General features: G+C 54.6%; 1 protein-coding gene across 2 annotated transcripts; it reads right to left on the bottom strand.

Moving 5' to 3' along the window:
• Window positions 1-20,095: 20,095 nt before the first annotated feature.
• MID2 (midline 2) lies at window positions 20,096-65,674 on the bottom strand (the record flags this gene model as incomplete). 2 transcript variants are annotated; one of them, XM_080624737.1, is made up of 9 exons in its annotated part: window positions 20,096-20,498; window positions 21,628-21,835; window positions 24,135-24,296; window positions 26,461-26,604; window positions 27,197-27,324; window positions 27,742-27,890; window positions 30,583-30,690; window positions 34,467-34,562; window positions 65,009-65,674. In XM_080624737.1, 9 exons carry the CDS (start codon window positions 65,672-65,674, stop codon window positions 20,096-20,098), a joined length of 2,064 nt encoding a protein of 687 aa, XP_080480863.1. The 2 variants fall into 2 exon arrangements, with proteins under 2 accessions (XP_080480863.1, XP_080480864.1); XM_080624738.1 differs by having other exon boundaries at window positions 65,123-65,674.
• Window positions 65,675-70,946: the final 5,272 nt, after the last annotated feature.

Raw genomic sequence — 70,946 nt, 5'->3', positions numbered from 1 at the left:
GCATCCTCAATGTGCAGGTAATGATGCACTGCAGAGCTGTGCAGGGCTGGAGGCTGGAGCAGTGAAGCCAGCATTGAATGCAGGAGGAGAGACGTAACTGAGGAGATCTTGCTGAGATTTACTGTTTGTCCATGAGACGCGGGATCATAAACTCTTCAGCTGGGAGGAGAGGCAGGAGAGTAAGAAACCCCTGGCAATGGTACTTAAAGGAGCATCCGAGGCAAAGCAGCGCTGGAGCCTGAAACATCAGGAATTCCAGTCCTGCCGCAAGGAGCGGAGCTTCCCTCCGGCTGCCTGGCACAGGTGAAGTTAAGCTGATGGAGCCTTGTCCAGCAGTGGAGAGGTGAAGCTGCAGCAGCACAAGCACCTCCCTGGCAGTCCCATAGATGAGCCAGCACCTCTGGGCTGGATCTGGTGTTGGGGTCCCTTTGTGTCGTCTTCTAGAAGAGTTCCTGCTCTGAGGAGCTGCCTGAAGGCCCTGCTGCTGGGTGTGCAGCTCTGGTCCTTTGGGGGCCCTTTGGAAGGAGAGAACCAGTCCCTCAGAGCCTGCCCTCCCCAGCGTGTTGCCACAGGCACGAGTTTCCTGGGAGCACCCATGCAGAAAGTGCAAAGGCATTGGGAGCCCCATGAAAGAGTTTGTGCTCCAGGGGCAAGGTGCGTGCTGCCAGAGCACATGGGGCGTGGGCAGTGAGGTGGGCAGCATGGGGGGGTCCCTGGGTGCATCTGGGGTGGTTTTAAGGGTCCTGCTGTGTTTTCAGGCTGGGTTTGCTGCAGAACTGCTACCTGGGTCTAAAGCTTGTTTCTGCTTGGAAAAAGCGGTACATGGGGCTCATGGAGGCTGGAGCAGGGAAGGAAGGAAGGAAGAATGCAGAGTGTGTCAGAGAGATGGGTCAGTCTCCTGTGGGACGATTTCCATGGTGAATGAATATCCTTGTGCTTGGGTTGCCCCATTGTTCCTTTCCTGAGGCTGTATGGGCAGTGAGCAAGGTTCAAGGCTGCTGTAAAGACAGGAGAGCATGGGAGGAGTGAGCTGCTACTTGGCCCCCTTCCAGTCCTGGTGCAGCAAGTGCCTCGTAGGGATGAGGAGCAGAGCCCAAGAAAACTATTCCCATAGAAAGGCCTTCCTGGCTTTATTTTTCCCTGCTGGGAGAGCAGGAGCTGCCTCCAGCCTGTCTCAGCACCATCACCTCCCATCGAGGGGATTGTGCTGGCTGGGGACCCACAGCCAGGGATTGCTGCTCTCTGCCGTGGGGCTGAGTGGGCTGGAAAGCAAAGGGCAGGTTTTCACGGGAAGGGTAAAGTCTCTGGGAACTCTTTATGGAGCAATAAAAGGACCAGACTCGCTTTTCATGGTGCGCATGAGCACTGACAATGCTGAAAGGGGAAAGCGCAGCTCAAATGGCCCAGAAGAGCTGGTGGGGCTCTGCTGTCTCACAGCTGGTCTGCAGCAGGGGATGGGGCAGCTTAATGGCCTTATCCTGTGCCCTGGCATAAGAGCCCCCTCTGTGGGATATGGATCTGCCCCATCTGTCACCTCAGATCAACCCACTGGCATTCCTCTACCCACCTCCTCACCATAGCTGCAGCCCCGGGGCAGGAGAGAGAGGCTGGAGTCAACAGTGCTCATAAATGAGATCCTGTCTGGGAAAAGGCATGGTGCTTAAGGAGGTTTTGTTTCTTTCCATCACTACAAATTGCATGGTAACCAGAAAGAGAAAGAAATGCCAGGAGAAAGGCTCGTGGGAGGAAAATGGATTTGGAAATCACGTATCTCGGTGTCAGAGGGAAATTGTTTCAGAGAGAAAATCACTGCAAAATACTGCACGGATGGGACTTTACCAGTCAGCCAGAAAATGAGGCTAAAGAGAGGCTGGGCTGGCTGCAGCTGTGACTGCCTGGGACTGGGATCTCATAAGGGCAGGAATTGCTGGAGCAGGGCCTGTCGGAGGCTGGGTCTCACTTGTAGGGTGGCATGTGAGCCTCTAGGTGCCCTCTCGGGCCATGGGGATGAGTCTCTTCTCACTTTACTTGGCCTGATCAGCTTGTGTAGTCCATCCATCCATCTGTCCTGGCTTGTGCTGACATGAGCTGGATGGGAAGAGCCCATAACTCCCTGTCCTAGAAAATGCATCTGGCCCAGACAGGCTCTGGCTGCTCAAGAAGCTGGAAAACCACCAGGGAGGAAGCATGTCCAGGGGAGATGTTGGCATGGATGGAGAGAGCTGGGAACACCGTGGATGGGGAAGCTTCCAACCACCAAAGCACAGCAGAGAACAGCTTGGACAAGGGAGGGGGGGCAAAGCCTGGGCTATTATAGACAATGCATCTCCCAGTTCCCTGGGTTGGGTGTTTGCAGTGGGTGACTCTGGATTTGGCCTTGCTCAGGGTGATGCTGATTTTCTTTACTTTTCAGACTTTTATTTCTGTTCTTTTCCATCTCTTGCCTCAAAGTGGCATTGACATTGAAATGAGCAGTACTTCTTGACAGCTCCTGACTCTTATTGTTGTTGGCTTTGCTATTGTCTGTATCTGCATGGCAACGGGTATGATTTCCCTTGCATTTCATTGCAGGTGATAGTGCAACTCAACATTTATCCCCTATCTTCTTTCTAAGTGATCCCAACGGAGAGCTGGCACCCAGTGTTTTCCTGAAATAAGGTGGCCTCTAGGGGCCTACTGCCTTTATTTCAGGATGCTGGATTGTCTAAGTCTTGCCCCATGATGTGGTTTTGGTGTCAAGTGGATGTGGTTTGAGGGATCTAACAAATGCTGCTGAACAGCATTTTGTAGTCTCTTCAGTTTTTATCAGGCACACAAGGCAAATAGAATCTACCAGGGGTACTGCAGTTAGCAGATGACACCTTCCCGAGTGCCAGTTCCAGGCCAGTTACATGGCAGTTTCCACTGCTGTCTTACCCGTTTATCTCTGGATGAACACAAGCATCTCTAAGGAGAGTAGCCACAGCAACAAGCTTCAGAGCAAGTGCTAAGGGATGAGGAGTGACAAGCCCTGAGATGCTGTTTATGGGGCAGGAGGGCTGGGGATGAAACAGTGTTGGAGAGAGCAGGGCTGGGGATGAAGCAGTGTTGGAGACAGCAGGGCTGGCCAGCTATAAGGCAATGAGCATTTTGTTCGCCTTGTGTCAGAGAATGTAAAGTCCTCATCTGTCTCTGCCATGCGATGCGTGGATTCGCAGGCTCTTCGGACATTTCCCATCCGTCTCCCCTCTTTTGGGAACAGTCAGTCCTTTCAGGCCCTCTGCATGGCACAATGTTTCTGGACATTCATCTTCATTGTTTTCTTGCTCAGAGGCACTTTTCACCCCGAGATGTCCCCTCTGGGTACCGGCCACACACTGAATTTCCCAAGCCCGTTTCCTTGACTGGAGCTTGCTTCCTTGAGGAAAGTTTTCCTATGAGGAAAGCTGTGAACCACCACAGGAAGGCTCTCGCCTCCTTGTATCCTCTCAGCTTCTACCTGCAGGGCTCTGTGGTATTTATATCAGAGAGTTTTTAGGCACTTCACACCCTCAGTATCGCGGCAGATGCTGTTCCATTATTATCCCATTACTTCCAATAATGGGTCAGCAATGGAGCCACTACTCACCACAGCTGCCACCTTACTGCCAGACTGGTCCCTTCGACTGAGCTCCTGTCTCCTCCTTGACATATTCCTGCAGTGCTCCTCAGGGATGTGAGACTGGGTGATGCTGGAACAGGTGCAGGTTTGAAGAGCCGCTCTTTAAGGAGGGAAAGGTCTCCTCTTCCTGGACAAAATAAGGATGCATGAGGGATCTTAACACCAGTCAGCCAGCTTTGGCTGATCTAAATGCAGCTGTGGGGGTGCTGCCTCTTTTTAGGTAGCCTTGGGGCACCACTGCCTCCCCCTCAATGTGTCCCTTCTGCTCCATCCCTGTCCCAGAGCTCCCAGGTGGGATCCAGCAGAGAAACTGAGCTCAAAGCTGATGTGCCCAGGTCCAGGCACACTGACCAGAGTCAAACCTCAGCTCTGGGAGACTGTTCCAGACCAGATCTCATTGTGTGGGGAGCCTGCCTGGAGGTGCTGCTCAGGTCTGCAAGCCCATGCCTATGCCTGTGCTGTGGCTGTGCCGGGGCCTCCGTAAGCCTGGGAATATAGGAAAGAAAACTGCTCTTAAACACAAACCCTTGCCATGAGAGATGAAAACATGGCCTGAACATTCCCGGAACCTGCCTGGCTTAAAGAGGGAACCTGCAGCTATGGCTCGTGCAGAAAGAATGTCTCCAAATTGCATCTGGGCAACTGCAGTACTTCCTGATCTGCACTTGTTTGGTTTGAATACGCTGCCCCAGTGCAGTGTCATTGGAAGCGGCCAGAGAGGTTCAATCCATACAAGCCCTGCTTGCCAGTGCAGTGGGATCACCGGCAGCAGCTCCCTCATTCCCTTTGCATGTGTTGTTTTATTCATTGTGTTTATGGGGAGCTCATGAGCTCATGGCAGAGGGGATGGCTCCTTGTGCCGCATGTTCGCACACAGTGCAGACACAGGAGCAAACAAACCCGCTTTGTTACCCCTCCTTTGATAAGGATGAAATAAATACCCGTGTAGTAGTCTCCTGTCACAGTCGGTGCTGGCTGAGCGGAGGCTGCAGCCGGGCTGGGTGCACGGGCTGGGCTGCATGCATTGCTGTGTTGCTGTTGCAGGAGGCGCTGGTCTCAGGAGGAGCTTTTCAGCAAGTCCAGCAGGGACTGAACAGGATTCAGGGCGCTGCAGGAGGACCCCAAACGGATCTGTCCAAGGCTTCATCAGTGATCTGCCAGCCAGTGCAGAGTCTCTAAGGCAAGCAGCCGACACTGCTCATCTCACTCCTGTGTGAAGAGCTCAGGATGGGCTCACGGGGACAGTTTGGGTGCCCTGTAATCTGCTTTATATTATATAGTATATATTATAGACCCATTGCCCAGTCAGGGCTCGCTGGGAACCTGAGCAGGCTTTGGAGCCACCCATAGGGATTCAGGCTGTGGTGCTGTACAGCACAACATGAAGCAGAGGGTCTGTAAGTCTGGGGCTGAAAAGGCAATTCCTGTCTCTCTCCAAAGGGATTAAATTAGGACAATGACAGGCCAGGGGCGTCAGAGCCATGGATGTGATGTGCTGAAGTCTGCAGGTTGATTGACTGGGAGGTTTGGGAGTGGGAAGGCCGCAGGAGAGGACAGGAGATGACACCCCCTCAGCCCCCCCCCCCCAAGGCCTGTGTTAAGCTTTCTCTATTTAAAATCACAAGTGCCTGATGTTGCATGTGCAGCTCCAGTGACTCCTCCAGCCAGGAAGCTGCTGAGTGGATAAATGGTTGGAAATGGCTGGTACGGAAACTGGCTCTCGGTGTTTGCAGGAGAAGGAGTTCCAATGGCTTTTCATTTGAAAAGGTGCTGGGAAATGACTTGAAAGATCAACTGAAGCTGAAGCAGAATTGTTTGAAGTTCTCTAAGTTAAGTGTGTATATAGAGACATGCACATATAGGGAGTGGAGAAAAGGGAGAGAGGATTCTGATTTGAGTTCTTCTTTCTTTGGCATCAATTTTCAGCTGCTTTTGCAATAAGGAGTTTATTTTTTCACTGTGTTAAGATGTTTCTGGGGTCAGGATTCAGCTTCCTGCACTGAGAAACAGCCCTGAGAGTGGGGAAAGACACTGGCACAAAGCTGGCAATGATGGGAAGTCCCTGTGATGGCATTTATGTATCAAGGAAGGAAAGGAAAATCTCTGTGCAACACAAGCGTGTCCCAGGCAGAGGGTCACACACCCGGGGTGTGAGCACGTGGCTTGTGTGCAATTGCCACCGGCAGGGAGGTGTCTTGCAGCACAGGGCTGAGGAATCTTCGCTATGATGTTACTTCCTTCCCGGCTAATTCCTCGAGCCATTAATCTCAGCACAGATGATGACTTCCATCGTCACCTGATGTGACCTCTGGTGAGAGGCAGCTGATAAATCATCCATGGGCAGGCTGTGGATTAGTGATGTTGCTATTTACTGAACAGCCCCCCTTCTCAGGACTGGGCTGGGGTTCTTGTGCTGCTCCCTGCGAGAATTCACTGGGCCCAAGCTCACTCCTGGCACTAGGGCAGGGAATGAATGGCTTGTGTCTGCTTAAAGCACGGTGAGGCGCTGGCACAGGGTGCCCAGAGAAGCTGTGGCTGCCCCATCCCTGGCAGCGTTCAAGGCCAGGTTGGACACAGGGGCTTGGAGCAAGCTGCTCTAGTGGAAGGGGTCCCTGCCCGTGGCAGGGGTTGGGACTGGGTGAGCTTTACGGGTCCTTCCAGCCCAAACCAGGCTGGGATTCTCCTTAAGAAGCCAGCGTGGCAGGCTTTTAAAAACCTTGTGCTGGGTTTTTACATGGGGAAGGAGATAGTAATGTAACATATGGCGCTTCCCTGTCTGCCTCCACTTGCACAGTCCTGCTCTATATTACCACCCTCATGCTGACCTGTGTTAAACAGCCCCAGTCCCCCTCATCCTCAGTGGGACAAGGACCAAGGCAGCACTCGTCCTCCTTCCCCCTGCAATGGGGATAGAATCATAGAATAGTTAGGGTTGGAAAGGACCTTAAGATCATCCAGTTCCAACCCCCCTGCCATGGGCAGGGACACCTCACACTAAACCATGGCACCCAAGGCTCTGTCCAACCTGGCCTTGAACACTGCCAGGGATGGAGCATTCACAACCTCCCTGGGCAACCCATTCCAGTGCCTCACCACCCTCTCAGTAAAGAATTTCTTCCTTATATCCGATCTAAACTTCCCCTGTTTCAGTTTGAACCTGTTACCCCTTGTCCTGTCACTACAGTCTAATGAAGAGTTCCTCCTCAGCATCCTTATAGCCCCCCTTCAGACACTGGAAGCTGCTCTGAGGTCTCCACGCAGCCTTCTCTTCTCCAGGCTGAACAGCCCCAACTTTCTCAGCCTATCTTCATACGGGAGATGCTCCAGTTTCCTAATCATCCTCGTGGCCTCCTCTGGACTTGTTCCAACAGTTCCATGTTCTTTTTATGTTGAGGACACCAGATGATGGCCCATTGCATATTCTAGATGCCTCATCCCCTTTCAGCACTCATTTCCTTGCACAGGAGCACTCCTTCTCTCACCCAGCTGCATTCCAACCACGCTGCTTCTGCTCCAGCATGTTCAGCTCAAGGTCTTTTCTCCAGTGGCCTTGGTTTTACCTGTTCAGAATGGTTCTAATGAGCTTCTGCTGCTGGCACAGGAGGTACAAGGGGTGGTGCACAGCAGAGCCATCGTGGGTATGAATCTTAATGGCAACCTGCAGACTGCAGCTGGGTGTGAGGAAGGAGGAGGGGATGGTGTTCCAGAGCACACCCTCCCTCTTACACTCCCATTAGCGCTATGCACGCTGAAGATTAAAAAGAGACCCATCTAATTAAAGCCACCATCACTTTGGATCTCCTGAACTGTGGCTGATTAATAATGTACGACACTGGGGCAACAGGAGCTGTAACTCAGGCAGGAGGTGGCTCACTGTGTGCCACGCCACGGCTGCTGGCAGCACGGGGCTCTGAATCATGTCTGCTTCGGTTCGTCTCCAATAGACTGGAAAGGCCTAATTCCCTGAGCTCAATAAATGATGTAGCTGTCTTAAACATGGCAAGTAATTCGTTGCCTCCTGTGTAACTAGTGCATCAAAGATCTTCATTCAAAGCCCTTTATGGGGGAATGACTCTCTCATGTGTTGGGGGTGATTATGGAGTCTCTCATGTCTGAATTACTGGGTAAAACCCAGCCGTGCTCAAGCTTGGCCATTAATTAGAGGAAATAAGTGACGCTTCGTGTCTCCTCAGTCGCTCTAATGTGAGCTGAAGCAGCTGCTTTGGTTTGGTTGCTAGTGGGCAGAGGCTCATGGCACGTCGCTGCAATCGGGTCCAGCCCTGGAGCAGGACCAGAGGCTCCATGGCTGCTCTGTCCATCCCTCTCTGTGATGAGCTCAGCTCCAAGCCTCGGCGCACGCCTCGCAGGGTGGTGCTGTCAGATGAGGAAAGCTGGGGTTTGCCTGGTGTGAACAAGCCTTGGGGCCAAGCAGGGGTGGGCTGGGGATGATGCCTCACCTCTGCCAGCCCCAGAGTCAGGCCAAAGAGCCCCTTGTGCCTGTGATGACCTGGGAAACCTGGTTAATGCAGCACTGGTGTGCAGGGCTCTGTCCTGCCTTCACGAGCACCCAGAGGAGGTGATTGCTTTCCGAGTCAGGTCTAGGCTCTCATCACGCTCTCTACAGAGTCTTACATAGTCTGCTGCTAATCCCTGTGTCCCTGAAAGCCACCTGGATGCTGATACAGCACCTTGCTGCTGCTGCTGGAGAGTGAAAATGTCCCACTCCCCATGAGGATTTATCTGCTACGGAACCAGGCTGAGAGAGCTGGGCTGGTTCACCCTGGAGAAGAGAAGGCTCCTTAAGGGAGACCTTAGAGCAGCTCCGGTGCCTAAAGGGGCTACAGGAAACCTGGAGAGGGGCTTTGGGCCTGTAGGGACAGGCCAAGGGGAATGGCTTGAACCTGCCAGAGGGGAGACTGAGATGAGCTCTTAGGCAGAAGCTGTTCCCTGTGAGGGTGCTGAGGCGCTGGCCCAGGGTGCCCAGAGAAGCTGTGGCTGCCCCATCCCTGGCAGTGTTCAAGGCCAGGTTGGACACAGGGGCTTGGAGCAAGCTGCTCCAGTGGAAGGGGTCCCTGCCCATGGCAGGGGGTTGGGACTGGATGAGATTTAAGGTCCCTTCAACGCAAACCAGTCTGTGGGTCTGTGATTTCCACACTTTCCTACTGGTGCCTGGAGAGACATGGGATGAATGCTGCTTCCCACAACGTGCACAGCAAACGAGGCCGAGTGCAGCTCCTTCTTTAAGGAAGATAGATACTCCAGCTGCAGGCTAACAGCTCTTGGCTTAGTGATACCCAGATACCAAGTATTATAAATAACAGGAGATTTGCCACACTCTGTTACTGCTCCAGACTCCCCTGATGTGTTTGTTAATGTCTGCAAATGAGCTGTACTTGAGTGTTTAGCAACAGCGAGCTGCAAATGTCACCAACAGAGAAATCTAAATCTTTAACTGATTTTAAAAGCCTCTAAAACTGCAGTGCTCCTGCTCACACACAATCCAGAGGAGCATAAATAACACACAACACTCTTGTAGGCTTCACCTTTTGCTCGATGACAGAGGCCTGTGTGGCTTAGCACAGAACCAGCCAGGGGAAGGGATGTTTGAAGAGGGATCCAGTGGGGAGATCCAAGCTGGGGGATGGAGAGGGACTGGAGCATCCCTGGCTACGTGTCCTCCATAGGTGACCGTAGGCAGCCCCTCACTGTCAGCCTGGATGCGGTGGCTAAAGTTATCGCTGTGCTGAGCCAGAGCCTGGTGCAGCCCCCGTGGAGCAGCAGCAGAGCCAGGGTAGGAGCGACAGCTCCTCACCCATCACCCTGCAGTGATGATGGCTGAGGCCGAGTGGAGGCTGGAGCTGATGAATGAGCAGCAGGAACCAACGTGCTTTGGTGTCTAAGGAGTCTGGAAACACTGAGGCTGTTTCATTGAAGGTGACTGTACAAAGCCCAGAATTAATTCTTATTAAATATCCTCAGTGACATTTTCTTAAGTGGAAATTAAACAGGGATTAAGGTGAAGCCTTCCAAGACTCTCCCTATTGTGCCCAGGAATATTTTAAGGCCCCAGTTCATGTTAAATTTGAAGAAATGAGTTGATCTGGATGCATTCTTATGTTTTCCCCTCTCTGTGTCTTGCTGCTTTGGCAAGTGGAGGGAGCTGGAAGCACTGGGATGATCTTAAACTGTGCCTCCTCCAAGTCCTGAAATGGGAGGGAAGCAGAAACACTCTGGAAGAAAACCCCAGGTAAACAGGAAAGGCCATTTTCCCTGCCCAGGGTTCTCGCCCCTGCTCCCTGCCCACGCTTGGGATCCCAGCAAGCAGCATCCAGCACTGACCCAGCACTGGTGGAGATGGAGCTGTTAGACCCCTCACACCAAGGCACAGAGGCATTCATGGAGAAAAACAGACACAGCAGGAAAACTGGAACCAACACCGTCATCATACCTGACCACCTCCCATGTCAGAGTGTCAGCAGTGTCTGAGGCTCAGAGATTCATCTGACCCATTGTTCCCCTTGGAGACAGGTTGGTTTGAGGCTGCAAAGCTGCGCTCACCCCACACCAACCATGCAGCACTATAGGAAAGGAGCCTGGCAGGGCCTCCTGAGGCCTTCATCCTTCTCCCAGTGGATCTGGGTGAGCCCTGGGCACGGTCTGTCAACACGCTGAGGAGGAATTAGGAGGGAGCTCACTTGCTGTCCCCATAACAAAGAGTGTAACCTGCTAGAAGATGAGAATGTGGCTGGAAATAAGAGGTTAGTTCTTGCCCATTAAGGCGGGAGAGCTCCTGTGGGAGTGATGGGGGCAGAAACCTGCATCTCTTGTGACGATGCTTAAGTTTCTGAAGGGTTGTTCGACAGAGCCCGGAGCTGGGAGGAAAAGATTCCCATCACCACCAGTTCCTTTCTGTCTCAGATCCAGGCTTGTCCCTCTCCTGAGCCCCTGCACTGGTCAATCACTTACCTATCCTCTCCTGCAGCTCCCTGCTGAGGGTGCCACGCGCTCGGTGAGCAGCCGCGGGTCGCTCATCACACTGGCAATTAGGAAGGTAATTAGAGTACTTGCTAATGGTTTCCATGCTGATAAAACATTCCAGAGCGGTGGCCTCGCTCCCTGGCAGCTGCCAGACAATCTGTCACCAGCCCTGGTGATTCAATTGCACATTCCTTCACTGCCTTCGCTCCCCCGGGGCCGTGCGGGGCTGGGCAGCTGCTGGGCTCGGGGGCTGTGCCCCTGTCGTCAGGAACACTTGGCAGAAAGCCTCCCATCCCATTAACCAGCCCCAAATGGTGCCAGCGCTGCCTCTCCAGCGCAGGGATGTGATAAAGCAGCATCCCAGGCTTGCCCTGTCCCCAGCCCCTTCCCATACCTCCCTTCTTGGATCTTTGTGGTGGTGAACCGGATGCGAGGGGGCTGTGAGGAGCAATGCTGGGGCTTGGCTGTGGCGTGGGGCTGCAGCCTGGCTGCGATGAGCAGAGCTCACTGGGGCTGTAAAACAGAGCAGAGCCTGCAGAGGAGCCGGCTTGCAGGGACAGGCTTTCCTCTGGGGGTCTGCTGCTGCTGCCAGGGCTGCTGTGTTTCAGCGCGGGTCCGGAGGGGCTCCGGCTCCACCGAGGAGCAGGATGAAGGTACAAGGTTGCTATGGCTGTCTTGGAGGACGCTGCTTGTGTTTGCACAGACGTCTTGTGCTGCCGAGCTGAAATAACACTGTAATTTTGCCATCAACAGTGCTCCTCTGTTCTCAAGGTGCTGTGTAAATGTTAAGTGTGTTTAATTCATTATCAGGCACAGTAGGATTAAGAAGCCCACTTTATAAATGAAGATGCTACTCGAGAGAAGTCATTCACATCAAGGTCACATCCTGAGCCAGCTGGGAGCAGAACAGGGGGCTTTGAATGACAAGGGCAGTTTGAGTCTGGAAAAACACATGATGGAGGGGGACCAGGGCCAGGCTGGACGGGGCTGTAACAACCTGCTCAAGTGGAAGGTGTCCCTGTCCATGGCAGGGGGTTCGAGCTGGATGGTATTTAAGGTCACTTCCAACCCAAACTGGTCTGGGAGTTCATGATTCTGTGAAAGTCAAAGCTCTGGCAAATGACAGCCGTGTCCATGGTATGTGAACCCAAGTGTCATCTGAAACATGGAACTGGCCAAAAGCTGAGATGCTGCCACATAACTGCTAGTCAGCACAGCACCTGAACTCACTGCTCTGACAGGCCTGCAGGAGCTCTGCAGGTAACTCTATCACCCGGCTCAGAGCTCGCAGCTGATATAAAACGTGTCTGTGCTCGTACTGACCTGAGCTGCGCAGGGCAGGGCTGGGTGAGCGATGCTCTGTGCTGCTGGACCCACCATCCCAGGGCTTTATCCCTTCTGATTACTGACAGCTCAGTTCTGGGCTTGTAGTTGCAGGTGATCAGTGAAGCATTGTCATTGCAAAGGTATCCCGCCGGATGATGCTGCAACCTGCACCAGAGCACCCAGGGCAGTGGCAGGGGCTGTGCCGCCTGGATCCCAGCTCAGCACTGCTGCATCCTACTGATTACAGGCAGTGAGGTGCTGCCGAGCGAGTGTAGTGAGGCCACTGCAAAGAGAACCCTGGCAATGCAAATCATCTGCTGGTCTTTGTGGATCAAAAAGAGCCAAATCCAGACGAGGAGCAGCAGGAAAGCAGGGACCACGAGTAGAGCAGGCGCTTGGCTCAGCGTGATTGAGGAACCAGGGAAGGATGGATTTATGGGTCACATTGCTAAGAAGTCAGGCAGAAGACCATGGCCAGGGAGGGAGGGATTGATGTGCTCAGGAGCTGTGCCTTGTGGGCGGCACAGAGCCCCCACTTGGGGTGCACGCAGGAGCACATAGGGAAGCTGGCACCCTTATGCTCTCCCTGTGAGCTGGGCACTGCCGTCCCTGGAGCTTGGGCAGGGCCAGGGTTCCTGGCTGTGCTGTGTGCCTCTTGGGGAGCTTGGTACCCAGGGCTCATTCCCATCCTGGGGATTTCTGTGCTGTTCTGGCTCCGTGCTCACTTCACAAGCCTCCCTGTATCCCGCTGCTGACCCAGTTCTTGCTCGTTGCCATGGAGAACTGGACTCATTTCCATTTAACAGCCTTTATGCTTCTCCTGCTTTGACCAAGGACCCGCTCCGGAGCAGGGAGGATGCTGCGAGAGCCCTGACGTGGCATTTCCAGGAGAGGGGCCAGGGCTTTGCAGGTCCCTCTGAATGGCTGGATCTGCACTGGTGTCTGCTTGCCCTTTGGGCTGGTGCTTCTGGCTGATCCTTAATATCCTGTTTGTGCTCCAGCAAATGATAAACATCCAGCAGCTCCGTCCATTGAATCAGGTGGTGATGCTCCTGGGCTGTGGTGTCCCTGGCAGCAGCTGGGTCCTGCAGCACTGTCTGCACAGTGGTAGTAACCTCTGTACACCTCCACCTCCACATACCCTCTAAAACCCAGGTGAAGGCTCTCTGCTCTTCCTGCAGGTACTGTCCATCACCAGACCAAGAGCAACACCTTAAGTGATGATTTGCCGTGTTGATGATCAGGAACAGTCAATTCCAGGGGCTGACACTGCAGGTGAGTGTTTAAAGTCTCAATCAGAGTTCCATTAAGGAAGACTGATGTGGGGCCAGCTCAGATCACGTAGCACAGACAACTCTAAACCCCCTGCCCCAAGCAGACCCAGGGTTGTCATGTTCTGTCCTGTCCCTTTATTAAACTGCTGAGGGGGTTTTTCTGCCTGGTCTGAATCCACCATTTAAAGGGATTTGCACCCATGGATGGAGGAGCTGCAGCTCCACACACCAAGCCAGGATTGCCACATCCCACTGCCAGCCATTGCTGTTGGTAGCAGGAAGAGATGAGGCAGCTTCTTGATGTCACTTGGTGTCTAAAAATAGCAGTTTGTCCTCTTTGCTTTGCAGCCTCCCAGGAAGGGCTGAAGCCCTGTGAAGTCAGAGGCGTTTCTGAGCTCTGGCAAGGGAGTTACTTTGAGATTCCTGTTTCATGAACTAAAAAACATGAAATGAAAACCCAAAAAACCCAAGATCCACCCCAAAATGTGCCGCTGCCCTCCCGAGGCTTTCCCCTCACTCACAGGCTGATGCTTCACCCCCGGATAACGCGAGGAAGCTGTTTCCAGTTTGATTTGTGGCACCAGTGACATTGGAGCCGTGTGTTCAAAAGCACATTCCTGGAAAGCAGCGCCAGAGCTCATCTCATCTGCTCAGCGAAGTCTCTCTGTGAAGCAGCTGCCATGTCAGTAATGGTTTAAATTGACTTTCACAGGTGCCCATCAATGAGAGTTTCCTAGAAACCAGAGGCTAATGGAGAAAGGCACCAAATAGAGCAAGAAGAGGGAAAAGCTCCTTACTACACCCTGGCTCACACCGGCTGCTTCATAAAAACAAAGACAACCAGCAGTGACATCCCTTGTACAGATAAATGACATCCTTTGTACAGGCAGAGAAAGCTTCCTTTGGCTTCCAGGAAATGTGAGAAGAAAGCCCTGGCCCATACCCAGCACACCGAGGGGGCTGAATGGGGCATCCCTGTGACAAGGGGCATCCCTGTGATGAGGAGTATCCCTGGAGCATCCCTGAGGGGGCTGAATGGAGTATCCCTGTGCTGAGGCTGAATGGATCACCCTGGGGCTGAATGGAGCATCCCTGTACTGAGGCTGGCTGTGCTCATCCTTGGGATCCTGGCTGAAAGGTGAAGCAGGGGGAAGGAGGGTCCTATGATAGTGATTGCTCTCCAGAGACTCTGGGCACAGCCAGAGAACACTAGAGACACTACTGCGTACTATCTGGGGCAGCATCTCAATGCAGGTGACCCTTTACCAGCTCCTCTCCTTTTGCCTTGTATCCCTCCAGCCCTTCCAATTGCTCCTGCCTGGCTCCAAGCAGTCTGTGTGCCAGCCTCCCAGTGCAGCCTCAGCAGGAATGAGCCTCCTGCTCCCCCATCCTGTGCCCTGATGCTCCATATCCCCCGGGACCATGCACTGATCTATGGTTTATCCTGGAGATGCAGGTTCAGGGTCAGGCTGATGGAGCTGGGCTGTGAGCAGCTAGGAGGAGAACAGGCAATCCGTCCGGACACATCCCATTTCCCTGATTAGCACAGTCACTACATGGACAATAAAGCCATTTCTGGAGTGATGATGTGGAGTTTCCATTCATTCAATGGGCAGGGTGTGACTGACAGCACCTCCAAGACTGCGCTTTCTGAAGCTGTGGTTGCTTTTCCACAGCTCCCAGCGCTGCACGCATCCAGGTTCACCTCACCCTGTGCAGTACTCAGTACTCACCATTGAGTACTGAGCCAATGGAAGGCTCATGCACGCGCAAGTGCCCAGTTTACTCACAGTAACACCCAGTCCCATCTGATCCCCCAGAGCTGTGATTCCCATCCACAGCCAATCGAGTAGAATGGAAGGAGCAGTGTGTCCTGCACCACATCCATGTGCAGGAGGATCCCTGGCTCTCCTCATTGCAGGGTCCCTCTGGAAGCTCTTGGCCTCTGCATTGCCTTGTGCACTGAAGTCCACAAATGGGTCATGGCTTGAGGAGCTCCTTCCTCCACCACTCTGGGGTTGCTATTGCGTCTCCTGAGAAGGAAGGCTTGTGCCCAAAGCCTGAGTTTATCAGAAGGAAGGCTTTGAAACACAGTTCTTGGACTCACTGCAGGATGAGTGCGGGGGGAAGAGGAGTTTCTCATGGGTGGAAGTGGCCACGCACAGTTTGCTTGAAGCCCCACAACCAAGGCGTCCAGCTCAGAAGTGCCTGGGAGCCACACTGAGTACATGGGAACGATCCCCTAAGCGTTGCAGCAGAATCCATCCTGGAGCAGGCTGCTGGCTTCTGGCGCTGTGGACAGAGGCTGCTCCGCTTTCCTGGCAGGCTCCTGGTGGGGATGGCAGGAGCTGCCGCCAGACACTGGCTGTGCTTCTCAGCCTTCTTCCTCCTCTGGGGAGAGCAGAACAGGCCCATGAACACCATCCACAACGCCCCAGAGACACCCACTCCAGGAGGACACATTAATCCTCTCCCCTGGAGCAGGAGATCCAGGCTGCCCATGGAATCAAGGCTGCCGATGACCACAAGGATGGGAGCCCAGTGTGGTTGCCACAGGTGACATTTAATGACAGATGAGCTTTAGTGGCTCTTTAGCAAGTGGTTCATCAGACACTGTACTGGCTTCTTGTGCTCATCTGCAATGAGGACAAGGGCTGGCTGCTGCCCAACTCACCTTAGCATCAGCGCGGGTGTCTTGCTTGGCATTCCCTGTGACTAGTGATGTCCTATGAAGAAAACCTGATGGATGGGTCAGAAGCAATGGGAGCTGGAGCTGCCCAAGTCCCAAGATGGCCCTAGAAGCCTTCTCACACTGCCTTCTGCAGCCGCTGCTGCAGAACTGCTCTGCTCCAGCAGCCAAGCAACTCATCACAGTTGTGTTTGTCAGCAACACCAGCAGCGAGAGCCGAGGTCCAGAGCAATGCAAATGCCATGGACCACTTGGTCCCATACAGAAAGCAGCTTCTCAGGCTCAAGGCCAGGTTCCAAGTGTTGGTGGTTAATGTTTAACAAGAAAAAGCCCAGAGCAAAAGAATAAAGTAAGAAATATTTAATGCTATGCTGCCAGCAGGTGCCGGATGGGCTCCACTTCATAAATACTTCAGGCATTTCTGCTCAAAGATGAGCTCTGGCTCCCCTGGGCCTCTGTGTTCACTTCCCCCTTGGCCAGGCAGGTCCTACGCTCTACACTGATCCCTCACCTCCGGCAAAGGGCAGCGGGAATGGGGATGAGAGATTCACAGCCAAGGATGAGCACTGGGGCAGGGAGACACTGGGAATGACAGCAGGTGACAACTATGTGTGGATGGGCTTCTGGATGGGGCTTCAGCATCCCATGATCCGCCACCCCACAGGGTCTTACAGGACAAGAACTGCTGCTGTTGGATGGCACCAGGCACCACATACGCCCTGCTCTTGTGGGTGCACAGCCACATGTGTGGCAGGTCCCTCTGCATGAACGTGATGTGTAGCAGCATCCCTGGGAGAGCAAACCCGCCCAGGCTCCTGCTGAGCCGCCCGTGGTGCCCGCTCTGCTCCCCACGGGCACTGGGCCAGCCCTGTCCATGTGTCAGGTAAAGGCCTTTCCGTTTGTGCTGCTGGTTTGTTGCTGTGCCCGTGACTCGGGAATAAGTGACTGCTGTGACTGTGGCTTGGGGGCTGTGTTTTGTCAGGGGTGTGGAGAACCCATCACTGCCACGGAGAGCATCCCAAGGACAGGGCATTGTGCACCGCACCACCTCTGCCACACACACACACAGCCAGTAACATATATATATTATATTATATTTTTTATATATATATATGTACACATTAACAAAGAAGTTGCAAAAAAAAAAAATAACAACCAACAGAAAAGGGGAAAAACTGTAACTTAAGAACAACCCTCCCCCAAACCAAAGAGGAACAGGAATGGTACAGATAGCGAGGGGAGGCTGACAGGAGCCAGGAGCTCACCACAGCCCAAGTGCACACCTTGGTGTCTCCAGGAGCAGAGGAGCCCGCAGCAGTCCCGGGCCCCCACCCGTGTCCACATGGGGAATGGGTTCACTCATACCCCAGGGCCACAGCACCAGAACCATGGACGCTCATGGGACGGGGGCAGCACCTGGGGAGCATCGTCAGAGTGGGGACCAGGGATGGGGCCACTCACTCATCCTCTGGTGACACCCGTGTGGGTTTTGTGGCTCCAAGACTTGGAGAGGACACTGCAGGTGAGCCCCAGAGCTGTGTGCTCAGGGTGCGAGCCCCCCGCTCCATCCCCTGCCCAGTGCTAGCCCCCTGCTCCGTCCCCTGTGAGCCATGTGCGAGGGCAGGGGGAACCCCACCACGATTAGTGCAATTTCATCAGGTGCAAATGTGACATTAATGGCTCGTGTGCTCTGAGTTACTGGGCGCGCCGAGTCCTCCAGCAACCGGCCAGTCAAAGGGTGCCGGGGCCAAGCTCGGCACCTGATTGCAAATGCTAAAATCCATCTCCAGTGCTTGGGCATTTGCTTGAGGTTGCCATGTTAACAGCAGCCCCGTATGGGACCGGCACACAGGGAACGGACTTGCGCAACGGCCCCATGTGTTTGAAGAACATCCAACTGAAAAGGGCAACTTATCCTCTTACCATGAACTCTGTGTGTGTGCTCAGCCATGGGGAGCATGCGGTGTGACCCAGCTGCATCTGCAGGAAGCACATGGAACTGCTCCATCCATGAGGGAGAGATGCACCTTGGAAGGCAGCCTGGGTCAGAGGGAACGTGGCAGTGCTGGGGCCAGGTCCCATCCCCCAGCTCCCTCCCTGCAGCCTATCACCAAAACCATCAGCAGTGGGTGCTGTGCCGGGAAACAGGCTCTTCACACAAACTGACCCTGGACAAAGCGGCCTCCTGTCAACCATCAGCACCAGGCTTTGTGCCGTGTGCCCCCCCGCAGCCAGGGCACTGGGGGTGCACCTGCCCCTGGGCAGGGAGAACTGGCTCCAGCCACATCAACCAGCCTGTCTCAGCCCGCAGGGGACAAGCTCCCAAGTGCTGCCGCCCCATCTGAGGCAGGACCCCCTCCTGGGGCTGTGCTCTGAGGTAGATCCCAATCCGCGGGGTCCAGGAAAAGGAAAGAAAAGGCTGGCAGAGCTTGGAGGTCTCAGACTGGCTGACCCCATGAACTGCCACCGAGGCAGCCATATCCAGAGGAGAAAACTGGGTTTTCAAACACCACAGACCAAAGCTCAAAGCACCAGCCTGGCTCTGCCTGCTCATGCTGCCTGATCTCCTCCCCTGGCATCTGCTGCTGTGCGTGCAACATGGACATCACACACCCCAAATCACATTATGGATCCTGGCTGCAGGTACCCACACTGACTCTTTGCCCCCATGTACCTGGCTCCTCCTGGCTTTTAAACAAATGTGGGAATGGAAGCTTGGCCACAAGACTTGGTGCCTGTGGTTACTGGGAGCACTGGTGGCAGCCAAAGTGCTCCCAATAACCAGGGGAGGCTAGAGTCCCTGGAATAGATTCAGTCCTTTGCCACAGAGTAAACAGGATGGTTCCACACTCACACCACCATGGCAGAGAACAGACCAAGAGACAAGATTTGGAGTCATAAACTGCAGTTTGGGGTCACAGAGCATAGAGATGGTCTCTGGGCAGGATGTGACCATCCACTCAGCATAGGGCAATGTGTTTTTTCTGCAGGGACACCACACATGAACCTCATGGAGGTTCACATGGAGCAGCATGTGACAGGGCCAGACCCTGCGCTGGGAAGGGGCATCTGTCAAACCTCTGTGCTGGGGACAAGGTGCTCCCAGCTTGCTCCCCAGCGGGGGTTCCTGACTCCACTCACACCATCCAGCACATCACCACCATCCAGCGCATCACCACCATCCAGCGCATCACCACCATCCAGCGAATCACCACCATCCAGCGCATCACCACCATCCAGCGCATCATCACCATCCAGCGCATCACCACCATCCAGCGCATCACCACCATCCAGCGCATCACCACCATCCAGCGCATCATCACCATCCAGTGCATCACCACCATCCAGCGCATCATCACCATCCAGCGCATCACCACCATCCAGCGCATCACCACCATCCAGCGCATCATCACCATCCAGCGCATCACCACCATCCAGCGCATCACCACCATCCAGCGCATCACCACCATCCAGCGCATCATCACCATCCAGCGCATCACCACCATCCAGCGCATCACCACCATCCAGCGCATCACCACCATCCAGCACATCACCACCATCCAGCACATCACCACCATCCAGCATGTCACCACCATCCAGCGCATCAACACCATCCAGCGCATCACCACCATCCAGCGCATCACCACCATCCAGCACGTCACTACCATGACCACGCCACCACCACACTGCTCCCCAGGCGTGAGGGAGCCGTACATTTGACCACCACGCCACAGATGCTGCCCAACTCCAGCCAAACAGAAAATCCTCCCCAGAGAGCAACACTTGGGTCCCACCTGGCTCTTGAGACAAGCTACCAATGGGCTCCAGGGCGCAAACCGCTGCTGTTCCAACCTGGGCCTCGCAGACACACGAGCTGTCCCCCTCGACCACTGCAGCACCGCAGAACGTCACCCAACAACTCACCCCGGCCTTTCCAGCCCCCAGGAGAGGAGAAGCCATTGGGTGACAATCTGCCTGGGAAGAGGCTGCAGCATGCCGCTGAGGAGCTGCACTTATGCGCAGGCAGAGCTCACCACGAGCAGTTTGGTTTGTTGTGGGCAGTGGTTCTTCCTCTTTCCCCTTAAAAAGAATTCATCGAGCTGCGTGTGGGAGGCGCTGGCCTGTGGGAGCAGGATCCGACCACCGGCATCACCAGCACTGCCAGCGCCACGGGCAGGGCAGGGCAGCCTAGTGACAGGCTTTCATCCCTGATACGTATGGGGACTCCTGGGGCCTGCAGTTACACTCCTGCTGCTCTGGGTAATCGATGAAGTCCGGGGCGGGCAGACCCGAGAGGATCATCAGGGACTTGTTCCAGATGGTGAAGGTTGGGCACACGGGCAGGATGAAGGAGACTTCGAACGTGTGGAGGTGGAGGGAGTTGGCCGGGTCGTAGAAGGAGAGCGCATTGTTGTCGTAATCCAGGAGGACACCGAGGCGCTTCATCTGCGGGTGCACCTCCACCAGCATCTCCTTGTTATTGTGCCTCACCACGAAGTTGTTGTTGCAGCGGGAGAAGACCCATGACGAAGAGTTCTTCCCGATCCACTCGTTCTTGGGAGCTGACTTGTATGCCACGCCAATGGCATACCTGCAGGGGAGGAAAGGAGAGGCTTGCATTAGCCGTAGCCTCAAGGACAAACTCCAACCCTGACACTGCTGCTGCTGCCTCCCTGGTGGCTGCTTTATAAGGGTTCTCTTCCTGTGTAAGCAGCACAGCAGCAGCTTTATTGGATGAAAAGGGGCGAGAGGCAGCAGTGACACATCTGGACAAGTTTGACCCCCTGCTCTGTTCCTTGTGCCACCACAGAGCAGAGCTGGCAGCCCACGGTGAGACCTGCGCCCCTCGCTGTGCCTGGCACCCCAGGGGACAGGAGGTGGCACTGGAGCCCCCGAGAGCTGCAGGTCCTTCTCTGCCTTTGGTCCGAGCATCCCCACCATGAGCATCCCAAGGACACAGGGCTCCAGGCTCAGAGCTGATGCCATCGGCTGCACCAGCATGCGCCCTCTACAGAGCCACGGAGCTGCAAGGTATTGGAAAGCTCCTTCCTCCTCTGAAGGCCTCAAAGGATCCAGTCACCAGCAAAACAACGCCTGGAACAGGTCCATTTCTAAGCAGCAGCTCCAGACACAATTATTGCTTGAGAAACAGCTCACAAACCAAGCTGCTGAAGTTAGAAACTGCTTTTTACTGAAGGCTGCAACAATGCGCATCTGGGACACACCATGGGGCTGGGGCCTGAGGGCAGCCTGGGCTGGGGGATGCAGCAGTGAGGTGCTGGAGATGCTCCGTGCTACAGGTGGGGGCAAGCAGCAGAGCTTAGGGCCATGGAGGCAGCCTCCCCAGGGCAGAGCCATGCAGCAGCACAGGGCAATGGAGAGCAAGCAGCGAGTTAGGCTGTGCCCCTCTGCCATCACTGGGCAGGGATGTGTATCCCAACAAGCAGGGGGACCCGCTGCTCACGGTCAGGGAGGGCAATGGAGATACAGGCTTTACCTTGCGGCCTCACTGGGTTGGAGCTGAAGGCTTCCAGCAGACAGGAGAAACTCATCAACCTCTTGACAGCCATAGCCACCAGATTTAAGGTCTCAGCAGCCTCTCTGCCCATAAGCAGCTCTGCCAAGCCCCAGGCCTTTAACCCTCATGTCTCCCACATGTCTCTGGGGAAACCTGAGGGCCCCCAGAAGAGGAAGGGAGGGAGGACAAGGGTGGTGCCTACCAGGTTGAGGATCCCACCACCACCTCCCAGTAGTGGCAGCCGCTGTCAATGAAGATGTTTCCCGCTGCTCCATAGCATCCTGTCCCGCTGAACCTCTCAGGCGTGTGGCTCTTCTTTAAGGAGCTCTCGTCCTTCTCCATCTGCAGCCCATCATTGGAGATCTTCAACTTCTTGTGGGCCATCTTGGGGTCCAGCTTGAAAGGCTGACCTGTTAGTCGGAGACACGCAGATTAGGATGCATGATTGTCACCATCTTTTGCCCTCTGTCAGCGATGTAAAATGTGGCAGAGATGTGAGGATGTTGCCAGGTAATGGCAGTGGCCATCGGGATGCACTGTGAGCCAAACTGAGGCAGGGTGGGCAGCCTGAATTCCTGAATGGATACATGCTCTATTAGCAGTAATGAGAGCTCCACAAGCACAGGGACGGGAGGGCAGACCCTGAAGTCTGGAATAACAGCACCAGTCACAGCAGCAGAACCGCAGCATCGAGTACGTCTCCCCCAGCAGCTGACCCAGGCTGCTCTCACAGGGCCCAGGCTGCTATTGCTTGTCACAGGCAGCACAGTCCGAGGTTTTCGGTGCTCTTCTGCTGCCAAACAAGGTGTCAGCACTCGGAGAAGGAAGCCTGGAAGTGAACACAGGTCCAGCCTGTGTTCAGGGAGACTGGGTGGGAGGTGGAGCCTGGGGCCTTCCTCCACACTTAACAGCATCCAGCTTGATGCATTCTGCAGATCTGCAGTGCTGGCTTGAAACCTAACTGCTGCAACTCCTATTTGACCTTACCAGCACACAGGCAGCCAAACTGCTTCCTAACTGACACCAACCGGTGCTGATCGAACCCTCCTGAGAGTCTCAAAGGCTCCAGCAATGCCTGCAAACCACGCACTGCTATGGTTTACCCTAACCTGCGCCCGCAGGTCCCCTGCCATGGCCAAGGCAACAACCATAGAAACCACCTTCCCTGAGCTTTATTTACTACCGGAGCTGGGTCTGTCCTGGTGTTCTGGCACTTTCATTCCCTTCTGGACACTTGCTAATAAATAAGACTGACTCATGACCAGGCTCTGCTAAGGAAGGTTTCTCTCTGTCACTAAACCAGAACCGTTCTCCCTTCTGTTCAGGAACACAGATTTAGCCCCAGCACTGACAGCACTGACAGCACTGACAGCACTGACGTTGCGGAAATCAACGTGTCCTGACACTGACCTTCTGGTGATGAAGGGATCTCTCCAAATATCCCTTCAGGAGCAGAAAGAGGGCTGTGAAATGTGATAATTGGCCCTTCTCCCTGTCGAGCTGCTGACACTTCCTGCAAGGTGACAGCAGCAGAGGAGCCTGCGCTACCTCCTACCACCCACAGGGAAAGGAAGAAACCCTTTGCCATAGAACAACAAACATGAAGGGGCAGGAGAAACAGCCACCGGGAGGTGCTGGGGGCGCAGCACAAAGCAGTGGCACCTTCAGTCGACACCACCCCAGTGATGAGCAGCGAACACCCCAGAGGAGCCCTCATACACAGAGAGAAACGATACATGGAATCATCATGGAATCCCAGCCTGATTTGTGTTGGGAGGGACCTTAAAGCTCATCCAGTTCCAACCCCCTGCCAAGGGCAGGGACACCTTCCACTAGAGCAGGTTGCTCAAATACTCTCTCTCTATACATTATATATACCCATATTGCTGAATCAAACACTCAGAAATTCTGAGGTTTCCCTAAACACTTTCCCTGGGAAGCACATAAACCACGCACCCACGGCACCGGGATACGTGCTCATCGCTGCCATGCACCTCCTTCCTGGTCATTCCGTGTGCGAAGGGAGCTCCTGGTGCACAGACCCGGGTCGTACATAGTAATTTGTGCAGTGCTTCAGGTGGCGATTGCTCAGGATTTATAAACACACAGGAAGCTGCTACAGATACATCCCTGCAGCAAGGGGCTGCAGAAACCTGAGTGGGCTCTTATTTAGGGTTAGGGTGATTCTTGACCAAATCTTGGTCTGATTTCCCTGCCCATATTTAACTGTCCTTGGCCACCCCCAGGGAGATGTGAAGCACAGTCTTGCTGCAGCTGCAAAGCCCCATCCACTACCACACAGACACTTGGTTCTCCTTATGGCTCCCCACACAGTCACCTTCTGTGAGGAAAGAACGCACAAGTGCACAACTGCTCTGGGATCCCTGAAAGCCCTGTGGTATAAAGTGACCGGAAAGATGGATCTTCAGTGTCTCCCAACATCCTAGCTGCTGAGGGACCCACAGGCGCTGGCAGAGCAGAGCTGATGGCAGGGAGCCCAGGGCACTGTGTGGGGTACCAGGAGACCAGGAGGCCGTCCTTGGAGGCAGGGAAGGAGCTGACACATGGAGCAAGATGGGACGTTTGACCATCGAAACCCTGGGTCTCCACTGCGCTAGCAGGGAGCGCTCGGCCATGCCCCTCTGGACCTAGGCACCACGGAGCTGCTCCTGCAGCACCCACAGAGGCGAGGCGAGCACCCACACGTACTGTTGGTCTTGAGCCGGGCAGGTTCACTGTTCCGGCTGCCCGCCTGGTTGATGGCCTTGACGAGGAAGATGTAGCGGGTGCCGCTCTGGAGTCCGTGGACTGTGTAGTGGTTCTGCTTGATGTTGGGGACAATCATCCAGCTGTCCATGGAGTTGTAGAGACCTGGGTACAGGACATGAGGGGGTAAGGTTTATCCACAGGAAAGGACAGAGCTCAAAGACCACATGCTGCCAACAAGACCTGACTGACCACACAATGCTCAGGCTGATTCGTACCTCCCAGACAGGAAGAGGTGCTATCACCCCGCAGACAAGGACCAGCTTTAGACCTTTCATCAGAAAGGATGCGGTGGCTGAGAGACAACAGTCTGGGAATGATTTGGTCTTCCAGGCAGGTTTCTTTCCCAAACAACCAAGAAGGGCTTAGCCCTGGAGACTGAGTGCTCCCATCCTTGCCAGAGCTTAAAAACAATACTTTTTACTGCAGCTTTTGTCATCCATACAAACGTCCAACTCCCATTGAGCTCCTGGCTCCACAGACAGTGTGAAGGGGAGGCCAACTGTGTGCTTCTCCAAAAGGTATTTCCTTTCCTGGGAAGCTCCTCATGTCCCACCCCAGTCTCTTTATGCACAAGTTCAGCCAGGGCTCAAACGCTCTCATCACCAGACCTGACTGTGCTGTGTCAACTGGTAATGCGTTATTCGTGTTCTCCTCTGAGATGTTAACTGATGTTTTCTTCACTTCTTGCACAAAGAGCCACCAAAGGCAGCTGACGGGTGCCCCTCTCAGCTGCTTTCCAGAGCTGCCCCTGTCCTCATCCCTTCCCATCGCTCCCACCTTCCCACGCCTGAAGCCAGGACCAAGAGGGAGCAACCCATCCTATTCCCAGCCCGAAGACAGCGGCTGCTGGCCAGGCTGCGTGACCTAGCTCCGCGCATCAGAGTTCCTAAAAGCAGGAACTTCCTCTGGCAGCTTCCTGCATGTTTTAGAGTGCACTTAACAACCTTCCTGTGCTGCGACCTGCGCCTCCAGCACTGACACCCTCTGGACCAGTGAGATAAAGTGACAGCAGCCCCCAAAGCCCACAGTGCAGAAGCATCATGTCAGCACTTCCTACAGTGGTAAGTGCTTACTAAGGAAAACCAGGGAATAAAAACTCCTCTCAGGAGCCGTGCTGCCAGGATTTTGGGCTCCTCCAAAGCACTTCAGGATGGAAAAGGTGGAAGCTCTGGTTTTGTTTTCCCATTACAACATCCATGGTTTTTTTTTTCTGGCATGAAACGAGCAGTTTCTCTGGACTTTCTCCTACAACCCAGCCCATGGATCAACTTTCCTCCAGAACACAAACCCCCTCCAGTTTCAGGAAAAAGGCAGCATTAAAAGAAATCACAGAATCACAACAGCCTCGTTTGGGTTGGGAAGGACCTTCAATCTCATCCAGCCCCAACCCCTGCCACAGGCAGGGACCCCTTCCACTAGAGCAGCTTGCTCCAAGCCCCTGTGTCCAACCTGGCCTTGAACACTGCCAGGGATGGGGCAGCCACAGCTTCCTTGGGCGAATCGTAACAAGCACATACCTCTGACACCCCGAGGATGCACTGGACACACAAAGAAAGAACCCAGTGCTGCTGCTGCTGAGACTGGGAAACAGTCCTCAGCTTCATGTCCAAGCTGTTCTTGTATCCCTGTCCCTCTGTGCAAACCCCAGGAGCCCTTTCCCTATATGGACATCAAACCAGCTTGTGCCTTTTTCCCAGATAAACCTTTCCGGGAATGAGCACCAAGTCAGCCCCTGCAGTCAGGACAGCCTCGGAGATGCAAAGGTTGTGAGGTGAGCAGCTATGACCACAGATCCACCAGTGAGAGCCCTCGCCAGCTGCAGGTCCCATTTCTGCTGAGCAGACCTATGGTGGTGTGGAAGAATGTGGAGCTCTGTCAGATTATTTTCAGGAAAAGTTACCTGGAGATGTGCCTCAATACTGCTATGGGGGTGATAAATCACCTCAGTGACCAGTCTGTGGAGAGGCCCTGCCCATAGGATATCAGGGGGAGATGTGTGGATCTGGGAGCCAAGACGGATGGAGACCCTCCACTGATCCAAGCGCTCCACGGGGCCGGAGGCTGCAGGCGCTGAGCGCAGGGCAGAACAGCCCCAGCCCGGGGCTCCTGCATCCCTGACCCCAGCCCTGACCAGAGTCCTCACCGGACCCTCCCTCGCAGTGTCCTCCCCCAGTTCCCAGCCTCTAAACCCGCCGATTCTCCCCAAAAACCTCTCTCCTCCCCGCAGCAGCGCAGAGCAGTGCCCCCCGCTGACACTGTCACTTACTGATGAAGTTGGCCTGGCCGGTGAAGATGGTGTACTGCAGCTCGTAGGAGCTGACGCTGAACTCATCCTCCGACATCCAGTGCACAGTGATGGTGTCGTGGGAGGCCGTGCAGAGCTCCTCCCGCACTGACGGCGGGTTCGGCGCTGCGGGAGATCACAGACAACAGCACGGTAAGGTCCTGCTTTTCCAATGCACCCCGAGCTCAGACCTGAGAGCAGCTCTCACCGCCCAAAGGGGCTACAGGAAACCTGCAGAGGGGTTTTGGACAAGGGCCTGTAGGGACAGGACAAGGGGAATGGCTTTAACCTGCCAGAGGGGAGACTGAGATGAGCTCTTAGGCAGAAGCTCTTCCCTGTGAGGGTGCTGAGGCACTGGCACAAGGTGCCCAGAGAAGCTGTGGCTGCCCCATCCCTGGCAGTGTTCAAGGCCAGGTTGGACACAGGGGCTTGGAGCAAGCTGCTCCAGTGGAAGGTGTCCTTGCCTGTGGCAGGGGGTTGGAACTGAATGAGATTAAAGGTCTCTCCAAACCAACCCAACCTGTGGGTCACAGACATCATAATTTTTGACATGTTTCCTGACTTCTCCTCCCACCCTCCAGGACAGGCAGCGTGCACCAGTGGATGGGGACATGTGGGAAAGTGTCACTGCCCTGGTGGCAGCGCAGCCTCAGCCGACCAGGTAAGTGCTACCGGTGAGAACAACCCGCAGCCCCTTTGCCGCGCAGTGCACGCTCACCCGTCAGGTAATCCAGCCCCTCCAGCAGCTTCTTCTCTCTGGAAAAATCCAAAGCAAAGTTTTCAAAGGCATCATTAAAATTGATATCTGGTATCAGAACTTGGGAGGAGGCGGTTGCCATGGCGACCCTGGAAGAAAAGAGGAGCCCATCAATACGCATCAGGGTGCGGGATGCTCCCGGCAGCGCTGAGGCAGGGGATTGGCAGGGACACTGTGGGATACTGGCTCGTACCTACTACCCCTGCTCCTGCCCCAGGAGGGTGGCCTGGCCTGGGGACAGGTCCACAGAGGTGTGTGGGGGGCTCCATCTCTGTGGGGTCCCAGCCCCAACTACCCTCCAAGCTCCCTCTGGATCAGCATTCCCACCCCATTTCCCCCACTGGAATGATGTTAGCTCCCACAGGAGATGTTCAGCTTCATGAGGACCTGCCATGCAGCCTCTTCTTCAAGAGCTCTCTCCTTCGAGGGCTGGGCACCAGTGACACCACAGAGCAGCATCCCTGGGCAGGTCCCTGCGAGCAAGGACAGCTCCAGCCACATCCCACCTCTCAGCCACGTTCCTGGCTGTCTGCAGGAACCGCGCGTGGTCATTCTCCTTCAGGATGTGCTCTGCCTGGTTGATGAGGACCGTGGAGCGCTCCAGGCACTGCCGGCAGTTGGCGACCTGCTGGGCCAGCTTCCGCAGCTTCATCACCTGCAAGGGGGGCACAGCGGGCCTCAAAAAGGGGCTCAAAAGCCAGCACGTGGCCTGGAAAGCAGAGGGGAGACCCCACCCCAGGCCAGGGGCTGCTTAAGTGAGGCAAGAAACAGTGAAACAGCGCAGAATTGTCCCCATGGGCTCTGGGGAGGGACAGCAGCAATGCACTCCCTATGCTCAATCTTACTTCCAGGTGGGAAAGCCGCAGGCAGAAGCCCCACTGCTGCTCAAGTGGTCCCCCAGGAATGTGCCCATGGCACCAACCAGAGGAACTCTATCACCTGTCCCTCACTGGCAACCCAGCATCGAGCCAGACTCATCCTGTGAGCACACAACAACAGAGCTGAACTGGGTCCTCTGCTCCACCTGACTACCCACGGCATTCCCAGCCTGCATCCCGAGGGAGCAGCCATGCGCAGCAGCTGTGCTGCTCCTCTGCAGCCCTCATGTTATCACCTACTTCCTGTTTTTAAGGCAGGACCGGTGCACATTAAATCTTCATGGAGCTGCCATGATAGCAGTTCCTGGAGCACCTCCCAGAGCTCTTGCTTCCTGTTGGACTTCCAGACCACGTACTCCAGGGGGGTATGGACTGACAGCGTGCTGCAGGGCAGCGAGTGAGGAGCTGCCACGGGATGTGGTCCGGGAGCTGTGCCTGCCCGCTGCTGCAGGTGAGGATGAGCCCTGGGCAGAGCTTGCTGCGGGATGCCACAGGGGAACAGCCTTCCCCATTCCGGAATCCTGGAGCTCCCAACTGGCCCAAGAGGGTCCCCCAGCCCTAAGGGCTCCAAATAGACATGTCACTTGTCATGCTTTCTGCTGCAGGTCAGTGCCACTGCAGTGGAGGGAGGGGAGGGGAGAGGCAGCAGAGCCCCTGCCCCTGCCCCTGCCTGCTCTCTGCCAGCTGCCCGGAGGGGCTGCAGCAGGATGCGCCAAGACTGAGGGCAGGAGCTGCAGGTGCCATGGCCAGGGGCCAGCGTTACTGGGCCAGGCTGTGACACCGGCACCTGCAGAGCCCTGAGCACCGGATCCGTGCTGCGCATGAAGAGTGCTCTTCAGACCAGCTGCCCCCTCCTCCTGCATCCTCCATAGGCCTCCCTTCCCTGGCCACTCTTCCCAGCACCACATGCCACTGTGATCAGGCTGCTCCATGCATCCATCGGGCCGTTTGTCAGGAAAAAACACACAGAACAATGGAAAACCAAGCGCCAGTTCAGCAGGAAAGTAGCATTTCTAGAGCTGCAGCTGGAGCGCTTCAAACCAGCCGCAGTGCCCAGAGATTCCTCCTGTCTCCTGTGTTCGGAGATTTTTAAGCTCCCCGGTGTTTGTGGCTGGGGCTTCTTGCTGCTCAGAGGTGTCAAGAGTGATGGGGAAGGTGCCTGGCCTCCCTCAGCACAGGGATTGCAGCCTGGCATCGCGGTGCTGCAGACCCACACGTTAATATCCCCAGCCCGATTTCACCAGCAAAAAGGCTTGTAACAGCTTCCAGGTGTCTGAAGTTACCTGGTGTCATGGTTTATCTTTGGAAATCAGACCCAGTCCCGTCCCCACTACACCCAGTACCACCATTCCCATGTCCATTCCCCACTGGTCCGGTGCTGAGTTTGCAGCTACATGGGCACAAGCTTGCTGCTCTGACCCTGGCTAGAAGCAGCCGAGCATTGTTCTGTGGGTGGGTGTGAGCACTCACCAGGGCCTCTCCACCACCCAGCTGCCAGTTTGTAGGAAAACATCTTTGAGCCTTCCAGCTCCCTGCCAAGCATGGCTGAAACTGGACAACGTGGCCAGAACACGGTAAGGGGCGAGGTGGGAAATGAGAGGCAGACAGACAGATGGACCAGCAGAAGGCACCGTTACATAAAATATGTTCCTGAGGTGGCTGGGATAAAAGCAGCATTCCCAAGCTTCCACCCCAGCTGAGGGGTCCAAGCATCGTGCTGCTCTTGCACTTGCAGCACAGCCCACTCCCAAACCTTCACTGGTGTACGTGGGGCAATGCCGCTCCCCAGCTCAGCTGTCAGCAAGTGATGGATGCAGAGCTGGACCCTGATGTACCTCTGAGCTCAGCACGAAAGGCAAAGGGCTCGTGCACACTCACTGTGAACTCAGAACTACAGCCTGTCCCTCTGTCCTGTCCCTCCAGTCTCTGCCCATCACATGGAAGCCACTGGGAAAAGCCAGAACCACTGGAGGAAGGGTCCAAACACACCCCCGCCCCAAGAAAGGGGTGAGAAGTGCTGCAATGCAGAGCATGTGCCTCTCCCTCACCTGCAGTGCAGGGCTCCGGTGGCCCTTCAGCATTAATTCCACTGTATCCTATTAGCACTGCGGAGTTAGAAAAGCCCCAAGGAAATGTCTGGCCTGATCCAAGCACTGCACCCATTTGTCACATTCATCAATGTGCCCTCCATCCTCCAGCCACGCCAAGCACATGCCTTGTCCTTGGCAGGGGGGCCCTGCGGACAGCAGCAGCAGCAGGAGGGGACTCCAGGACCCGCGCCCCATCCATGGGGCAGGGAGATGAAGCTGTGCTCACACCAACGGCTGCCCAGAGCAGCTCAGCTCCTCCATGCCAAGGCAATGAGTCACTGTCAGCCCCTCTGTGTGTGTGTCCTGCTGGGACAGCCCAGCCCCATGGGCGCAAGAGGGAACCCTGGAAACATGGTTCAAGCTCTCCAGCTCTCCTTACCTTCGTCTCCTTGATCTTGACAGCAATGACCTGCTTGCGCTGGCGGATGATCTCCATGAGCTCGTCACACTCCTCCATCAGCTTGGCCTCATGCATGGCTGTGTTCACCTGGCCAGGGCAGCAAAAGCACACGTGCTGTTAGGAGGGACATGCTCATCCCTGAGCCCAGCAGCCCCGCGGCTCCCCCAGCTCAGACCAGGGCACGTGCAGTAGGTATCCTCCATGTTCGTCTGCATCCAGCTGGAGGAAGGAAGAAGGCTGGAGAAGGGTGTGAGTCCCTCCTCGCTGCACACCCAGGGTCAGCGCGAAGTGGTGGGGCTGTGCTGGGCGCTCATGGGGCACAGGCTCCTCCACAGGTACTGCCCCTGCCTGGGGCACCAGCTGCAGGAGCCAGGCTCAGCCCCAGTCACGGCTCCATCGCTTCCCAACAAAGCCTGTGCACCACCAGCCAGCCCCAGCACCAGAGGCTCAGGAATCTCCCCATCTCCCTGCATGTTTTGGCGTGCTCAGCACAGCACAGGCAGAAGTTTCAGGCCTCTGCCTCTGGGACAGACCAGCATCCTTGGGGGAATACACTTGACAGAAAGGGTTAAAGCCCTGTCACTCAAACCCACCAGTGCACTGGAGGACATGGACAGGCTGTCTTCATTCCATACCCTCGGAGCTGTGTGAAGCAGTGGGGAAGTCTGAAGGCAGCCCAGAGTTAAACACATTCCGTACAAGAGCTTTTTTTAAACCTGGCCAGCAGCTTATGCAACTCCAAAGTGGGAGACAGCCGATGGGCTGCGAGGACAGCTCCAGCAGGAAAACAGAGCAGGATCTGCCCCATCTGCTGTGGAGGGGGGACGAGATCAGGGGCTGGAGCCTGCAGCAGTCTGTGCTGCCTTGCAACCCAGCTGTCACAGGGGATGCTGGCAGCATGCTTGCCCCGGCATGCAGCAGAGGTGGCATCACCCAGCCCTCCCAGAGCACAAATCAGGGCTGCGTCTGCAGCCATGGTGTTTGCTGTTGCCATCAGGAGGGAGACCTGGGTGCAATGATCCCAGAGGAGGAGAAGTGCGGGGGGGATCCCTCAGCAGGAGCCAGGCTGAGACCCCAGGCCCCTGTTTCCATTAACTCCAAAGCTGAAAACCCACCCAAGGGCAGGGCCCTGCAACTCAGCCAGCACCCATGCTCTGAGAGGCTGATGGCAGATGGGGGCACAGAGCCCACCACAGCCCTTCCTCAGCTGCCTCCTCTCCACAAAGGAGCATCTGAGGCCATGGTCCCAGCCCCACAGAGCCGGCAGAGCACAGAGCAGGGATTTCAGGCCAACATGGCTCAGCCGAACACTGCCCAAAGCACTTTTCATTAGGATGAACCGGTTCCCATAGCAGATAAATGCTGCATTTGAGGTGAATTCTCAGCAGGTGCTATGGCTGTAGGAAAGCCGGGCACGGAAGAGCTCTTAGACATAAAGAGTGGGGGAAAAAATATTTCACTCTTCTCAAAGCATGTGTGGGAATGTGCTAGGGACAATACACCCCTACAGCAAAAAGCAATGGTAAAACCTGAAGAAGGGTGTTGTAGCTCACAGAGGGATGAGGAGCATCCCTGCAGCCTGAGGTGGGACTTGGCACAGATAAACCTCCTCCTCCTCCTCATCCAGGCAGCGGGAACCCAGCTCTGAGATGGAGCGGGGGACCCCAGCCCCCCCAAAGCCATCCACAGGGTCCAGGGGACATGCACCAGGCCAGCTCCATGCAGCAGAGTGTGAGGGCAGCGACTTCTACCCTCCGTGACAGGACGTCAGAGTGCTGAAGTACCCACTCTGGTGCTTCAGGCTCCTTGCAAGGCTGCTACCTGCTCTCTATGGTCCCCATTTCCATCACAGGATGTGCTCCCTTTGCCCTCTCTCCGCAGCAGCCCCATGCACCATCCCAAAGGGGTCACTGCTCGCAGGCTCCATGTATGGGGACTCCTGTGACACCCTTCTCTAGGGGCTGGCCTCCCCGCTCTGCACCTCAGGGTGCCGGTGTCACAGTCCCTTGGACATCATATGGGACTTATACTGGACATGGGCAGGGTGTTGGGATCGCACGTGTCTGCCTATGCACAGCGTTCCCAGATAGCTCCAAAGCACAATCCCTGCGACGCAGCCTCCAAGGGAAGTGTGGAGGGGCAGAGATATTTTCTACTTCACACTTCAGTGTGCTCTCTGAAGGGCAGGGCTGCATATTTAGTAAGGCTGAGAAACGAATTTCAATCGTTATTTTAAGCAGAGTGACTGACAAAGCTGAAAACTCCAAAACTATGTAGGAAATGGCAGCCTGGGGGCCTGAAACTTCCAGAATTAGAAAGAAACACCAAATAGCTTTCCATTCATCACAGGTCAGTCCATAGGATCCTGGAGCTGGATCCAGAGGAGGAGGTTTGAAAGGACATCCACATGCATCCCTGCTCCATCCTCACCGGTGTCACAGAGTCAAAGCACAACCTTTAAGAGCAGTGAGTACTGCTGACGGTCACCAGGGCTATGGAGGCACACTCTGGCTCCCTTTCTGCCTGCCGGACACCCGCTTGCTCTCTATGTACCACAGTCCCCTAGACCCACTGGGAGGAGGCAGCCGATGCTTCGCCAGCAGTGCCGACTCAGAAAGCTCTGTTCTTCATCCTTCATGAAGGTGCCGGGTCAACGAACTGCTGCTTAATTTATCAACCAGAAAACACCAACAGCCCACTAAAACAACCCTGCTTGTGGCAGCCTCTCTCGTGTTCCACTTCAGCAAACAGAGCTGCAAATTAATTTGCCATTAATTGGTACGTGTGCTTTGAAACAGCAGCGAGGTGTGAAGCATCTTCCTCCTCTCGAGTGCTTTCCAGGCAGAGCATCACTTCTGAACTCCCGGCACTGGGGCCGCAGCCAAGATGTAGCATCAGGCTGTGGCACGATGCAAACAAGGGATGCCTGATTGCACACCAGGAATACAGAGTGCTTACAGATCAAGTGGTGAAAGCAGCGAGGTCAGCAGAGCCCCTCTCCTCAGCAGGATTACGGGTGACCTCTCTTCTGCTAGTGTTTGCTATAATCCTCTCCACAAAGCCTTCCCTCTCACTGCCAGCTTAAGCTTGAGCATTGCTATTCCGCGGCGGAATGCTGGGCTCAGGCAGAAGAGATCGTAACCGCTGCCTGGCAGCAGGGAGGAGGCCGAGTGCATGTGTTTGGGAAGAGGATAGGAAGTGGGAATTCTGGCTGCTGCAAACAGGCAGAAAGTCTGGGACCAGCCTTGTCTTGCAAGGGGAAGCTGCTGGGGATGGAGACAATGTCCCTGCCTGAGCCAGGGCACTGGGGACAAGTTGCTCTGCCCACACTGCCACATGAGGAGCCTGACCCCGAACAGAGACTGAACAGAGACTGAGTTAGAGATCAGGAAAACAGATGTAACAGTGAGGTTCAGTGAAGAACAGTGCTGCACCAGCCCCACACCAGCCTGTGGGGAGGGTCCAGGGTGGGACAGCCCAGAAAGTACACGGGGGGTGTGTGAAAATTACAGCCACTGCCTCGGGATACAGAAGTGGGGTTACAACCTGGGAACAGCCAAAACCACCCTTTTCCCTCCCCTCAGAGCACTGGAAGTGAGCAGCCCAGTGGCTGATGCCTCTTCCCAGTGGCTCCCAATCACACCTCCCTCTCCTTCAGACCATGCAGACCCCTGGAAGCATCCGCACATCCTCTATCAGCCTCCTGTCGCACCTTGGCATCAGTGATGCTTCTCACCATGCTCACCTCCATCCCCAGGGCAGCCCCTGAGAAAGGACGCAGGAGCAATGCCGTGCATCTGCCATTCCCGCTGGTGCAGCTTCCCCATCACACCCTCCCCCAGCCCCTGCCTGCTCTCACCAACCTCCACTTGCTGGCAGATCTGTATGAGCTTGGCCATCTGGTTCTCCAGTTCGCTGTTGCGCTTCACCAGGTTGGTGAGATTTGTTTCCAATGTTTGCTGCAAGAATCGGGAGAGGAGGAAGAGAAAAAGCAAACAGGTCAGCAGAGACAGGACCCCCTGTCCCAGTGCCCCAGCCATGACCATTTCCCACTCCATGCGCCCCCCAAGGGAGCCACAACTGGAATAACTCTGGAATAATAGCCCAGGTTTCCTGGCAGCTCCTGGTGAGCTGTGCGAGCGCTCGGCACTGGGGAGGTGACAGTGGGGTGTCTGCCCTTTGCTGCTCCTTTGGGGCTGTTGGAGGAGCCAGGGCTGTGCTCTTTCCTGCAGCAAAACCAAGCGTCTCCTGTGCTCCCTGGAGAACTTTATGGCGAGCTGGAATAACACCAGGAGTATCTTCAGTACCTCAAAAATGTTCTTAAAACACTCGCTTCTGCTGAACCCTCTAACAATGGGGGCAGACCAAACACGTTGCTCCCCAGGTTCCTGCCCAGGAAGAAGCCAGCACAGCTATTTCCATCATCCACAGATCTCATCCTGCTTCCTTACAGTATTGCACATGGTAAGGAAGCAGGACAAGATCCTAATGAACCATGGGAGAGGCATCTCTGTCCTCTGCAAACCGTCCCTGCCAGAGTGATGCAGCGATGGGCAGAGGGAGCAATGCGGCAGCTCTGGATGGGGCCAGGGCAGCTCCAACCAGACCCCACTGCAGGCTGCTGTACTCCTGGAGCAGAACAGGAGAAAGGGCCTGTTGGAGAAGCTGTTGGTATCTGCAGACACGCAGTGGACCGGTCTTCTTCTGGATATCAATAATTTAAGTGACAACACATTTGCATTAAAATATGTGGTTCCACTAAGAGGAAATGCTTTATAACAAGCACTCAGTACCTGTTGCAGCACTTGTTGGGAAAATGATATCCTATTAATATTTTAAACGTCAGGGCTGGAAAAGGATCCCTGCGGTGCTTCCTTCATCTTTGGCTGGAAACTGCCGTCCAAGGCGTTCACCGCGGCTGCAGCAGGCCCAGCACCACAGCTAATTTGGGGGCTAGTTAGCCAAGAGAACTTGGATCACAGTCCTGGAGCACGGGCAAGCGCTCATTCCTGAAAAACCACTGACTCCCAAAATAGCCCGGGCTCATTTGCAGCACTGCAGATTGCAGCCAGCGGCGGGTGAGGCAGCATGTGGGAGCAGGCTGGAAAATGGAGTAAAACCCCGGGTGCCTTCATTAAGAGGAAGTGCTTTGCGTGACGGCGCGGAGTTGATAATGAAGCAGCAGCTGCTGGCAGCTCCTGCCACCCTCTCCCTACAGCTCAGTATCATCAAACACAGCCTGACGCAGGCACTGAGCACCTCACTTGCTGATCACCCCCTCAGCCCTCCCCACTGCACTGAAGGTGCAGCTCTGAAACGGCAGCGGATCTGCTTCCATGTTCCGGGGCTGCTGTGCAGGGGGCATGAACTCGAGATGCGTGTTTTGAAGCGCACAAACCCAGCACACACCCCCAGCATCCCATGCCTGCCAGGGACAGCATGGCTCCTCCCTGTCCATCAGCACACACAGACTGCTCCTGAGCACCCATCCTCCAGCGAGCGGTGCTGAGGCAGGGGCTGACCCACACTAGTGACATCTCCAGCACCAAACCCCTCCCTGCCTGCACCTCTGGATGCTGCGAGCCCTCGTGCCACACATGAACACACAGATGGAACCATTTCCTTCTGTTTGATTTGCTAAAACAATTGAAATGCAGCAGAAGCTTTGATTACAGCAGCTGGGTTTTCCGTAGGTACATATAAATTACCACAGTTATAGGGGTTGTTTTTTAATTGCATTATAACATTCATAATTTCCCCAAATTCTGGCCTGAAGTACAGACAAGCCAACTGCTCTACCATTGGGAAGAGAAGAAAGAAAAAGAGAGGAAAAGGAAACTTCACTGTGCCCTTGAGCAGAAGGCATTGGTACTCAGTGAGATGAAGTGATGGAAACCCTTCACCAGAGAGAGCAGGGCCAGGGATGGAGAGCACATGGACACAGGAGTCCCCACGGGAAGCAGCTGAGCCCCACCCAGGATGAGGTGCTTCCCATGCAGCTCCCAAATCCCCCTTCAGGACCCATCCCTCCCCAGCAGCTCTGACAGGCAGCTCAGGGGCTGCACCCCGTTTACCTGCTGGTGACTGGATGCACAAAAACACATTCAGGGCCCAGCTAAATGAGCTGAGTAGCACAGCACCAATGGGCTTCATGTCCTATTTAGTCATGTGCATGAAGTGCCACAACTCAATTTTCCTTTTCCTCCTAATACCAAACAAGCAGTTGAACCAAAGGTAGATTTCTCTGTCTGAAGCCAGCAGCTCTCCTTCACCAGAGGGAACCCCTGGGAGTGGGACAGGAGAACCTGGAGTGCCCTGGGGAAAGCCTTGCCATGGGAGCGCACAGAGCATTGGTTGTGTGAGGACCTGCTGCTGCTGCTGCTCTGTGCTGATGCTCACTCGCAACCTGACAGGCGAGAGGGCTCGGAAGGGTCTCGTGTGACTCCGTCCTGTTACACAACCAGCTTTCCACATTCGTCTTCATGCAAAGGCCACCAAAACTGAGCATTTACTTTCCGTGATTTATTTAGGGCTTTTTCCACCGCCCTTGTTCTTGTAACTGCTTTCAATAGAGGACGTGAGTCCCTGCCCAGCTCCTGCTGTGTACCACAAACACAAACCACATGTGTGGTAGATGGATGATGGTAGAGCGGTAGATGTGGTTTTTCTTGATTTCAGTAAGGCATTTGATACTGTCTCCCGCAGCATCCTCATAGATAAGCTAAGGAAGTGTGGGCTTGATGATCAGGTAGTGAGGTGGATCAAGAACTGGTTGAAAGGAAATAGGCAGAGAGTTGTGGTCAGTGGGGCAGAATCTAGCTGGAGGTCTGTGACTGGTGGAGTCCCTCAGGGGTGGGTGCTGGGACCAGTGCTGTTTAGTATTTCCATCAATGACCTGGATGAGGGAACTGAATGTACCCTCAGCAAGTTCGCTGATGACACTAAGCTGGGAGGAGTGGCTGACACAGCAGAAGGCTGTGCTGCCATCCAGCGGGACCTGGACAGGCTGGAGAGTTGGGCGGGGAGAAACTTGATGAAATATAACAAGGGCAAGGGTAGAGTCTTGCATCTGAGGAGGAACAACCCCATGCAACAGTACGGGTTGGGGGTTGACCTGTTGGAAAGTAGTGAAGGGGAAAGGGACCTGGGGGTCCCGGTGGATAGGAGGATGACCATGAGCCAGCAATGTACCCTTGTGGCCAAGAAGGTCAATGGCATCCTGGGGTGCATTGGAAAGGGTATGGTTAGTAGGTCAAGAGAGGTTCTCCTCCCCCTCTACTCTGCCTTGGTGAGGCCACATCTGGAATATTGTGTCCAGTTCTGGGCCCCTCAGTTCAAGAAGGACAGGGAATTGCTTGAAAGAGTCCAGCGCAGAGCCACAAAGATGATGAAGGGAGTGGAACATCTCCCTTATGAGAAGAGGCTGAGGGAGCTGGGTCTCTTTAGCTTGGAGGAGACTGAGGGGTGACCTCATAAATGGTTACAAATATGTAAAGGGTGAGTGTCAGGATGATGGAGCTAGGCTTTTTCAGTGATGTCCAGTGATAGGACAAGGGGCAATGGGTGTAAACTGGAGCATAGGAGGTTCCATGTGAACATCAGGAAAAACTTCTTTACTGTGAGAGTGACAGAGCACTGGAATAGGCTGCCCAGGGGGGTTGTGGAGTCTCCTACGTTGGAGATATTCAAGGCCCGCCTGGACAAGTTCCTGTGTGATGTACTCTAGGTTACCCTGCTCTTGCAGGGGAGTTGGACTAGGTGATCTTTTGAGGTCCCTTCCAACCCTTGGGATTCTGGGATTCTGTGTGTCCATAACCCTGCATTCAGGCGCACACGCGCACAAGTCAAACCACCTGTGAAAAGCAGAGCAGCAGGACAACGTGTCCCTGGGTGCCCACCATCACACACCAGCTCACCACAAGGAGCAGGGGAGGGAAGGGCAGCCACTGGTGGGATGGCAGAGGATGCACACCAAGCCTCATGGGCAGTAACACAAGACCCAGGGTGCCATCCCTCCTGTGCCAGCCATGCTGCACACACCTCCCTTTCCCCCAGAGAGGAGACCTTCCATCTGCTCCCCAGGCCACAGGGCATTGCCTGGGTACAGAGGGACAGGACCAGGATGTCCTGGGATGCTCCTGCCCCAATCTCAGGCCCTCATTCCTTTCAGAAAGGCTGCCAGGGGCTTCTCTTACCAGGCTGCCCCTGAATGAGAACTGGGGGGGCAGCCAGGCTGCTCCTGCTCCCTGTCACTAGCCCATGGCCATGAACAACAAGCCCTGAGTAACCCTCCCCTGCAGCAACACGGGACTGAGAACGGCTTATTCATTCTCCTGAGGAAATTCCTCTCTTTCCGTGGCTTCAGACAAGCTGGGGTTTTTGGTAGGAAGGGCTGGAGGAGAGAACCGAACTGGCATTGCTCACAGGGAGTTCCAGCAGCCTGTTGGGTTTACACATGACCAGAAGCCAGCTGGAAAATCCCGTAGGGGAGTGAAGAGGCACTTGAATGAGAGGACACGTCACATCCTCACTCAACACCCGCTTCACACCTCCCAGGAAACCACATCCTGCGGCCACTGCGTTGTGGAGCCACGGGGAAACAGGCACCTCTTCCAAGGCAAAACACCCCTGCTCCTGCTCACGCTTCCCAACCTCCTGGCAAACCCTCACAGTGCCTTCCCCTGTCTGGCTTCACTTTCCTCCCTCCCTTTCCCAGTGCCTCTCCCTGATGGTGAGGCACCGACCATAGGCACTCCCCGCTGACAGTGGAACACTGGTTCCATCAGCAGGATCACAGTTCCTGGGGCAGGAAGCTGCTGGACAAGAGACCTGAAACACCGACATGACCCAGGGTATTGCACCACAAAGGTCTGAAGGCTCCAGAACACCTCCTAGAACTTTCCCCGAGGTGCAGCAGCTTTGTCAGGGCGCTTCTTATTGCATCACTCCACCTACGAACCTTCACAAAGCCCACCACGCTCCTCCTCAAGCAGCTTCTGGTGGAGCATCGCTCCATCCCCTTGTGTACCATGGGGACACACCTGAGGCACATCCTCAACCTTGGCTGAGATTCTGACATCCACCAAGCCATATGGATGCACCCAGAGTCAGACATCTCGAGGTACATTGGGTTTCTCAACTGAAGAAACAAGAGGGAAACCAGCCGTGGGTACCACTTGCTGCCAGTCAGCAGGAGCAGCCCTGGGTCGCACTCACTTCCTCCCAGCACCTCGCTCCTTGTTTCCCAGAACATGACAACATGTTTCTGCTCCTGCAGACAGGGAACCTGAGAAGCAGAGTGGAGAGCACACGCTGATTCTCCTGTAAATCCCTGTCCCGCACACAGCTCCGAGGGGGAGGAAAATTAAACGGAGTAGTTTAATGCTGTAATTTCCCCAATGCTGCTGATTACTTGCAGACTCTATCTGAAGCATCGTTTTGGCAGGTTTTGCTGTTCGGCTGCTCGCATGCATCTCAAGGACTTACACTTCCCTTCTTTTCTCTTTCTGTCCCTGCGCCATTCACAGAAACAGGGACTCTGCTTCAGAAAACATTCCTTCAGGCAGAGACACTGCAAGAGCCCCAGCACCTGCAATTCCTTGGCACAAGTGGTGCTCCTCACTGCAGTCAGCAGGGGAAGGGCTCGCTGGTGATGGATAACCTCTTGCTGCTGGAGCTCGTCCACACCAGTGCATATCCCAGGGAACAAGCTGTTCCCTGGCAAGCCACATTGATCCGTTCTCCTGGGTAAAATGAGAAGAAGGATGGGAATGAGGCAGCTGACACCCCTCCCTGCCACGGGGCAGTCGGCCCTTCTCCTAAATCATCACACAGCTCAAGGGCTCCAGCAGTGAGACTGTAGTGCAGAGGGGAGAACCCGCCAAAGCACAGCATGGGCAGTCTGTGCCTTGTGTGAGCCTTGTCCTGGAAGCTGGAGGAGAAACCAGCTTGCACGCTCCATCTCTGGATGTCAGGATGGTCCATGGAATGCTGCCATGGTGGAGGGCTGGCCACAGGCAAGACGGTTCCTTTTTGGCCACCCCAGCTCGGCACTGTGACAGTCCTCCAACACACTAACAGTTACAAATACATCAAGAAATCAGAACAGGTTATTGTTGATACCAAAAAGCTTTCATTTCCAAGTCAGCTGTGACAAGAAAAACACCCAGGGACCAGGCTGGACACAGAGCCCAGGGCAGGACCAAAGCACTGCATTGCCCATCACTTGGAGGACAGCAGTGCTGCCAGCACAACCTGGCAGTCCACATCTCTCATCCCTATCCCCGGTGCCAGCTGCTTCCCTCAGCTTCCAGCCTAAACCACTTGAGCTGCAAAGGGCAGCTACAGAGGTGCTGCAGCACGTTCCCTAACAGACCCTCCTGCACAGACACAGCACAGACACACAGCTCATTGAGGTCCTTCGTAGTTACATCCTTTCATCTTCCCAAAGCAGTTCCCCTCCTCTTGGATGGCATCAGGGTTCCTGCAGCAGCGCTGGAAAGTGTTAAATATTTTATGAAGTTCATCCTGGCTGCAACAAGCCTGTTTTCGTTCCTGAAGCCATCTAACCATTACCTGCTTGTTTGAGCTGCCCTACTTCAGCACTCTGAGTCTCCCCTCCCCGCTTCAGACTGCCTGTTTCTCAGCTTAAAGGAATGTGATTTTCAGACATCTTCTTAAACTTGCTACATTTGCTGTAAGAATTGCTGCACTATGTTGAGTCCTGGGCTTATCTGTGTACCTTCCACTGCTTTTATTTATTCGTTTAACAAGACAGAGCAGGAGGAGCAGATCTTCCCTGCTCCAAGCAATGCCTTTGTCCAGGAATTTTCCTTTTGTGAGCAAATTCTGGTTCTTCCAAACCAGTTCCAGGTCTAGAAAGGTCATTTTCTGATGTGCTGCTCTGGGTACCCCCAGCAGCTCTGCTGTCTCCACAGGAATCAAGCATCACCCGCATCCCTGAGCAGCCCCATCAGTCAGGATAAGAAGCCATTAATAACGATTCTGTTCTATCCTGCAACAATTACAAACCACCAAAACTGAGGAGACAGGGCAAAACCAGAAAGACACTGCAGATGCCCACCTTCAGCCCTCATTCTTCATCATTCAGTCCTTTTGGGTTCTGAGCTCCCTTTGAGGAGCTGAGCAAACTGTGCCTCAGCTGCAGCTCTCTCCCCACTGATGAGAAAGGACATCAAGTGAATTGGCTCAGGTGCATCTCCAGCATGTGTGACTCCAGGATGGGAAGAGCAAACTAACCCAAAACTATCCAAAACTGGGAGAGTTTAAGGTCATTTCAAAGCTCTTCCTCCTTAACAAGTCACAGTTAGAAAAATACCCCTCCAAGGATGGGAACCTTCAAAACCAAGTGATTTACCACATGCCTTCTCCATTCCAGCTCTCCCTGACCTCAAGGCGCTGACACAGCCACAGCACGGGTCCATCTCCTTCCCTGAAAACCCACTTCATTCAGCCAGAAAAGCAACAGCCTGATGACTTTCTGTGAACGCTCTTGGAGGCTGCAAGGAGCAAGCCACTTCCACTGCTCATTGATGCTGCTGCAGGTCCCTGCATGGGGACGGAGGATTCATGTGCTGGCAGCAGTGTGGGTTCCTTCCTGAGACACTCGGGGCTTTAAAGACACCCAAGGTGAACCTACCTTGGTTGCAGGGAGAAACCCACTCAACATCCGGGTCAAGGTTAGGCAGAGTTATGGAAGCAACCCTTGGAAGGCAGAGACTCCAGTAGGCAAGAGACAAACCACAGCCTGGAACGTGGATTAACAACCTCGGGCATGGAGGAAGGGTTAGGAACCAGAACACAGCGAGTATCTGGACGAGCCCTTCTGAATGCGAAGGAATAACCAGAGGACAAAGCTAAGGACAACGCAGCGCCATAACAGATTGTACCACAAGGAAACATGCCCTGCAAAGCTGAGCTACAGCTGAAGGAGGACTGAGACATGAAACAGGAGCGGGATTGCAGCTAGCAGTGCCCCACTACCGTTGACTTTGAAGCCAAAAGTGAACAAAACTCCTTTCAAAGTATAAAAGAGAAAATGGCAACTTCACTCCCATAAATATGTATATCCTAGTGGAAGAACCAACTGGTGGAACAGAAGACACGTCCTTTGAAGGATTTTCAGGAGTACATGTTAGGCAAAGATGAAGAACAATGTAGGAGTTGCCCTTAGAAGCTGCCCTGAAAAGGAAGGGAAGGTGAGAAGAGACCCACTCCAGTGATCATGAGTCTGCACGGGTCCACTAATGGCAGTGCAATTTATGTTAACTGCTTGCTGCAGATAATGGTATGGCTGTGGAGAGCCCTTCAGAATACTCCTATGTGAGGCTGTCATGCAGAGATGGGATTTCCAGGGAAAGAAGCCTGACAAATCCTGCTCTCAGGCGCAGGGGGAACATTGCAATAGCAGCAGACTGTCACTGATAACGTCTGGGATCAATTATTAAAGGAAGAAAAGGACAAACTAACCAAAAGAGCATCAACAAACAGATCCCTGAACCATCTGGGTTCTACCAGAGGGGCTGAGCACTTTGCGGGCCATTTCCTGAGCCGCGCTGGCTGAAGATACCCAATACCCATCTCCCCTCAGTGCTCAGAGCTCTGATTCACAACCAAGAAAGCTTCATTAGCCAGAGCTTTCTTGCATTTACCCTCCAGCAAGTGGAGAGTGCAGTGACATGGGAGGAAGCATTATCAAGATACTGATCTCATTTCCCAACTGGCTGACAAACAGTGCAGCACCTGAGATCCCTTCCTCAGTCGGGTTGCAGTAGGTAAGGTTATAAACCCACTGTGGACTGGATCAGCCCTTGTCAGCATTTTAAACTCAACCGACAGCTGAGAGGACTGTGTGATGGATCCCAAGGAGCTACAGAATCACTCCATGGGCCATTGGCAGCACACCGCTTGAGACCTGAAAGGTCTTTCCAGGTTAATGGTATCAACAGAAGAGCTCAAAAGCCCAACCTGAGGCTGCATGGAGGGGACCTGGAATTTGACACATCATTTACACATGTTTAAGTGCAAACTGGTGTCTGCATTTAACAAATACTTGAGCTTCTGCTGCAGAAGCAAGAGATGAAATTCTCACTCCCCAGAAAGTTAAGGGAAGTGCTTGGGAGAAATTCATGGAGATCAGACATTCCCTGGGAACATCAGGTTTCCATCCAGCAACAAGGAAGATGCTCTGTGACCTTCACCAGGCAGATAACAGACAAAAACCCCATTATCAAAATCAAAATTCCATTCCTATCACACCTCCCAGATCAAAGCAGCAAAACTCAAGCAAACAGCAATGATGCTGCAGGAGGGTCCCTGTGCCACCCTTCCCCGCCTGCCTGCTCTGCACAGCAGTGTTTAGATTCAGCTGTTACGAAACTGACTGTGAAATGCATCAAATGCATTAGAAGTAGAATTCACGCCTAAACACCGGGGAGATATGTTTTGAATTACAAATACAAAATTAGCCTGAAAGCGAAGCGAAAGCTCCTGCATTTCCAGTCACTGCAGAAAACATATTGAACTCTGCAGAGATCAGAAGGATCCAGCATCAGAGGTTGATGACAAATGCCAGGGGAGAAATCAGTTCAAGGGGGCTTGACTCATGTTACAACCATGACCCCGGGTTCAGCTTTACTGAGCCAAAACACTGCGGAACATGGTTTTAATCTGAAGTATTAATTGGCAATCAGATGCATCAATTGTGTCTGCAAATGGCTTATCCTCCAGCCTGCCTGTTGGTCCCACTGGGCACATGGATGTGCTCCCTCACCCTTCCTGCAGTGGGGGCTCTTATTATCCTCACCAGCTCTTTTCTCCCTTATTTCTGCCGGTCCCTCTGGCCAGGAGCTGACACAGGCAGGTCTGACACAGGCAGAGCAGTGTTGGACACCCGATGGCCTGTGCTTGAGGGCAGAGGCTACCCATGAGAGGCAGTGGGACGAGGGGTTAGGAAGAGGGCAGCACCTGGTCCATGAACAAGGATTGGGAGAGCAGCAGGTCACCTCAAGGGGAAGAGCTCAGAGGGAAGCCCAAAGGGAGGAGATGTGGCTTGGCACGTTCCAAGTCCCCCAAAACCTGTGCCCGCAGCTAAGCCTCATCCTAGACACTGCAGCTGGAAAAGGGTTGTCATACAGCCATGGTAGGGCAGGAGCTGCCTGCTCTGGGGCTGCGACATCCATCTCCCATCCCACCTTTGGGACACATCCTACCAACGGGACCAGGCTCAGCACCCCCAGGCTTGGCAGACAGAAGCACTAGACCCAGCACAGGGCACAGTGGCATCACCAAAGCTGTGTCAATACTCACACCCAGCCCAGAGCTGCTCCTGCCCCTTTCTGCCACCCACTCCCTCTCTCAGGGTCTTGTGCTGGAGACGGCTGCAAGTGACGGGTAATGCAATAGAGAGCTCCTATTTGGTGCCTTCCCTCTCCCAGCATGCCCTGAAAATCTCAGCTCCCAGCGCTGAGCATCAAACGAGATGATCAAACGCTTCAGCAGCTGGGGTTTAATTCCCCATTGCTCCAGCTCCTGCACACTCCCAGGAGCTTGTTTTCCTTCCCCCCATCCCTGCAGTAGAAGCAATGGGAGTTTGTGGCACAGGAGGAGCAGGCTGGGTGCTGAGCAGCAGCGTGAGGGGCTCGGAGATCAATCCTGTACAAAGCATTCATCTCAGTTTAACACCTTCTCCAGGGCTGGATGGATGAGCAGCACGGGCAGGCTGGCCCCATGCAGTGGATGGATAGAGATGCTCATGGCTCTGGCTCTCAGCTCATCGTCCTGAGGAGGGTGTTTGCTTGCAGGGAAGAGAAGAAAACCCAAGGGTTCCTCAGGAGCCCTCCTGGCGTGTGGCTTCCCAAGAGGTGAAGCCACAGGAGACATGCACAAGGCAAGGGAAAGGATCAGACAGCTTGCAGGGTCTTGCAATGAGCACTGCAGCAACCTCCTGGAAACAAACCTTGATGTGCTCAGACGACTCTTCTGGTCCTGAAACAGATGTAGCGGCACCTCACTCCACAGTTAGATCTGCAAACCCCTGGTTTTGGCATTGGAAGAGGATGATGTTCAGACATGGCAGGGGGTGAAACCCCCCGAGGGGAGGCACACGGGGAGCAAATGGGAACCTCACTGGCTTGAGATCCACTTACTTTGCTCTCAGGGACAGGATTTTCCAAGGGCTCCCCCTCTTCCGAGGGAGAGCCTGAGAGACAAGGGACCCCAAAATGAAGAGTTCACAGGGAAACAGCCCCGGGAAGTGTCAGGAAGGCTGCATCACTTTGTGTCATCTTTCTCAAGAGCTTGGCCTGGCAGGACAGTGCCCGGTGGGTATCGCAGTGATTAGGAGCATCGCATTATCTTCCGCAGCACACAACAAATAACGCTAATGGTGGGGATAATGTCAAGCAGAATTACATTGGATTTTAAACAGCGCTGATAGCACATGTTAAGCAGACATGTAATTAGCATTGTGGTGCCTTGATAATATTAATAACGTAGCTAATTATACCGATATAAATAGCAAGATTAATTGTCACAAAACATCAGCATCAGGTTCTGAAAGACATCCCCAAACCTTGCCTTGCGCTTGGGCACCGGGGCTGTCACAGAGAGCAGCGGAACATTCTGGGGGTCTGATCTACCCCTCAATGAGGCTCCTTCCTGCTCAGGATGGCAGCAGCTCCCCAGGGCTCCACACAAAGTGTGGAGACTGAACCTCTCCTCTGCAGCTGTTTCCTGCCTCCTGGCTGCTGCGTTAGGCAACACGGCTGCAGGGAGTGCAGCCCCCACCACCAAGGTGGTCTGGATGGGGACCAGGCCAGTGTGATGCCCCTCCTCTCCGCCTCTCCTCCTCACTTCTCCTTGCAGAAAAGCAGATTTGTACGGAAAGACTCGGATGAGCAGGAGAGAAGGGCCACTGGTGTAAAGCCCATGGAGCTGCTGTCTAAAAAACATCCTCCCACATTCCCTTTATGTGGGACTTGCCTGCACTGAACAAACTTTCCCACCTCTTTGGCAGCAGCAGCACGTGAAAGCCTCGGGTTTCTTGGAAGCAGAGACAGAGCGCCAGCCAGCTGCCCGGGACGTTGCTTATCTTGGCTGATTTGTTGCTTATGTAAAGGCACGGTGAGACTGTGAAAACCAGAGCTGGAGATGATGAGATAGAGGCACAGCAGTCAGTACAAACTGAGCCTCGGGGCAAATGCACTGACTTCAGCAGGGCTACGCTGCAAGAAGACTTTAACCCGTTGTGCAGATGGGAGCACCAGAGTCCCATCCCTTCTCCCTTTTAACTTTGCTGCTGTTTTGCTGCTTTGCAAACAAAATGCCTAAACCCACCAAAAAGTCACTAAGCAACAGGACAGACAGCGCTTTTGGGGTTCCTTCTGCAGCGCTGACTGGGAACCCCCTTTTCCCATGCAGCCTTTGGGCTGCCACAGTGGACGGCATTGGAGATGCTCAGGGGATGTTGCATTATGAAACTGGTGCACCCCTGGGCAACCCTGCGAGCGCCAGCCCAGGCTGCAGAACATCTTCCCTTCCGCTTATCCAGAGATCTCGGCATCGGCCCCACACAGGCTCTGACATCTGATGTCAACAGGCACCAGGGAAAGAATCTGGGCAGGTTTTCCTTCCTGCAGAAACCAGCCCTTGCTCTGGCAAGCCGCCCCCCCAGCTTCTGCTGCCCGAGGGACGGGGACACGGATGCCCCAGAGCACCTGAGACCAGCGCATTGATCAGGCTGCATAGAGACCATGCGCTCAGCCTTGTCTTCAGCCAGACCCATGGATCTCCCCACAGATCTCAGGCTGCCCAGAGAAGCTGTGGCTGCCCCATCCCTGGCAGAGTTCAAGGCCAGGTTGGACACAGGGGCTTGGAGCAAGCTGCTCCAGTGGAAGGGGTCCCTGCCCGTGGCAGGGGTTGGAACTGGAGGGGCTTTAAGGTCCCTTCAACACACACAGCTGTGTGGTTCTATAAATGCAGACCCCACGGCAGCCAGCTCATCCCAAGCTCCCACCCCACTCCATGCTGTCAAAGGGACTCTGCTGACATCCCACCTCAAGGGGAAAGGCCAAAACCCAAAGACAGACTTTTCAAACGTTCCATCTGGAAAAGCCGGTGAGGAAGGACCGCCAGGGCCTTCAGGCCACAAACAGGGATAACTGCTTGTGCCAAAACCTGCTTCAGCTGCCTTGAACTTGGCTAGAACTGCACCGGTGAAGTGTAGAGCTCCCAACAGCCCTTGTTCCCTCCTCGGGAAAAACCTGTCCGCTTCTGATAATAAGGAAAGGAAATATTCCCTTTCCTTCTCCTCGCTTGAAGGGAAAGCCCCAAAATCTCAGCTATTTCCACGGAAAACTCGAGCGATCAGTGCTCTCAGTCAAGGTTGATGCTGGGAGGACCTGCACAGCAGCTAGCACCGCATGGGAGCAGAGACCCAAGCACAGGGACCTGGGCAGCAATCTCCAGGCACATCACTTCGGACCTTGCAGAGCCAATGGAGTGGGACAACAGCATCAGGCCCGTGGGACACAGCACCAAGTGAGACCAGTCTCTGCAAAGCAGGGGAGCTCATCCATAGAAGAGGCACCCAGGTTTATTTTACCTGCAGTCATAACTGGTGCTCACCTCTGCCTTCCTCCAGCCCTGTTCTCTGGTACAACCACATCACTGGCAAAACATAGGAACAAAACCAGCCCAGAACTTTCAGAGCCCGCAGCCCATTTCAGCCTTTACACTGGAAATGCCACCCTGAAGAGCTGTGATTTGGTGAAGTAACTGACAACCCCAGCTCATTGAGGAAAGCAGCAGTGTCAGCGACTCACCCAGCAGCACATGCTGCTGCAGACTGCATCCTGGACAGGGAAGTGCCTTTGTAGGGAGGCAAATGCCTCCTGAGTGATGGACGGCTGTAACAGAGCTACCAGCAGCAAGGCAGAGCCTGCAAATACAGCTGCTGAAGTGGTGCAACGTGGACAAGTGTCAACCGAGGAGCAGGTGAGCATCTGAAATCACCACAGATCGAATCCCTGGGCCTGGACCTGCAGTGGGGCTGACACAACACATCAACACCAAGAGCTTAAACCCTCTCCCCAAGCACATGGTTTTCCAGCATGAATCGAGTGATGCCTTGAGCAGATGGCTTCTCACTTGGGAGAGTCACTCAAACACCCAGGGCTGGGAGCTGCTGCAGCACCCATGGGAGCCGGCATTGACGAATATGGGAGCAAGCATCAGCAGGCATGGGAACAAGCATTGATGGATATGGGAGTGAGCATCAGCAGGCACAGGAACAAGCATCGACAGATATGGGAGCAAGCATCAGCAGGCACAGGAACAAGCATTGATGGATATGGGAGTGGGCATCAGTGGGCACAGGAACGAGCATCAGTTGATGTGGGAGTGGGCATCAGTGGGCATGGGAACAAGCATCGATGGATATGGGAGTGAGCACCAGTAGGCATGGGAACAAGCACTGATGGATGCGGGAGCACCAGTGGACAGCAGCGCCAGGATGAGGAACCAGTGGCTGCCAAGCAGCAGTGTTCAGTCTTGGTGAGTCAGAGCCTGAGGGAGCCACGAGACCAGCTGGAAAATCCCAAGAGCTTCAGAAAACCAACACACAGCTCATGGGCTCTCCTGCACCCCCGGGTTCTTGCTGCCAGCTCTCAGAGTGGGTCTGAGTCAGCTCTGAGCCTCCCTGCAGAGTCTCAAGAGTAACGCACAAACCAGCCTTGGGAGGCTGAGTCTGACATGGAGCTGAGGCTCTCGCATCCTCTCTCCTTGCCAGCGGTGGGCTTCCCAAAACCCCCAGGTAACTGGGATAAGCACTTGCACCAGTGGCACCGTCTGCCCCAGCCATGGTCCCACTGGGGACCAGGATGGCCGGAGCTTCACCTGGCTTTGGTGGGAAGCACAGGAGCAACACAGGGAGCTGCCGCAGAGCATTCCGGCTTCCCAGGTCTTGGGCTTGCTCCCAAACCACAATGGGCAAAAGAGGAGGATCAAGCAAGCCCAGAAGCTCCTGCAGTAGCTCTTGGAGGAAGGTTAGAAGCAGACAGAGGACTTGGGGAGACTCCGCACATGGGACGAATATGGGGAGCTTGCACATCCAGCAAAATCACAGCCTCGCCTCTCCCACCCTTTGCCACCGGAATGGGAGCGCAGGATCCCATCAGATGAGGCCATCAAGGCGCTTGCTGAGGCAGCTCCTGTGTTACCATTGTGAAACCCTGCCCAGCCCCGGCCCCTCATCCCCAGCAGCCCCTTCCTGCACATTCACTGATGGGTCAAAAGACCCTTTCAGAATTTAGCAGTGTCAAGGCACAGAAATAAACCCACCGCATTGATCTTCCTGGCAGAGCCCTCCACAAAGAGGGTTACTCGGAAAACCTTTATCTCGTTTTCTTTTCTTTCCCTTATTTTTCATCCCAGTCCCTTCATCGTTCTTCAGAAGCTAATCTTTGCTAAACGGGAACTTTTTGTTCCCTCTGACACTGCTAATGTATGTGTTGGCAAGCTCGGCTGTGAGCATACATCTTCTGTAAGAGGCCTTGTCATGGGCTCTGAATCCAGCCCAATTAACATTGCATTTCTGTTTTTCCATTGCACCAGTTTGGAAAGCCGATCCTGAGCACTACATAAGCTCACTAACAGATACTGCTATAGGTTTGAGGGGCCTTCTTGCTTACCCAAGAAGAATTATCCAAGTTTAAACAAAGCTCAGCTGTGGATAATGTGAAAGATAAACTCCCTGGTCAGGCATGACTTGGGTTTAAATTCTCTCCCAGCCATTCCTTTCACTACCTTTTATCCTGCAGCGGTTGGATGCTGCCAGGCAGAGTCCCTTGCGAGAGCGCGCTGAGCCAGGCTGCACACAGACCTCTGGATCTGGACAGGAAAGTGCGGGCCACAGAGGATTCTGATTCATCCTGGCCCTATCCCATTTTAGACAGAAAAGAAGGACAAGTTTTGCACTGGGAATAGCACCGCATCCCTCTGAGCACCATGCACGGTCTGTCACAGCATCAGCCACGCAGAGAGGTCACGGCACTCTGCCGTGCGCTCACCCTGCCCTTGGCCCCAGCTGTGAGCAGAGGAACTGAGAGAGAAGGTTCCTGTGCTTCCATAAATAAAGCTTCAAAGCAGGTCCAAGCCTCACATCCCACGGGAATGCTCGGGATGAGCTCAGTCTGTCACTGCACTGAAGGCTCAGGCTGTGCCCCTCATTTTGTAACCTGCTGCTGCCGAGCAGTGAGATTGACCTGCTCCCTCCAGCACCAAGAACAGAGCAGCCTCTGGGCAGAGGGATTGACCTGCTCCTTCCAACACCAACAACGAAGCTGCTGGGTTTTCTATGCAGAGAAGAAACAAAGCCAAAGACCCACAGCATCCCTGAGGGAGAAGGAACAGCTACATCCTGACACACCTCCCTTCTCCTCAGCAATACATGGCTAAAACTGTTATGGCTTCCTCAGCTCCACCCTCATCGCTGCCAGCAAACTCCTTTGTCCCTTAGTTATACACAGAGACTCTGCATCTCCTTGAGGCAAATTCAGACAGGAAAAAGACCAAGAAGTTGTTCTGAAAGGGTCCATTGCCAATGCAAATGGACTCCGGGACTAAGGACACAGATTCGTTCATAAATGCCCAGAAACTGCAGCCCTCCTCCCCACGACACATCCTCCACCAGCAGAGATGTTCATCTCCTCCCAGAGCAGCACATGCTGGTAAAGAAGAGAAAGATCAGAATGCAGGTGGCTCTAGGCCTGGATCACAACCGCACTGCTCTGGCCAGGATATTGTGCTGTGTTTTGAGAAACAAGGGCATGTTCACATGAAAACCGCACATTGTCCTGCTGCCAGGCTGGCCAAGCCCCGTGGTGACACAGCTCTGCAGCAAAGCATCCTCCTGCTCCTCTCCAACCTCTCCAGCTCGGAGGAAAGGGATGGGGGAAAAGCATCCCAGCCTGGCCCATGCCACTGGGGTCAAGGAAAGCTGCCGAAAGCCCACTCCTACCCTCATGCTGCCAAGTGCCTTCCAAAGGGGATGGGGGAAGATGAGTGGGAAAACGACTGGTTCCCACATCAGCTTTCAGCCTGCTTTCCCAAGGCTCTGGTCCAATATAAAAGGGGCTTTGTCCACACTGCTGTATTAAAACCAGGCGGTTTTCTTGGTGGGGACACCACCGAGCACAGAGGAGCTGCTTTCATCTGTAATTTATGAGATGATTTATCCCATGATGTGCTCAATGAGTGCAACACCTCACTGGGGGCTGCTGTTACCAGAGGGCTCCAGGACTCGTTCAAACCCTGCAGCTAAGGATAAAACATGGAAATGAGAGCTGCAAAGCAGCAGGGAGACGAGAGGAAGGCAGCCTCAACATGCCAAAATGGGTCACCTCAACAGCTTGTTGGAAGGACTGGCCCAGGAGGAGATTTGGGCTCCCAAGTGAGAATTAAGCCCACTGCTCCCCAGGCGTGTGTATCCTCCAGCAAATCCCTCCTGGGAAGCACAGAGATGCTCCAACTGAAATCCCTCTTGGCAAGTGGTAAAAATTCAGCATATTGAAACCCCATGCTCAGAGGTGTGACCCAAAAGCATCCTCCACCTTGTGCTCCATCACAGCAGTGATCAACCATCACTCCACACATCAGGACCCACGGGAGAGCTGAGCCAGCCCCACAGAAACAATCATTTTTAGTTCCATCACCCACCAGCTCTGCAAGAGCCCACGTGTCTGCTTCCCAAACCGGGGGTCTGAGCCCCTGTCTTTGGCCTCCACCCTCCTTCCCTTTCAAGCTTCCAGTCTCAGCCCACTCCCATGGCCACAGCGGCACCACCGCGCTCACACATCACCTTCATTAACCCTGCCTGGGTTATACACAAGCCACCCCAGCACCTGCCCGGTCAGAGCCCCACAAATCCTCACACCTAGACTCGGATCAAAATGAAAGGGGGAAAGGGGAAAATAGATTAAGCTCTGGAGCTGAGCGAGCACTGTGTTTAACTGCTAATGTGAGCTCAGGAGTCTGCTTTCTTCAGAGGGATTTTTTTTGCCAGCCCAGCTGGTGTCATCCACCAGTACCCAGAGAGCAGCAAACAGATTGCAGGAGGATGCTGAGCCTCTCGCTGCACTTGCTGCTAATAATAAATAAATAAATAAATGGGATAGATCAAAGATGTGAAAAAACCTTCTGGTAATTTTCTTTCCCCTCTGTTTCCCAACTGGTCCCTAACATATTTCCTGCTGGGACTGACAAGGAACACTGTCAAACTAAAATCACAGCTTTAAGAATCAAGTGGCATTAGATTAAGTGGAAACGGATGATGCAGAAGGGTTTGAGCTAATCCTACACAAGACTCCCAATGGAGGGGCACTGCAGCAGCATGGGTGCCAAGGGCATCCCTGATGAGGACAAGGCTCTGGGACCTGCCTGGGGCTGTGCCACCCTCCTTCAGCTTCCTCCCAACCCTAAACTTTAACATGAATATTCCCCAAGTGGACACACAGCCCCTGCGCATCCTCTGTGACTGCTGCTGGCTAGGAATGCCCATCGGACACGATGGCCCCATCACCAGAGAGACGCATCCTGCCCGGCCATGCTAAAGCGGCACTGTGGCTCTGTGCCGCATCTTGACCGTGGCAGCTTGGGAGCAGACCCTCCATGTGCAGCATGGGAGACAAGTCTAAGGAAAGCCAAAACAAGAGGTGAAGACTGAGAAATAAATAACCAGCCCTTTGTCACCAACGGAAGCATCAGCCCAAGGGACAGACAACGGGATTCCTGCAAGCACTGCTCCGGTCCCAAGCAACCGACACGCATTTGCATTAGCACGGGTCCCACAGGTTCCCAGCAGTGCCCGTGTGCACACCCTGATGGGGAGGATGAGGATATTCCCAATGGGATGTGCTGCTCCGAGGCCCCAGGAGACCAGGCAGCCAAACCCTGGTCATCATGGCTTGCCTGCATCTTGCAGCTCTCAGAGCCTCCCCACACAGAGGGGGGGTCTCCAGAGCTGACAGAGTTGTCCCAGGAAAAGTATTTCTTGCAGCAGGTCTTGATCTCACCAAGGGATGTGCCAGCAGCATCAGCAGAGCTCGGGAAGAGGCCACTGCCCAGGGCACAGTTCCAGCGGTGCTCAAGGAGTCAGGAAGGACAAATCCCTTCTCTAGAAGCAGAACCCATGGCCCAGCAACTGCAGCAACTGCAGCTGTGTCTCCTGCCTCTGGAGAACATCACCCATCATGGTCCCCATGCCAGCACTGAAGAGCATCCGTGAGGAGAATGCCATGAAACCCATCACACATTTCCTGCCACCCATCTCTGCCTCTCAGGTGCATAAATAACCTTCTGCATCTCTCCTCACCTTGCACACTCAAAACAAGATCAGCACATTCATGTGCCAATGTTCCTAAGCTGAGTAGCCCCAGCCCAGGCTCCTTTCACCACCACACTGAGCACCTTTCCATCTCCAGCCTGCCTGGGTGCCTACCAAGGCTCCATGTACAAGGAGGCTCTGGTCAAAAGGTGTTTCTGTCGGGAGTTGTGTGTGTGCCTGGGAAGAAATTCAGACTTAAACTCTCATGGCTTTAGTGAGTGATTCCTCTCATAAACCACCAGTATTCCCCAGGCATCACCATGGGGGTCACTGCTCCCCAAGACCCTCGCCCAGTTTTACGCCTGCAGAACCATCAGAGAATATCCAGCTTTAAACCCTTGCACCCAATAAACCCACAGACCTCCACCCAATGTCAGTAACAAACAGCTCCCCACAGGAGCTGTTGGGAAGGACTCCATCCAGAGCGGATGTCGTTTTGAGACAAACCATCACAAATATGCTTCAGAAAGAGGCCTCCCATTCCATTAGCTGCAGGCCCGCTACCCTCAAGCCACTGCTCTTGGAAACGGCTCCTTCTCTGCTGTAAGGGAAGACCTTCAGGCAGGACACAATTCCTTCCCTAGGAGGCCACAAAGGGGCTTTTTGCCTTTTTTTAACGTTTTACATTATAGGCTGGGTTTTTACGGATCTCTCTGCCACAAGCGTGAGCTGACTGCCAGGCCACGGAGCTGCTGTGGGTGGATCCATTGGGCCCTTTCGCCTCGTGACCTGGATTTTCCAATCACCATAAAAATAAACAAAGCCAAAGAGCACAAGCTGGAAGGCAACCCCTGCACGTTTCCCCTTGGATGCCGGATGTCTGCTTCCCAAAAGCTCTTTCGGGAATCAAGGGAGGGATCTGGGTTTACTGCCTTGGTACATCCTGCACCATACGCACCATTCTGCACATTATTTGTCTGAGCTCAGCCCATAGTTCGGAGTTGTCTATGAGGGCTGGGAGGGGCTGGCAGCTCCCCTGCTCCATCAGCAGCCCCATGGGACCCAGCTCCTCATCACACTGACTGGAAGCTGGAAGGCCCAAAACCGAGCCCCTCACAACCAGATGGGCTTTGGTAGGGGCAGCACCAGGAACCCCCTTCCTGCCTGGCGGCCGCTGGCCAAGGCTCAGCCATGTGAACTTCCTCCATCCACACGCTTCCCATCCCTGCAGGGTGGGATACTGGCCGTGGAGGATGAGCGGGTTGCCAGGCCAGGCTGTGTTCAGATCACAGCCCATAGCCGCTCCCAGACAGCTGCACTCTCAGGCAGCTGTGCTCCGACCAGCTCCGAAAGGGCTGCACTGGGAGGAGGCAGCAGGATGCAGGCGGATAATCCCATTGCTTCCACAGGTGGGAAAAGTATCCCATGGAGGAGCATGCCAGACACCTGAAGCTCCATCCTGGTCTCGGCTGCTGTGGTCTCTCCCTGCCGGGATCTGTCTCTAGAGCTCATGCAGTGAAGCACTGCTTGCACAAGGATGACAGGACCAGAGCCACATGGAGCAGCTTGCAGGTGACAACACTAGAGATCCCGCCCAGGGGCAGGTTTCCACTAAAGCAAAACATATTCCCAAATCAACTGAACAGAAGGAAGGGAACTGCAGGAGCAAAAGAGATGCCTGATCTGCACCTTAGAAAGGGAGATAACCAGAAATCAGTGCTTTTCACACATAAGACTCTTGCTCCATGCAGCAAAGACAAGGACACTGATTTACACCCAAAACCAGCACATCAGCTCCCCAGCTCAGACATGCCAAGCACCTGAGGGCAGCCCTAACCCTGCTGTACACAGCCAGAACCCCATCACAAGAGAAAGGCAGGTCAGGAGAGCAGGTCAGGAGAACCTGTGAGGACGGGGCTCTGCAGATGCTGCAGATATGGCTCCCATGGACCACCCAGCTCCCAGAAATTATTCAAGGTGCAAGAACTCGTTCATCTGGAAGCAGCTCAGGAGGTTTTGGGAACACACCTCTGCTTTCCTCACCACAGACATACCTGTTTGCAGATAAAGATCAAAGCAAGGTGGGCTGATTTACCAGCCATGCAGGGAATTATTTAGGCTGGAAAAGAGCTTTAAGGTCAAGGGCACGGTCGCAGCACCCATCAGGAGCCAGAGCCTGCCAGCTCTGTGGGATGCACTCTGCTCCACAGCGGATAACGTGCCCCTTGAAGTAGCAGGATGGTCTCCCCAGAGTCAGCACGCTGAGAAGAAATCCCAACGCAGGAGCTGGGACACAGCAGTGGGAAGAGCAGCGCAGGTCACCCCATGCAACCGTCATCTTGAGGCCCCAAGATCCACATCTACTCCCAATCCAGGAGGAATTTTGTCAGCCGAGGTGCTGCTATTGTACATGGATTTCTATAAAAGGGCACAATAAACCACACAGAGAGGATGATTCGATGATTCTATGACATTCAAAGTGGGGTTTTTAAAAAGCATGTCATCTGTCATGGTAAAATCACTTAATGACACCTGTAAGCCTATTTAAGGGTCTAATGTGATAATAATAGCAATATTCAGCATCTCGGAGCATGACTTTGAGCCTGCTAACGAATTCAGATGATGCTCGCCCTGGTACATGCAACCAACCTTCCAAATTACTTGGAGATACTGAACTGCTGCTCTTGTTTTCCAGGCAAGAGTACGCGCCACGAATAGCTGCAAGCTCAGGGAGCACAATTAACTGAGCTATGCTAATTCACACTCCTGAATATTCATTGCACCAGATACACGGAATATTAAACAACAGCTACTCGGGGCAGGAATATTCATCTTGTGGCAAAGAGGCTGCTTGGGAGAGTGCGGGCTTCAGGTGCCGGCAGCACAGGGATGCAGGACACATGCCCAGAGCCCTCTCTCCTTTCCAGTGAGGCTGCCCACCATAGCTGGACTTCATAGAACCACAGAGTCACAGCCTGGTTTGGGTTGAAGGGACCTTAAATCTCATCCAGCTCCAACCCCTGCCATGGGCAGGGACCCCTTCCACTGGAGCAGCTTGCTCCAAGCCCCTGTGTCCAACCTGGCCTTGAACACTGCCAGGGATGGGGCAGCCACAGCTTCTCTGGGCATCCTGTGCCAGCGCCTCAGCACCCTCACAGGGAAGAGCTTCTGCCTAAGAGCTCATCTCAGTCTCCCCTCTGGCAGGTTCAAGCCATTCCCCTTGTCCTGTCCCTACAGGCCCTTGTCCCAAGCCCCTCTCCAGGTTTCCTGCAGCCCCTTTAGGCACCGGAGCTGCTCTAAGGTCTCCCCTTAAGAAGCCTTCTCCAGGCTGACCCAGCCCAGCTCTCCCAGCCTGGCTCTAGAGCAGAGCTGCTCTGTGTAGCATATCTGTGGCTCTGTGTAGCTCTTGTGCAAGGGCCCCTGAGCTGGGCACTGGACTGCAGGTGTTTATTTAAATAAATAAAAACAATATAATCCTTTATCTGGTTTTATCCATTTAAAAGTCTATTCACGCAGAACCGGGAGACCTAGAGTTCAGCTCATGCCCTCAGTGAGACCACGGAACAGAAGCCCTGCAAAGGAAACAGCTTGCAGTTGTTTCAGGAAACACAAGTACCTGCTCTGGAGAGGAAACTGTGCCAGGGGTGAGTTTTCCATCTCAGAGAGAGCTGACGCTGCAGAGAAGCAGCAGGAGCACATGGAGAGAAGAACTGGGAGTAAATGGTAATTCAGAAGCTGCAAAAGATAACAGAGATCTGGGGCACCCAGAGAGATGCTCTGAAGCAAGCTGCACCACAAAAGCAGCTGCATTGCTAACAAGCCTGTTTACAGACAGGGGGAAAACCCTCTGTAAAACCGCACGACGTGGGGTGACGAGAACAAAGCTCAGGTTTGACGGGAACACAAACTGGCTTGAAGAAGTGCGGGGCCATGGCTCAAGGCCTGGCATGTGTTTGTTCATGCTCAAAAGCAGTGTTAAGACTCAGATTTTGCCCCTTCTTCAGAAACAGCACTGAAAACTCGACTGCTAAACCCGTCCCTCACACAGGAGCCATGTGAGGGACACCCCAGCCGCAGAGGAGCCCCCTGAAAGCCACAGCAGGGCTCTGTGGATGTTCAAGACCTCATTTCCTGCAGTGTTTGAAGGTGTTACTGCAGGTCTGCAGCATCCAGCACCCAACGGCCATGCAAAGCAGCACTCTGAGTGAGACTCATCAGCACAACCAACAGGCAGCATCTCCCAAACTCAACACTTGACTGAGGCCACCAGAGCTCTGTCCAGGAGACTGAGGCACCAGCACCCAGAGCCCAGCTCCCAGCTGCTGACCAATGGTCTTCTTCTCATTCTCATGTCTCCCTTTTCCTGAAGCCCAGGGATAGATTACCCTCCAAGGAAGTGGGAGCCAGAGACTGCTTTCTTCTCATCATTCATTTTCTTGGCACCCCATAAGCCCTAAGGCCTAGTACACAAGCAAGAAAACCTTCACAAAGGGCCATGAGCCCAGGTTCTTGCTGCAGGGAGGAAGCTCCTTCCCTCACAATACACAAAGCTCTTCCACCAGCCCTTTGAGCAGGACACCATGGACCTTCAGTGCCTGCATCTCCCTTCCCATCCTGCCCATTGTGGACTTCCAGTGCCTGCATCTCACTTCCCATCCTGCCATCCTGCCCCACGCTGCCCTTGCCTCCTGCCTCTGGCACCGGCAGGAGGCACGGGCAGCACCTCTACACGCATTACTCCCACCCAGCTAAATCACTTCATAAGAGTCAACCATGGGCTTGGAATTAAACAAGGGCTGAACCCCAGCGCCCAGCAGCTGCTGCACTCACGATCTGACGTGCTCATGAATTTTTCATTTTTAATTTGCCAGTGCAACAGCTTCTGCCAAAACCACCTCCCCGTCCCCCCCCGGGACCCAGGCATGTTCTTGTGCCTGGTTCACCCCAAAGAAAAGCTCCCAGAGTGGAAATGTTGCATTTCCAGCCCTGCTTATCTACAGGGTCATGGAAACCGCAGCATTTGGAGGGGTGCTGCAGTACAGAAAGGTGGCACCACTTTTCTGAAGTTATTTCAAAATGACTCCATCTATTTACCATCTCGCCTCTTCTAGAACAGATTCAGTTCCGGGCAAAGGCTGGAGATTAAGCTTTCAGCCTTATCCCAACCACCGTGTTGCTGAGTGATTTCTGCACAGCTTTGCACTTTCATTTTCCAGCTCAAGGTGCTTTGGAGATAGTAACAACGAAAGCACCCTGGATGTGAACGTGGCGTCAGAAAAAGCAAGAGATGCACCTCACCAGCGCAGGGCTCAGGTTGATGTCTCGCAAGCCACAATAGTGGCAGTTTGATAATCAAGATAAAAACCCAAACCCTCCCCTAACAGCAGGTTTCTGGGAGGGAATCTGGCGCCTTGGGCTCGTGCAGATGTAATGGACCTTCCAGGACCTTTCAGCTTTCCAATGAGGGGTCCTGCACCAGTTGCAAGCTCAGTACCCACCCCACAGCAACGACTGGCGCCCACCACACAGCACACAAAAGGCACCCGTGACCTGCCAGAGGGGTCCTGGCAGGGGACCAGTGGCCTTTATCTGCAGCAGGGACGAAGTGAGATGCTCTTTTACCCATGCTCAACATCAGGTAAGTGCTGGCTGCTCTGCAAGGTGCTTGGTTGCCACCGCAAACAGAACAATGGGGAGGATAACGCTGGGCTGGGGACCCTGCTTTGGGGCACAGGTCTCCCCTGCTCAGAGAGATCACATAACCAGTCACTAGGTGACAAACTCAATTTGAAATAACCATAAAACCACAGTGTTTTCCACCACCACACACTGTCTACCTGGCTTAGGAGAAAAGTTGGTGCTGGAAAGCCTCAGGAGCTTCCTGGGGAGTGGAGATGAGTGGGCTCATGCGCAAAATGCAGAAGAGGCTGCTGAGGAGGCTGGCAGGGGAAGTGAGGGCTCTGCCTGTCCCAGGACACCCATAGACTGCAGGAGCTGTGCTGCAGCCCCATGACTGCAGCAACTCATTCTGCGGGCACTTGGCTCCCTGGCACAGCCACAAGTGATTGAACTCACCTGCATCAGCCCCGCAGCTGCCACAGGGAGCCCGAACTCAGCCAGGGCTGCATCAGGGGGTCTCACAGCCCCTCTGCAGCACCCCTGGGACTGCAGCACCCGCAGGAGACCATGGGCCACCCCACCAGTGTCCCCAGAGCAGTGGCAGAATCCTGGCTCCCACCACCATGAGCCTGGGCTGGGGCGAGCTCAGGTGGAGTCACATCCCCTCCTCAAGTGGGTCCAGAGGGAAGCATGGATGTGTCTGGCTGCTACAGAGCAGCCAGAGCCTCTGTATCGCTGCTGGTGCAGCTCTGCACTGCGTGTAGGAGTCACAGCAGCCGCAGTTGTAACCTCTGTTCTCAGCTAGCCCTTCTCTGTGTGGTGAAATGCATACAGATACATCTGGAAAGTCAGTTTAGCCCTGTGGCAGCAGCACGGTACGTTATAAATTAAGCAGCAATCTCAGTGACTCACACAGTGCAAGTGAGAACCTGTTCACGAGTCCCAGGGTGAAGAAGTCCTACACTGCAGCAGGAAGGGAAGGCTTTTCCTCATCTTTCTACCCCTCCACTCTCTCCAGAGCCTTGCAGTAACTACCAGCCTCCTGCATGTCTGGCACGGGGAGCTCTGGGTTGTCCCTGAATCCTGAGTACCAGTCACACAAACCTGCTGGAGGCAGCGTCACAGACACCGGGCTTTCCACTCAGCTTATTGCTCTTCCTTCAGCAAAGAGTGGATGTAAGTGTTGCAAAACACATCTTTCTCTTCTTTTTTTGGCATTTCCAACCTGTCAATCAACAGAAGCCTCCGCAACAGCGAAGGAAAAGCCTCCTCTGAGCTGGCCCTTACCCTGTTCCTGCAAAGGGAATGGAGCAAATGGAGAAGCAGAGAGCAGCGAGTCATTAAGGCAAAGAGCTCTCTCTGGCAACCGCCCCCACTGCAAGTCCTGGACAGAGGAGATGGTCCCAGCTCTTCTTGCTGCCATCTCCCCCTCACAGGGCATCCCTGCTGTGTTCCTGGTGCCTGGCACAGCAGAGGCAGGGCCAGGGCAGTGCTCAGAGAGCTCTGAGCTTCCAGCATTTGCATTTACAACTGCAGCGACCAGCACATAGAGCACCATGTCCCCGCGCACGCTTTATCTAGGTCAAGCCATTAGTTTTGCTCTTAATCTCCATACGTTTTTAATTTGATCTTTAACGTGGATTTCAGCCTGTGAGTCCAGCTGACAGACATTTCTTGCCACTGATTGTGCTAAACATCCTGACCCTTCCCAAAGACACCGGGAAGGAGAACAAGCACCAAAATCCTGGTGCACTTTGAGCACCCACAGCCAGGCTCACACAGCAGCAGCTTTGGGGAGCAGCCCCCCTGTCACGAAGCACTTTCCTAACCAAAGAGCTGTTTCCTTCCCTCGTGTAGCTGACAAAACTTGGTGAGGAGCCTTCCCAGGGATACACGATGCTGCTGCATCCATCCTGGGCATGTAGGTGATGCTGGTGCTTCGACCGCCAGCCTGCCCTGCCTAGCATCCCACATGGTCCCTCAAATTCACATCTCTCATCTCAAGCACCAGGGCTGCACGTCCCAGCAAAGGGGGTGGAAGCGGGAAGCCCCTCCCTGTCCATCTTCAAAAGAGGTGGATGCTTTCGCCACAGCAAATCCAAGTGTTGGATGGCCAGGGTTGGAAACAACTGCGGCTCTTCTGCACCGGCAGCATCCTTGGTGCCTGCAGCATTCCTGCCAGCAGCTGCTGGAGCTGGTGGGCTAATGTCCGAGGTGGAGCACATGGCAATGGAGCTGCTTTGTGGAGGCGCTGGCTGCAGACTTACGTGCTGGTGAACAGCAGCATAACCCAAGCAAGAACTCCTTTATCCCACGTGAACGGGCAAGACATGAACCTGAGAGGAGGTCCCAAGCCTCAGCCCCATTCACAACTCGGATTTACCACAGGCCAAGAAAACCACTCGCTTCTTTACAACAGAAACAAGCAGAGTTGAAAACACACAAAATAAAAAGCTATAACATGCTGAAGGGATTAGGGATGGCTCCCAAAGCACCTTGAGGTGTATAATCTGCTATGGGCAGATTGCTGCACAGCCTCTGTGGGAAAGGCAGGTCACAGGCACACATTGGGGGTGTCTGATGGAAAACCAGCTCGGAGGGAAAGGGGAGCACTGGGAGACGGTTTATGGTTAGACACAAGGGGTTTAGCTCTCCTAAATGGGTGCGTGTGTGTGTGTGTAATTTCCCAACACAGATAGTCATGGGAAGCGCGGCCCTTTGACAGAAAGAAGTTATTTGCTTCAAACCCCGATTTTCTATCAAAACCCCCAAGCTGAAAGGTGTTTCCAGCTCCCTTGAGCTATGGGATCAAAGCTGGAGCTGAAGAGCAGCTGCAGCCCAGAGCTCATGGCCCCAGTACAGCACAGCACAGCTTCTTGGGAGCCACTCTGTTAACAGCATTAACAGCAGCTCCACCACCAACAGCTCAAAGACAGAAGGGAGGTGCAGAGCCACGGGGCAGCACCGGCTCCATCAGCTGCAGCTCCCAGCAGCAGCATCCCACCACCCTCAAGTTTAATGGCCTCAAGTATGTCAGGCACTTGCAAGGATTTCACTGCTGCCAGGTTTGTGGTCAGAGCTACAGACTGAGGCTGCACGAGGAAGACAACAGAAAGCACTAATGCAAATATTGACTCTGCTGGTAGAGCTCGGCATTGATCCTGTGCAAGTGCTGCAGCTGGGGGGAAGCAGTAGGAAAACAGCCACCCAGAGCAAGCCCAATGGACACACAGCCGGAGGCAGGGGTTACAGACACATAACCACCGTCCCTATGGAGCAGCCAGGACCAGGAGGAAGCCATCCCTGCAGACTCAAGGCACCGCAGCCACCCGCTCCCTGCTCCCAGCCTGGGTTAACAGCACAGGAAGAAAGCTGCAGGCAGAGGAGAGCTCTCTCCATGGCCAAAACCGCTTTTAAGGCTGTTATTTAAAAAGGGAAAAACGTGGTATTCTGGCACCCTGCAGAACTGGGCTGGCTGCAGCCACGCTCGAGGCTGGCAGAGGTCCGTGTTTCCCGTTGGCTCTGCCTGGTCGGCTGACACAGGCAGCTCAGGAGGAAAGGATTGAAAAGGTTCAGTTTCTCCCCCAGGTTTTGCTGCACGCAAATATCCTCACTCGTTTCTCTCTAAGGTTCCCAATTTGCTAATTGAGACATTTCCTCATGGAAAAAGAATGTCCTGGACTAGGGATGGGGCTGCTGGCTCGGCTACGCACACCGGGAAGCGCGGCAAGGCGCGTGCAAAGGCGAGAGGCGCAGCAAGGCCTGACAGCAAATACCAACCAGCACAGGCTCCTCTGCTGGCACACGGCAGCCTCCGTGCCATGAGGCAGCCCCACTGGGACACAGATCCCACACAGGAAGGAACAAAGCCTGGAACATCCCACAACACCAGCCATACTCCCACTGCTGCCCCCGTGTCAGCCTCAGCATCAGGCACAGGCTGTCAGGCTTGGGGGTCTGAAGAAGGGCAGGAGTGGAGCCAGTGGGAAGCTGGGCACTGTGGAGGGTTTCTTTCCAGGCATCGCTTTGTGATAAAACAATCTGGTCTGCACATAGAAAACCAGAGAGTTCTGTATTTTGGCTAGAGGGACAAAAGAATTGCTTCTGCCCATGAAGCCCACAGGAACAAACAGCTCGATTTTGCTGAAAACATTACCAAGACAAAGAGCCAGGAAAAGCGCTTTTGGGTCTGAACAAGCCCAGAACACTAAGGGAGAAAGGACCAAGGAAGCAGCAGCTGGAAGCACATTAGCAGGGTTATAACGGGGATAGGACTGCTGCCACAGTGGCGGCCACACCAGCCTGGCGCTGCACAGGACCAGCTATGTATTTTCTTACTATCAAATAAAAAGGGAATTAAAAGCATTCTGCAGACTCATGAGGAATGCATGGCTGATGGAGAGGGATTTCTACCTGTATATAGGTCAAACCTCACTCACCCAGGTTCACAACACATTCAGCACAGCCATGGCATAGGAATAAAGTTTCAAAGTACTCCGGAGGGATCCCTGGGAGTTTGTTCTCTCCTACCTGAGGAGCAGCAGAACAGCAATTCTGCCTGGATCGATATGTGCTGCAAGTGGAGGGGCAGCACGATTGTCTGTTCCTGCCACTTCAGCCAGGAGGAAATCAGGTCTGTGGTGGAGAACAGGCTCCTGCAATGGATCTCTGTGCGATGGGAGGACTGCTCCCGGCAGGAAACAGGTGGAAAGGAGGCAAAGGCAATGGGACAACGGGGATCCTCAGCAGCCTCCAAATTCCCACCGAGCACGTGTGGCTGCTGATGTCCTGCTCTCCTCACACCAGCACCCCCCAGTCCTCCTCCACAGGGCTGCTCCCAGCCCACCAATCCCCAGGGCTCCTGGTGCCCAGCCCTCTCCTTGCACAGTGGAGCAGCTTGGACAACCTGCTTGAGGAGGGCACAAAAGTGCTCACCAGAGCACTCCTCAGGGCACAGCAATCCTCAGGCATGGGTAAAGCAGAAGGGTTCCCCTGCACAGCAGCCTGAAGGAAATGCCCACATCCTGCTCCCATCCTTCCAGAAGGCTGCACAGGCACAGCCCGAGCATAGCAGCCTGAGGGGACCATGCTGGTGGGTCCCCCATGCCACCCCTCGCCACCTCAGCTCTCCCAGGACAGGGCACAGCCACACTCCTGGGGCAAAGCCGCAGGGCACCGGTGAAGCTGGGGAGAAGGGCCCGTGCTGGGGCTTGGCACACACACACCGGGAGGAAAACAAACCAACAAAGCCTTTGCTCTAACTGCACAAACGAGACCCAGCTCAGCCTCCTGGTACTGGGGTCCCAGAGGAGCCCACGAGCTGCACCCTGCGCATCTCCAGATGCTTGCCGTAAACAAGAGGTGCTGGTGCTGCTGGAGCCAGCCCCTGCTCCAAGCACCGTCCGCAGCCACCACCAGCCCCCGGCCGCCTCGCCAGGCGCTTACCTTCAGCTTCTCAAAGCGATCGCTGAGGGACGCCACTTGGTGGTCCCGGTGGCGCCCCACCAGTTTGCATAAGGCACAGATGAGCTGGTCGTCAGCGACACAGTACATGTTCACCTTCTCGTTCTCGTGCTCCAGGCACGTGAGCCCTCGGAAGTGGGCATCGGGCACGGGCTCCACCAGCCGGTGGCTGGTGAAGGGCTTCTTGTTGGGGTGCGTGGCACGCAGGCAGCGGTCGCAGTAGGACACCTCGCAGGTGATGCAGGTCTTCACTGCGTCCCGTGGCGGGTCCTGCTCGCAGAACTGGCAGGCGATCCTCTCACCGGCCACCGACATGGTTGGGCTGTTGTGGTACGTCCGCTCGCGGCGGCTCTCGCTGGGGGAGTTGGGCCCGCTCAGAGATGCCTTCTGGAAGCGGTCGATGATGTTCTGCAGGGTCACATTCCTCTTGAGACCCTCCAGGCCCCGGTGGTTGAGGGAGATGACATAGCGGCACGTGGGGCACTGGAAGGCAGAGAGGGGTTCAATGGACTCGCTGGAAGAGCAGCTGGACACCAAGATGCGGTGGGCGCAGCTGAAGCAGAGGCTGTGGGCGCACGGCAGCAAGAGGGGGTCCTCAAACAACTCCAGGCAGATTGGGCAGGTCAATTCTGACTCCAGTGTTTCCATCTTTAGTTAAAACGATCCGGGTTCAGCATCAAAAACCAGAGAAGGTGGGCTGGTACCTGCAGAGACAAGAGCAGAGGTATCAGACAGAGGCTCTCCAAGGCAGAAACAGGCAGCCGGGGGACATTGGACACGTTGCCTCTGCAGCACCCCAATGCTCTCTGCCCCCCGATGCTGTCACACAGCCCAGCCAGGCTCACACAACCCCACTGCCGTGGTAACACGCTGTGGTACCACCCACCCGAGCCAAGCCGCTGCCTCAGAGCAGCACCCATGGGTGTGCAGGGCAGGAGAGATGCTTGGGACAAGGGGCAGTGGGAAGCTGCTCCCCATCACCCTGCAGCCCGGCCGAGAAGAGGATTTGGACAGCAAGGCTGGAGCCAAACCCAGCAGAAGCCACATGATTTCTTGTTTCTTGCGAGCACGAGGCAGGAGCAGGGGGACTGTGCAGGCTTCTGCGCCGAAAGGCTACACTGCACGGCAAAGATACAGCACCAGCTGTCCCCTCCAGCAGCCACATGGTCCCATCTCCTTCTGGTGGAGGGAAAAACGTGAACTGTGTCCTGGAAACTGAGCAAAGCAGGACAGGAGCTCCAACGCACCGTCCCCCTGAGCTGTGCTGCTTGCTGGAGCAGGGCAGGGAAGGAGGAGCAGGGAAGGAGGAGCAGGGAGCCCGCAGAGTCCCACCTCCACTGTCCTCCACTGCACCCCAGCGACAGCCAAGGATGCCAGAACCAACTCCAGAGGGAGGCAAACATGCTCCTATTTTAGATCACTCCCTCTGCTTGAGGCTGGAAACGGACTCCCTGCAGCCGCAGGACCCACTGTCACACTGCTCCCACGCTCTGGTTTGCAAAGCTCCACATCGCACCCTGACAGCTGGCCCTTGTCCCCATGTGCTCTCCAAGCGCTGTCCCCTCCATGCACCCAGCAGTCACTGAGCTCTCTCCCCATCCCGGCTGTAGGACATGCCCGCAGTGGGCACAGGAGCACACACCAGCAGCCCCACGTTACTGACAGCCCCTCTGCAGCCCACGGCAGGACCGGTGGGTCCCACCACCAGCAGGTATCCTATGATCCAGCTCTTCCCGCCAAGCAGCTCCAGAGCCTTGAGCAATGTCCACGCTTGCTCCAGGGCTGGTTCCAGCCTCGCCAGTATGTGGTGCCAGCAGCAACCCCAGCCATGGCGGGGACTGGCCAACCCTGCCCAGTGCCGGTTCGTGCCAGTGCCTGGGATCGGTGACCTGCCGGGACCTGCCCGTGCCCGCCCTGCCTATCACAGCATCTCCTCCTAGGCGCCTGGCATGGGATTCAGCAGTGCCTGGAGGAGATCTTGAGCTCTTCCCTGCACCAGCTCAAGAGGCTTACAAAATTAAGCAATTGGATATTTAGATATGGTAATGCTGCAGCAGCCTTATCAGGGCCTGCCGGAGTGAGCCTTGCACATATTTATGTAGATACAGATATTTCACTCCCCGCCTCCCCCCCAAGAGACACTGTGAAGAGCAGCTGCGTCCACAGAAGCTGCAGAGCGTGAAGGCTCCCAAGAGCTTCTTCCCCGCCGCCCCTGGTCCCTTTCCCAAGCCTCAGAGCCCATCTCAGCCATGGGAAAGTGGCGGGAGGAAAGGCATCTGGCCGTGGTCTTGGGAGCACTCGCAATGGCTGCAGCAGCCATCCCTGCCCTGCTGCAGGACCAGGAGCTCCCACTGCGCAGCCATGACCCCCCCATCACCACCGCAGCACCAGGCAGCCCGTGCACAATTCCTCCTGGTGCTTGTGCTTTAAACCTTAGACACTGCTGCTCCTCACCGGGCCTGTCCCCACGAAGCACTCCCATGCACTCCCACCCGGCTTTGCCGCTTCCAGGGACACGAACAGATGCAAAATGTTTAACCAGGCTTTTCCCTAGCTCCCCAGGGCCACTCCTGCAGGAACCTTGTTTTCCTTCCTGGGCCAGCACCGCTCAGATGCAACACAGCTGAGTGGAGCCTCCGGAAGCAGCTGGAACAGCAGCTTCTGCACCTGGGCGACACAGGCGGTGCTGCTGCCGAAGCCTTTCATGTCTCCCACTTTGATGTTCCCTTTGATGTCCAGGATTGACGTGGCACGAGGAATAGCTGATTAGATTAAAATCTGCTCTCTCCAGACTCATCAACTCCCTCAACACAAGCACTATAAAACATTAACACGGGTTACAAACAGCCCCGCACGTTGCTTGTGCGCACAGGTCCAGCGGCCCTGGCCACGTCCCCAGCAGCCGGGCAGGTCTGTGACTGCGAGCGGTTTAACACAGCACTAATGTTACAAACCCAAATTCTGCTCTGGAAACACCGGGGCGGGATCTCTCCCACTGCACAACACACAGAGATAAGCAGCACCCTTCCGGTGCACCCACGGGGTGCCTGAGCTTGGCACAATGGCAGCAATGACCAGCTTTATGTGGTTGCCAGTGGGCACCGTGCTGCTGGAGGTCTGCATCACTGTGACCTGCCCTCCCTACACAGACCCACGGGTGTCACACACACATCCCTAAGGGTGTCACACACACAGACCCACGGGTGTCAAATACACACAGATCCACGGGTGTCACACACCTACCCATGGGTGTCACACACACAGCCCTATGGGTATCACACACACACAGACCCACGGGTGTCAAATACACACAGATCCACGGGTGTCACACACCTCCCCATGGGTGTCACACACACATCCCTATGGGTGTCACACACACCTCCCCATGGGTGTCAAACAGACACAGATCCATGAGTATCACACACCTCGTCAAGGGTGTCACACATCTCACCATGGGTGTCACACACATCACCCCACGTGCCGCTCCATGCCTCCCCACTCTCACTTCTCAGCCCACAGGCAGAGAGACTCACTTGAGAGGCTCTGAACCCCACATGCAGACCAGGAGCAGCACAAGTGTGGGGAACCCTAGGGGCGCATGGGGCATCCTTAGCAAACCCTGACAAGGGTCATTCAATACAAAGGTTCTCCTACTGCCTCTCCCCAGTTACTGCTTTTACAAGATCAAAGCCAAACGTGCTTCCTTGCTACCTCAAGCTCAGAGGCGCATAGTGAGCGATGCAGAGGTTCACCACCAGAAAAAGGAGAGAAGACTGGCAGGAGAGTATGCTGCTCACATCATCATCCTGACTGCCCTGGGAAGGGACATCCCGGCGCACATCACCTAAGGACAAGGTCAGCCAGCCCAAAATTCCCCCTGATGCCTCTGACCACCTTCAGGCAGCCCAAAATTCCTCCTGCTCCTTCTGCTTGTGGTCTTCCTACGGCCTCTGGTGCCAGACGCTGCTGCTTACCCACCCACCCCATGCAAGCCCCATGCCACGGAGTTTGGATAGCGAAAAATCAACCAACTCATTGTATCTGTGTTCAAAACCAACAGCTGTAATTTCATTTCTTGAGCTCAGCTATAGCTATGTCTTGAGGTGGGTCCTCCTGCCCCTGCCCACAGCTGGATGCACAGCCCAAGGAGCACCCAGCTCACCCCAATGGGAGACACAGGCTAGCTTTATCGAGGATGTGATCCTCAGTGCTCTGCAGGCACCAGCATAGAGTGAGTGTACAAATGCAGACAGCTTATTATGCTAAAACCGTGGTCCCAGATACATCTGGCTTTGCTACCATTTTATGGTGACAGGTCAGTGCACCTTGTACACAGCAAGCACCAGCCTCTGCAGAGGTGGACAAAGCAGCTCCCGCTGCCTTGAGTTGTTACAGGGCATATAAAACCCAACAACATCCATCCATCCGTCCGTCTGTCCATCCGTCCGTCCGTCCATCCATCCACCTACCCACAGGTTGTCTGCTGCAGCAACCCCTTCTGCCCTCTGCCAGCCCCCGCTCCTGCCAGGGTCTCTGTGTTCACCCCAAATTCCTCCTGCTCTCTCTTGCACCAAAACCTGGCAGGGCTTTGCCAGCCGTGTCAGAGCCCCACAGGGCAAACAGCTCTGCTTCGGACCTGCTCAGGCACAGGCCAATGCTGCAGGCTGATGTTCTCCATGCAAGTGCGATTTCTTCTTCTTTCTTTCTTTCCTTCCCGCCCCCCCACCCCCCTGCCCCTTCTTGTTGCTCTGTTTTTATTTCCCCAGAAACGCTGCAGCATTGCTCAGCCAAGAGCAAGGCTGGGAGCAGCCGCGGTGCTGCTCCACCCGCACGTTAGACTGAAATGTAATCAAACATGGCAACCCTTTCCTTAATTGGCTCCCGACAGCAGGGCAGCAAATCTGGGCAGCAGTTGTCTGCGCGCTCGCTGCTGGCCTCAGGAAAACCAGCTCAGCACCGGATCCCTGCTCCCGGAACAAGCAAACCCTCCTCCAGCAGCCACAGCCCAGCCCCGGAGCCCCACCCCGGGCAAGCAGGATCCCCCCAGTATTGGGAGACAGAGGGGCTGCCCTTCACCCCCAGCCCCACACACCTGCAGCCACCAGCCTGGCCAAGGAGCTGCCCTAACCCTGCCCTTGGGACCCGGCTGTCCCCAGAGAACCGAGCTCCCATGGGGACAAACAGCCCCAAGCGTGTCATTAGCACCAGCACCAGTTTCTTGTCTAACGAAGGAGCACATGGGGAGCTCAATCAGGCTCCTCCAGCCAGTTCACACTAAGAGTCATCCAATTTTTTCCGTGCTTGGCTTGCGAGCTTGGTGAACTGCCGTGTGTGGAGCCGCTCCACACGCTTAACACCGAGTTCCAGGCTTTAAACGGTGCTCCTCACCCTCTGGAGGATGAGGAGCATCTCTCAGCCCCTTAGCTTGCTCCCTCCAGGAAAGCTGAAAGCCTCCCCATAGAGCTTGGCCTATCCTCCTGCAGCTCCTGCCTCTACAGCTTCCGCAGTTTAACTTGGGGAATCTGTCCGAGGCTGCCTGAAGAAATCCCAGTAATTCACGTCCCAGCTGCCCTCCCAAACACCTTATCACAATCCTGAAAAAGCAGGAAAACCCAATGGTGATTAAACTGGATTTCCTGTGCAGCCGCCACACACCGCTGTTCTTAATCCATCACAGTGGAGCACGGGCATCTCCACACCAGCTTTAAGCATTTTCTCAGCCAGTTTGCTGGGTGCTAAAATAAAGTTGGCTGCTCTGCAGCTCCCTCAGCTCTTGTACCTCTCTAAATGAAGGGCAGAGCACAAGAGCTGTGCTCCCATGAAGCAGCAACAGCTTTTAATGAGAGACTACTTTCTGCTGCCTCCATTGCTGAACCCGCTCCAGAAGAGCTGGCTGGAGCCCACTGGCGCCCAGGAGCTG

This window comes from Psittacula echo (genome assembly GCF_963264785.1).
Source record: "Psittacula echo genome assembly, chromosome: 8".
NCBI classification, from domain to species: domain Eukaryota; kingdom Metazoa; phylum Chordata; class Aves; order Psittaciformes; family Psittacidae; genus Psittacula; species Psittacula echo.
Note: the sequence above shows the minus strand (reverse complement) of the source record. Positions and strands in the feature narration are given on the sequence as shown.